Raw genomic sequence first — 72089 nt, forward strand, 5'->3', positions numbered from 1 at the left:
TTTGAATTTCTCTAATGACCTGTGTTGTTGAGAGCATTTTTTCATATGTTTGTTGGCCTCCTAAATGTCTTCTTTTGAAAAATGTCTGTTCATATCCTTCACCCACTTTTGAATGGGTTTTTTTTTTTCTTGTAGATCTGCTTTAGTTCTTTGTAGATTCTGGATATTAGCCCTTTGTCAGATGGGTTGATTGCAAATTTTATTTCCCATTCTCTTGGTTATCACATCAAAGCCCAAGCAATGATTTCTCAGTATGTTAAATATAGATTTATCATATCACCCAGAAATTTCACTTCTAGAATACCTAGAAGAATCACAAGCAGGTAGTCAACTATTTGTACACAAATGTTCATAGCAGCGCTATTCACAGTAGCCAAAAAGTAGACATAATTTAAGTGTCCATTAACAGCTGAATAGATAAGCAAATGTGATATAACCATGCAATGGAATATTAGTCAACTGTAAAAAAGAATAAAGGACTGATACATGTTAGAACATGGAGAAGCCTTGTAAACATTATGCTAAGTAAAAGAAGACACAAGAAAAGAACACATATTGTATGATCCAATTTATATGAAATATCCAGAATAGGTAAATTTATAGTGATAAAAAGCAGATTAGAAGTTGCTAGGGACTGGCAACATGGAGGAATGAGAGTGACTATCTAGTTGAGTGTGATGTTCTCTTTTAAAGTGATGAAAAAGTTCCAAAACTACATATTGGTGATGGTTACATGATACTGTGAATGTGCTTAATGCCACTCAGTTGTGCACTTTAAAATGGTTAAAATGGTAAATTTTATGTAATGCATGTTTTACTAAAATAAAAAAATGTAAATAACAAAACTCAAAATGAATCACTGTCAATTTGTAGGTTTTTTTTTTTTTTCATTAAATACAAGAAGGAAATAAGCTTTGGAAGCAATTTGATAAATCATTCTGTATACTTTCTACCAATGTCTTGTATTTGTTTGGCTCACACCTATTTTGATAGAAAAATTGTAAACTACCATTCCATAGCATTCAGGCAAGTTTTGAGTACAGGCAATATTCTCTTTTTATACTTTTATTATTTTGCATAAATTTAAGGCTTTTATATGTAAATCTATATGTTCAAAAACATCTTTATAGAGAGATGCAACTGGAATAAATACTTCTGAGAAGAGGCTATTAACAAGCCTTTTTTCATCTAGGATTAAAAACACCACACATACAAAGACCTTGTCTACATTCATAACTTAGTCCCAAGTGCCTAGAAATAGTGCCTGGCACATACCCAGTTCTCAATGAATATCTATGATAAAGTAATGAATCAAGAAGAATGATTTTCTCTTTAATAAGAGGGCATAAAAAGTATGTGAAAGTGTTTGAAAATATATATCCACTGTACATTTCATCTCATATAATGTGCTTTATGATGATAAAATATACCTTACGCTAGTATATTTTTTGTTTTTCCCATATCTATCTGTATTATATACTTTATTTAGAGCTTCATAAATATACTTGATATATTTTAACATATTACAGTATATATACATATATATAATTGAAAATACTTGATTTAGGACTTTAAATTAATAGTCATTTGAAACCATCTTATAGAAGCTGCACAGTTCTGTAAGAAAATCACAAGACAAAATGAATGGCACTTTTCATTATGTTATAAGTTTAATTATGGGCCAACATTTTGCAAGGCAGTAGCAAAATGAAAATATTTAAGTAGAACTTACATATTATCTTATTCTCATGTGTCAACTTGCTTTGGATTCTCAACATTGTTTGTACAAGCATTTCTGTTAAGCCTGCAAACTGTAAAATGTGATTGATATGGGTATGTATATTCTAGATTACCAAAGGGTAAATGATATACTTGTTTTATAAAATAGTTTCCATTCTCATCCCTGCCTGCCAGTTACTTAGATCTTTCATTTAAAATGCCTGTTTTTCTTGAAACTTTGCTTGTGTGGTCTGACCAAGTGTAAATTGTCTTCAGGGCAAGTAAGGGCGGAAAAACAAAATTACTTCAGTTGTTTCCAAGTAAGGGAAATATATACTTGGTATGCTTTTAATTTTAATCAAATTAAGAGCAGACATTGATGCCCTATCAGCATTTTGAAAGTCTTACACTATGCCTGTTCTAGTGTCAGTGTAGCCAGTAGAAACAATAAGAGCTTTGAAACCAAAAGAAGCTTCATTTCAGTGAAATTGTTAGCACATTTTGACTGTGCAATCTTAGACAACTGCTTTTACCCTTCTTGGCATTGTTTTCCCTATTGATAGATACAGAAAATAGCAATACTTATGTGAAAGTGGTAGTAAATGATCAGTCTTACAGTTTTATAAGACAATACTAATATTATTATCTTGAAAAGTCTGAAATATAAACATGAGGAATGAGCTCATTTCATACAAACACAATACTAATTTTAGACCCACTCTTCACCTTTGCAAGCCTATTGTCTTCCATTTGCAGCAGTCACCACAAAACTTAACTGCTGTTGGTGTCATGGAATAGGCATTATTTTCCAAATGCTAATAAGTTCCCAAAAGTTTATACTATGAATTATTTAAGATGATTAGCTCTTTATTTTCACATTTTACTTATATTTTGAGTCACTTTATTTTCATTACTGCTAAACTACACTACTTACCAGTTCCCCAAAGGTGGGGCAGCAGTTACCTCAATTTAAGTCTGCAGAACTCTGATGAATCAGCTATAATTTAATAGTCATTTTCTGCTAAAATCCTCAGCCTATGTTCAGGTCCTGGACTTACAGTGTCTTTGAACCAGACTTACCCATGTTCTGGGATAGAACATGTTCTGTAGACTGATGCTCTTTAGTCGTTTTCAGTCTGGCTTTGACTGTCAACTTGCCATGGTCACCCTCTGGCAGCAGCAATTCTGTAGGGAATTATCCATTTTTTTGTGGAAAAAATTTGTGAACAGACAAATGTCTTTCACAGGAAGACAATAAATATAACCAAGCTTTAGCATGAGAGAGTTGAAACTTAAAAATACCCAAAGTTTCTTTTAAATTTTTATCTTTTTTTTTTTTTTTTTGAGACGAAATCAGTGACACAAGCTGCCTCCCGGGTTCAAGCAATTCTCCTGCCTCAGGCTCTTGAGTAGCTGGGATTATAGGCATGCACCACCACGCCCAAGTAATTTGTGTATTTTTAATAGAGATGGGGTTTCACCATGTTGGCCAGGATGGTCTGGAACTCCTGACTTCGTGATCTGCCCACCTCTGACTCCCAAAATGCAAGAATTATAGGTGTGAGCCCCCACTCCCAGCCCACCTGGAGCTTCTTTTACTTTCTCCACAAGCAAACAGCTCCCTTTCTTCCCACCTAGCTAATTTGACTGAGCATGACCACTTCATTGCCTTATGACACGCTGATGTCTACTCATTATATGAGTCATGGTTTCTACTGATGCCAAGAAGAAGCTTCATAAGGTAACACTTTTATAAAGAAAAAACATAAAACCATTAAGTGGAATTTTCAACAAATTCTTTGACCTCATTTTCATAGTACTATTTAAATCCCTCATAGAAGTCATTTGAGACATTGTACCATTTTCAAAGAAAAACATCCCCAAATAATTACATTATTGAATTGGACAAAGTTTTAAGAATGTAATTTACATTAGTAGGGCACAATAAATGAAATAAACAGATTTTAGTCAGAATATACTCCAAAATTCATAAATTGGGTACTACCTCATCGACATTATGGAAATAGCATAAAAAGAAATTTTTACACTGAGGGAACATTCAGACTCTCTGAGACAATATTCTACAAAGGAACAGGTAAAAGTGAAATTTGAAGCCATGATTTTAAAACAATTTGGTTTGAACACAATTATTTCTTTGAGTTATAAGATTTGTAATATCCTCATAAATATGTATGTTTCTATATATATATTTTATGATTTATATATAATTGTTATAAAGTATATATATAATATCTATAAAACTATATATATATATATAATAATGATTATAATTATTTTCTTACTAGGAAGCAGGTTTTTTCTCTGTTGTCCTGGCTGGAGTGCAGTGGCAAAAACACAGCTCACTGCAGCCTCTGACTCTTAGACTCAAACAATCCTCCTGCCCCAGCCTCCTGAGTAGTTAGGACTATATGTCTTTGGCACCATGACTGGATAATTTTTCTTTTTACTTTTTCTTGGTGACAGGGCCTCACTATGTTGCCCAGGCTGGTCTTGAACTGGCCCCAGGTGATCCTCCTGCTTTGGCCTCCCGAAGTATTGGAATTACAAGTATGAGCTGCCACATCCAAATTGTTATAATAATTTTTCAATGTCTTGATATTGAAACCTCCTCTCAGAATATCATGAGGGAAATAATATATATTTTAAAAATTGTTAAGTGCCAAATAAGATTGCATGTAGTGAGGATGTACAATGTGATGATTTCATACACATATATATTGTATAATGATTAACACTATCAAATTGATATACCCCTCATTATCCATGTTGTACCTTAAATACCCAGAACTTGTTCATCTTTTGACTAAAAGTTTGTACCTTTTAATGAATATCTCCCTGTTTCCTCACCCTCCAGACCTTGGTAACTACCATTTTTCTCTCTGCTTGTATAAATTTATTATTTCTTGGTTATGTCACTTAACATATTTTCTCCAGGTCCATCCACATTCCCACAAATAGCAGAATTTCCTTTATTTTTATTGCTGAATAATATACCATTACACTTATGCACACACATACACAACACCTTTTCATTGTCCATTCATTTGTGAATCATGCTTAGGTTGTTTCTATATCTTGGCTATTATGAAAAATGCTGTGTGAACATGGAGTTGCAGATACCTCTTCAACACAGTGATTTAATTTCCTGTGGATATATACAGAATGGCATCGTAGGGTCCTATGGTAGTTCTCTTTTCCTTTTTTGAGAAACCTTGATACTGTTTTCCATATGGCTGTACCCATTTACATTGCCATTAACAATGTGCAAAGGTTCCCTTTTCCCCACTCCCTCATCAACCCTTGTTATCTTTTGTTTCTTTGATAATAGCCAGTCTAACAGATATGAGGTTGTGACCCAACTGTGGACGATGGGCTCAGGTCACTCCTTGACAGGATGTATTCTTCCAGGCCCTCGGTCTCTTACTCACCCAAGAATGGGGGATAGGACCCTGCTGGGCACGGTGTGCTCATTTTAAGTAAATATTGGAACCCAACGAGTTTTGCATAAAGTGATTTATTTAGGCAGAGAGAGAGAAAAAGGAGAAAGAAAAGGAGCTCCGGTGATGTCATGGAAGGGGATCCAGAAATGGAGTCTGCACCAATGTGGGGGAAGGGGACGTTTAACCTGGGAGATGTTCCTGTCCCATTCAAGTTTTCTGTCCTATGGAAGGAGTTCCTTTAAACTTCCGCTAGAGTGATTGATCTTTTTGTCTTGCTTGAAATTTAAAGACCTCTAAGCTCCCAGATGGAGACGTGGAAGAAGGCAGGTCTGGCATGTAGCTGGGAAGTTCTTGCTTTTGAAACCACGCCCCCTTGTGGACCTGGGAAGAGAATGTATTCCCTCAAGGTGATATTTCATTGTGATTTTGATTTGCATTTCTCTGATGAGGATAGAAAGACTTACCCACAATGTGGGTAGGCATCATCTAATCTCTGCCAGCATAGCAAGAGCAAAGCAAGAGGAAGTAGGTGGGATAAACTGGCTTGCTGAGTTTTCTGTCTTTCATCTTTCTGCAGTGCTGGATGATTCCTTCTGTTCCTCCCATCCTTGGACTTCAGACTCTGGCTTCTATGGCCTTTGGATTCTTTTTAAAAAATTATACTTTATTTCTGGGGTACATGTGCAGATCTTTCAAGATTGTTACATAGATATATACATGTCATGGTGGTCTGCTGCCTCCATCCCCCCATCACCTACATTAGATGTTTCTCCTAATGTTATCCCTCCCCAACCTCCCTACCCCTGCTACCACTCCCCTAGCCCACCACCTCCCAACAGACCCCAGTGTGTGATGTTCCCCTCCCTGTGCCCATGTGTTCTCATTGTTCAACACCCACTTATAAGTGAGAACATGTGGTGTTTGGCTTTTTGTTTTTGTGTTAGTTTGCTGAGAACAATGGTTTCCGGATTCATCCATGTCCCTGCAAAAGACATGAACTCATTCTTTTTTAAGGATGCATAGTATTTCATGTCATGTATATGTGCCACATTTTCTTTATCCAGTCTATTTTTTTTTTTTTTTTTTTTTTTTTGAGGAGGGGGAGTTTCACTCATGCTACCCAGGCTGGAGTGCAATGGCACGATCTCAGCTCACCGCAACCTCCGCCTCCTGGGTTCAGGCAATTCTCCTGCCTCAGCCTCCTGAGTAGCTGGGATTACAGGCACGCGCCACCACGCCCAGCTAATTTTTTGTAGTTTTAGTAGAGACGGGGTTTCACCATGTTGACCAGGATGGTCTCGATCTCTTGACCTCGTGATCCACCCGCCTCGGCCTCCCAAAGTGCTGGGATTACAGGCGTGAGCCACCGCACCCGGCCGTATATCCAGTCTATCCTTGATGGGCATTTGGGTTGGTTCCAAGTCTTTGCTATTGTAAACAGTGCTGCAGTGAACATAGGTGTGTATGTGTCTGTATAATATAATGATTTATAATCCTTTGTGTATATACCCAGTAATGGGATTCCTGAGTCAAATGGTGTTTCTATTTCTAGATTCTTAAGGAATTGCCACACTGTCTTCCACAATGGTTGTACTAATCTACACTCCCACCAACTGTGTAAAAGTGTTCCTATTTCTCCACATCCTCCCCATCATCTGTTGTCTCCAAATTTTTTAATGATCGCCATTCTAACTGGCATGAGATGGGATCTCGATGTAAAATCGATTTGCATTTCTTCAGTGACCAATGATGATGAGCATTTTTTCATATGTTTGTTAGCCGCATAGATGTTTTAAACTTACACCAGTGGTTTTCTGGGGGCTCTCAGGACTTCAGCCACAGACTGAGGTACTACTGGCTTCTTTCTTCCCCAGCTTAAACAGGGTGTGTTGTGGAATTTTGCCTTGTGATTGTGTGAGCCAATTCTCCCTTATAAGCTCTCTTTCATATGCATTTATCCTATTAGTTCTGTCTCTCTGGAGAACCCTGACTAATATATCTTACTAAAGAGATTTTCATTCATGTCTTTTCTTGGCATCCCTATCAAAGATTAGTTGACATATACGTGGTGGTTTGTTACTGTGCTTTCTATTCTGTTTTATTGGTCTGTGTGTCTGTTTTTATGCCAGTAGTATTAAGTTTTAATTGTAATAGCTTTAAAGTATACATTGAAGTCAAAGCATGTGACACCTACAGATTTTTTCTTTCTCAAATTTCTTTGGCTATTCAGGGTCTTTTGTGGTTCTACCTGAATTTTAGAAATTTATCTTTCTGTGAATAATGCCACTGGAATTTTGATAGGGATTGTACTGAATCCGTAGATCACTTTGGGAACTATGGACATTTAAACAGTATTAATTCTTCCAACACATGTACATGGAATATCATTCAACTTATTTTTGTTGTCCTCAATTATTTTCAACAATGTCTTATAGTTATCAGTGTACAGATCCTTCACCTCCTTGGCTAAATGCATTCCAAAGTATTGTATTCATTTTTTGTTTGTTTGTTTGTTTTTCTGAGACAGAGTCTTTGTCTGTTGACCAGGCTGGAGTGCAGTGGCACAATCTCAGCTCACTCTAACCTCTGCTTCTTGGGGCCAAGTGATTCTCTTGCCTAAGCCTGTAAGTAGCTGGGATCACAGGTGCCCACTACCATGCCAGGCTAATTTTTTAACTTTTAGTAGAGATGGGATTTTGCCATGTTGGCTAGGCTGGTCTCGGACTGCTGACTTCGGGTGCTCTGCCTGCCTTGACTTTCCAATGGGCTGGAATTACAGGTGTGAGCCACTGTGCCCAGCCTGCATTCTCTTTGATGCCATTATAAATGGACCATTTACTTAGTTTCTTCTTCAGACAGTTTGTTTTAAGTGTATAGAAATGCAAGTAATTTTTGTATGCTGATTCTGTATCTTTCAAATTTACTGAATTTGTGTATTAATTGTAATTTTTCGGTTGAGTCTTTAGTGCTTTTTATATGTCATCTGCAGACAAATAATTTTATTCTTTCCTAATTTGCATGATCTGTTTCTTTTTGTTCTCTAATTGCTCTGGCTAGGGCATTCAGTACTATGTTGAATAGAAATGGAGAGAGTGGGCACCCTTGTCTTGTTCCTGATCTTAGAGGAAAAGCTTTCAGCCTTTTACTGTTGAATATAATGCTAGCCATGAGATTGTCATTATGTGGCTTTTATTATGTTGAGATTTATTTCTTCACTTAATTTGTTGTGAAATTTTTTACATGAAAATTCAACAGCCGTTGTATTTTGTTAATGCTTTTTCTTCATCTATTGAGAAAATCATATAATTTTTATCCTTCGTTCTATTGATGTAGTGCATCACATTTATTGATTTGTATGTGTTGAATTATCCTTACATCCCTGCGATTAATCTCTCTTGTTCATGGTGAATGATTCTTTTAATGGGCTATTGAATTTGGGTTTCTAAAATTTCATTGAGAATTGTTGCGTCTATATTTATCAACATGTTGGCCTGTAATTTTCCTTTTTTGTAGTATCCTTATCTGGCTTTATTATGAGAGTAATCCTTACCTGGTTAAGTTTGGTAGTGTTTCCTCATCTTCTAATTTTTGAAAGCATTTAAGAAAGATTTGTGTTAATTCTTCCTTAAATGTTTGGTAGAATTAACCTGTGAAGCTTTCTAATTCTGGGCCTTTCTTCGTTAGGAATATTTTGATTAGTAATGCATTCTTCTTATTACTTGTCTATTCAGATTTCCTGTTTCTTTGTGATTCTGTCTTGGTAGGTTACGTTCTAGGAATTTGCTCATTTCTTCTAAGTTATCCAGTTTGTTAACATACAATTGTTGGTAGTAGTCTCTTATGATCCCCTGTATTTATATCAGTTGCAATGTCACCTCTTTCATGTATTATTTTATTTATTTGAGTCCTCTCTGAGTGATTTCTTGGTTAGTGTTTGTATGGTTTTGGTAACTTTGTCAATCCTTTTAAAAATCTAATTTTTAAACTAGTTTAAACTAGTTTTCTTGATCCTTTCTATTGTCTATGTAGTCTCTCTTTAATTTTTCTCTAAACTTTTTTATTTTCTTCACTCTGTTGACGTTGGGCTTAGTTTTTTCTTCTTTTTCTAGTTCCTTGAGGTGTGAGTTAGATTGTTTATTTGAGATAATTCTGTGTTATTTATGTAGATATTAATTGCTATAGACTTCCCTTTTAGCACAGCATTGCATAAATTTTGCTAAGTTGTATTTCTATTTTCATTTGTCTCAAATACTTTTTAACTTCCATTTCGGTATCTTTTTAATTCATTGGTTGTTCAGAAGTATGTTATCTCACTTCCACATAATTTGTTAATTTTCCAAAATTCCTCCTTTTTAGTTTCATACCATTTTGGTAAGAAAAGTTACTTGAAATGATTCCAATCTTCATTTATCAAGACTTATTTTGTTCACCAACATGTGATCTATCCAGGTGAATGATATTTGTGTGCTAGAGAAAAATGTGTATTCTCCTGATCTTAGATGGAATGTTCTATATATGTCTTTTAGGAGCATTCGGTTTATTATTGTGTTATTCAAGTCCAGATTTTCCTTACTGGTTTTCTACCTGGGTGATCTATCCGTTGTTGAACATAAGGTACTAAAGCCCACTACTATTATTGTATTGCTATCTATTTCTCCCTTAATTCTGTTAAAATTTGCTTTATATATTTAGGCACACTGGTGTTGTGTGCATATTTATTTACAGTTATTATATCTCCTTGATAAATTAATCCTCTTATCATTATGTAGTAACCTTACTTGTCTCTTGGGACAAAGTTTGACTGAAATTCTGTTTTGTCTGAAATTAGAAGAGCATTCTCTGTACTGTTTTGGTTATCATTTGCATGGGATATTGTTTCTGTCCCTCCATTTTCAGCCTATTTTTGTGTCCTTAAGGCTAAAGTGAGTATCTTATAGACAACATATTGCCTTATCTTGGCATTTTATCAATTAAATTATTTTCTATATTTTGATTGAAAAATCCAATCCATTTACACATAATTATTGACATATAGGGACTTACTATTCCTGTTTTGTAAATTGTTTACTGCATGTTTGTAGTTATTTAATTTCTTTCTTCCAGTGTTACTGTCTTCCTTTGTGATTTGTTGAATTTTTGTAGTGGTATCCTTTGATTATGTTCCCTTTATCTTTCATGTATCTGCTAGAATATTTTGTGTGTGTGTGTGGTCACCATGGGGCTTATGTAAAACTTCTTATAGTTACTATATATTATTCTAAGATAACAACTTCAATCCCTTACAAAAACTCTAGAGAAATGAAATATTTAAAGAAAACTCTATGTTCCATTGTTACTTTATTAGAGAGTCCTCAGCTCTTACATGTTCAAAAAGCAGCGTAGAAGAAAGCAGGTAGAGTCATGACTTATTACATTAAGAACACAGAAGACATCTAGACCACAGCAAATCTTACCATCCTATAAACTCTTCTGCAATAATCAAATTTCTGAAAGCTAACTTTGATGTTCTAAAGAATTCTTCAGTAGATAACTTATTTAGAGGAAAATTAATATATTTCCAAATCAGAGCTAGGGAGTTACAGATACTTCAAATGGGACGGGGAAGAGAGGGAGACTCCACCTTTATTTCCTACCTAGTTGTAATCCAGGTGAAAAGAAAATTGTGGGAAAAGATGAGAAGTTTATCAAAGGAAAACACTGAGCTCATATTTCAATCAAAAAAAGAAGATAATCAGGGTTTAATACCTGAAGAAATTTTATAGCTATCATAGAGAGCTATACATTTTTATTATTGCTAACAATTAATCTCAAGTTGAAAAGAAAGAATTTCTTATCATTGTAGTTGAGAACTAAATATTTTTAAATTTAAAGACCATGATTAAGACTTTTGTCAAATAAAAACACTTCTTTATGAAGAATCTCTAGAAGAATAAATACAAAGAGAAAGAAAAAAATAGAAAAATGAGAAATTTACATTGAGCAAAAATTGCTTTTTTATACAAAGGTAAATAAAATGCATGCGTTTCATAAGGAGAAAAACAAAGTAATATCCAAAAAAATAAAACCTCTTCACTGTCATTATTAAGCTGAAAAAGACAAATTTGAGAATAGTGAAGCATAAAAAATAATGACAGAACTCAGTGGCCAGTTATGAAATGGCACTAATCCTAAAGGAATGTCTGGAAAAATGTTTCCAGTGGAAGCTGGTGAATGGCTGTACCCGTAGTGAAAATGAAAGTAGGAAGCATCTGAGGGAACATTCTGCTGGCCAGAACAAATGATGAAAGCTGAGCGGCCACACTCAGTGCCAGTTCTGGGACAGTCTGGAGAGAGGGAAAGCCAAGGTGGAGCCCAAGTGGGTAGGAAAAATACACCAAAATTCCAAGTTATAAAAAACAAAAACTGAAAGGTCATTTTGGTATCCCTTATTCTTTAGTTGATGGGTATCATTGTTGAATATTAACATAATACTTAGGAAGAACATATCTTGGATGATGTGACCAAAACCAAATTGAGAATGGATTGTTTTAAAATTACTTTGCACTTCATTTACTAAAATAGTGTTTTCATAGAGCTTTTTTGCTAAGCATGGGGCTACATTTTTGGGATAGAAAGTTGAAAAGGAAGTCAGGATGAGAAACCATTTTAAGGTTAGACAAGACCAGCATCAAATAATACAAAGAAATAAGACCAAATTTAGAAGTGTTCATTGGATTTGAGAAGTAGAGTATGGTGGGTAATTTTAGCAGGAGCAGCTTTAGTGAATGGTAGGGACAGAAAGAAAGTTGTGGTGAAATAATAATTTAGTGGTAGGTTTATATTTAAAAAGTCGTGTATTTAACTTTTCTGTGTTCCTGATTTAAAGCAAAGAAAGAAAATATGGCAGAAGCTAGAGAAGATATAAGATTCAGGTTCTGTGCTTATATTATCATCATGGTTTTTAAAATTTTATTATACTTTAAGTTCTGGGGTACAGGTACAGAACGTACAGGTTTGTTACATAGGTATGCACGTGCTGTGGTGGTTAGCTGCACCCCATCAACCCATCATCTACATCAAGTATTTCTCCTAATGCTGTCCCTCTACTAGTCCCCCATCCTCAGACAGGCCCTGTTGTATGATTACGCAGCCAACGAAACGTGAAAAAAAGCTCATCATAACTGGTCATTAGAGAAATGCAAATCAAAACCACATTGAGATACTGTCTCATAACAGTTAGAATGGTGATCATTTAAAAAGTCAGGAAACAACAGATGCTGGAGAAGATGTGCAGAAATAGGAATGCTGTTGGTGGGAGTGTAAATTAGTTCAACCACTGTGGAACACAATGTGGTGATTCCTCAAGGCTCTAGAACCAGAAATACCAATTGACCCAGCAATCCCATTACTGGGTATATATCCAAAGGATTATATATCATTCTATTATAAAGATAGAATATTGCACTGTTCACAGTAGCAAAGACTTGGAACCAACCCAAATGCCCATCAATGATAGACTGGATAAAGAAAATGTGGGACATATACACCATGGAATACTTCACAGCCATAAAAAAAGATGAGTTCATGTTATTTGCAGGGACATGGATGAAGCCGGAAATCACCATTCTCAGCAAAGTAACAAAATAACAGAAAACCAAGCACCACATCTTCTCACTTATAGCTGGGAGTTCAAATAAGAGAACACATCGTGTTTATTATTATAATAATTTAAGTTCTGGAGTACATATGCAGATTGTGCAGGATCGTTACATAGGTATACACATGCTATGATGGTTTGCTGCATCCATAAGCTCGTCATCTACATTAGGTATTTCTCTTAATGTTATCCCACCCCAGTTACCTCACCCACCTGCTCCATCCTCTAGCTTTCCCACCCCTCAACAGGCCCCAGTGTGTGATGTTTCCCTGCCTATGTCCATATGTTCTCATTGTTCAACAGCAACTTATGAGTGAGAACATGCCATGTTTGGTTGTCTGTTCTTGTGTCAATTTGCTGAGAATGATAGTTTCCAGCTTCATCCAGGTCCCTGCAAAGGACATGAACTCATCATTTTTATAGCTGCATAGTATTCCATGGTGTATATACACCACATTTTCTTTATCCAGTCTATCCTTGATGGGCATTTGGCTTGGTTCCAAGTCTTTGCTATTGTAAACAGTGCCACAGTGAACATATGTGTGTGTGCATGTGTTGTTGTAATAGAATGGTATATAATCCTTTGAGTATATACCTAGTAATGGGATTGCTGGGTCAAATGGTATTTCTATTTCTAGATCCTTCAGTAATCGCCACACTGTCTTTCATAATGATTGAATTAATTTATACTCCCACCAACAGTGGAAAAGGATTCCTATTTCTCCACATCCTCTCCAACATCTGTTGTCTTCTGATTTTTTAATGATCCCCATTCTAACTGGCATGACGTGGTAGATCAATGAAAAATTGATTTGCATTCCTTTAATGACCAGTGATGATTAGCATTTTCTCTTGTTTGTTGGCTGCATAAATGTCTTCTTTTGAAAAGTGCCTGTTCATATACTTTGCCCTTATTATAATGGGGTCGTTTGTTTCTTTTTTGTAAATTTGTTTAAGTTCTTTGTAGATTTTGGATATTAGTTCTTTGTTAGATGGGTAGATTGCAAAAATTTTTTCCCATTCTGTTGGTTGCTGGTTCACACTAAAGATAGTTTCTTTTGCTGTGCAGAAGCTCTTAAGTTTAATTAGATCCCACTTATCTATTTTTACTTTTGTTGCCATTGCTTTTGGTGTTTTAGTCATGAAGTCCTTGCCTATGCCTGTGTCCTTAATGGTATCGCCTAGGCTTTCTTCTAGGGTTTTTATGGTGTTAGGTCTTACATTTAAGTCTTTAATCCATCTGGAGTTAATTTTTGTATAAGGTGTAAGGAAGTGGTCCAGCTTAGGCTTTCTGCACCTGGCTAGCCAGTTTTCCCAACATCATTTATTAAACAGGGAATCCTTTCCCCATTGCTTGTTTTTGTCAGTTTTACCAAAGATGAGATGGTTGTAGATGTGTGGCATTACTTCCAAGACCTGTGTTCTGTTCCATTGGTCTGTATCTCTGTTTCAGTACCTGTACCTTGCTGTTTTGATTACTGTAGGCTTGTAGTATAGTTTGAAGTCAGGTAGTTTGATGCTTCCAGCTTTGTTTTTCTTTGCTTAGAATTGTCTTTGCTATGAGGGCTCTTTTTTGATTCCATGTGAAGTTTAAGGTGGTTTTTTCTAGTTCTATGAAAAAGGTCAATGGTAGCTTGATGGGGATAGCATTGAAACCATAAATTACTTTAGGCAGTATGGCCATTTTCACAATATTGATTCTTCCTAACAATGAGCATGGAATGTTTCTCCATGTTTTTGTTCTGTCTTATTTCCTTGAGTGTTGATTTGTAGTTCTCCTTGAAGAAGTCCTTCACATCCCTTGTTACTTGTATTCTTAGGTGTTTTATTCTCTTTGTAGCAATTGTGAATGGGAGTTCGTTCATGAGTTGGCTCTCTGTCTGTTATTGGTGTATAGGAATGCTTATGATTTTTGCATATTGATTTTGTATCCTCAATCTCTTCTGAAGTTGCTTATCATTTTAAGGAGATTTGGGGCTGAGAGGATGGGGTCTTCTAAATATACAACCATATGATCTGCAAATAGAGACAATTTGACTTCCTCTTTTCCTAATTGAATGCTCTTTATTTCTTTTCCTTGCCTGGTTACTCTGGCCAGAACTTTCAGTTCTCTGTTGAATATGAGTGGTGAGAGAGGGTACCCTTGTGCCAGTTTTCAAAGGGAATGCTTCCAGTTTTTGCCCATTCAGCATGATATTGGCTGTGGGTTTGTCATAAATAGCTTTTATTATTTTCTGATATATTTCATTGATACCTAGTTTAGTGAGAGTTTTTTGCATAAAGGCTGTTGAAATTTGTCAAAGGCCTTTTCTGCATCTATTGAGATAATCACGTGGTTCTTGTCTTTGGCTCTGTTTATGTGTTGGATTATGTTTATAGATTTGCATATGTTGTACTAGACTTGCATCCCCAGATGAAGCCAACTTGATGGTGGTGGACAAGCTTTTTGATGTGTTGTTAGATTTGATTTGCCAGTATTTTATTGAAGATTTTCACATCAGTGTTTGTCATGGATATTGGCCTGAAATTTCCTTTTTTAGTTGTGTGTCTGCCAGGTTTTGGTATCAGGATGATATTGGTCTCATAAAAAGAGTTAGGGAGTATTCCCTTTTTTTGTACTGTTTGGAATCATTTCAGAAGCAATGGTACCAGCTCCTCTTTGTACATCTGGTAGAATTCAGCTGTGAACCCCTCTGGTCGTGGACTTTCTTTGGTTGGTAGGCTATTAACTGCTGCCTCAACTTCAGACCTTGTTATTGGTCTACTCAGGGATTCAACATCTTCCTGGTTTAGTCTTGGGAGGTTGTAGGTGTCCAGGAATTTATCCATTTCTTCTAGATTTATTTGTTTTTGTACATAGAGGTGTTTGTAGTAACCTCTCATGATAGTTTGTATTTGTGGATTTGATGGTGATATCCCCTTTATCATTTTTTATTGCCTTTAATCAATTCTTCTCCCTTTTCTTCTTTATTAGTCTGGCTAGCAGTCTATTTTGGTGATCTTCTCAAAACACCAGCTCCTGGATTCATTGATTTTTTTTCCTTTGTTATTGTTTTTATTTGAAAGCATTTAAAATATTTTTCATTTTTAAGGACACTAATGTTATCATTCCACTTGACACAATAAAGCAGCAGTTTTGGTTTCTTTTTTTTTTTTAATTGCATTTTAGGTTTTGGGGTACATGTGAAGAACATGCGAGATTGTTGCATAGGTACACACACATAGCAGTGTGATTTGCTGCCTTCCTCTCCTTCACCTATATCTCCTTCACCATCCCCCCCGTCCCTCCCCTACAGACCGCAGTGTGTAGTGCTCCCCTCCTTGTGTCCATGTGTTCTCATTGTTCAACACCCATCATTGATTTTTTAAAGGGATTTTTGTGTCTTTATCTACTTCAGTTCTGCTCTGATCATAGGTATTTCTTGTCTTCTGCTAGCTTTTGAATTTGTTTTGATCTTGCTCCTCTATAGTAGTTCTTTTAATTGTGATGTTAGGGTGTGGATTTTAGATCTTTCCTTGCTTCTCATGTGGGCATTTAGTGCTATAAATTTGCCTCTAGACACTGCTTTAAATGTGTCCCAGAGATTCTGATACGTTGTGTCTTCATTCTCATTGGTTTCGAAGAACATCTTTATTTCTGACTTCATTTCATTGTTTATGCAGTAGTCATTCATGAGTAGGTTGTTCAGTTTCCAGATGGTTGTGCGGTTTTGAGTGAGTTTCTTAATCCTGAGTTCTAATTTGATTGCACTGTGGTCCGAGAGACCAGTTGTTGTGATTTTCTTTCTTTTGCATTTGCTGAGGAGTGATTTACTTCCAATTATGTGATCAATTTTAGAGTAAGTGTGAGGTAGTGCTGACAAGAATGTATTTTCTGTGGATTTGGGGTGGAGAGTTTTGTAGATGTCTATTAGTTCTGCTTGGTCCAGATCTGAGTTCATGTCCAGGATATTCTTGAACAGGCAGCAATCCTTGCTGTTCTGCAGTCCCCACGGTTGATTCACAGGCAAGCAGGGTCTGGAGTGGACCACCAGCAGACAGGGGCCTGACTATTAAAAGAAAAACTAAAAAACATTGTGTTATTTTTTAAAAGAAAAATATTAATTCGGTAAGTTTATGATGCGTTATTTGGTTTATCCATATTAGTAGAGTAATGACAATTTAGGCTTGGAAAAGATCTTAGAGGTCATCCAATTAGCTTTTCACATTTTATAGAAGAAGCTGAGGGCTTGTAAGTTGTGATTTTCTAGCTATTCCTTTTAAAGCCTATGCCAGCAGACATCACCTGCTCAATGTGAGGGAATGGAAACTGTAATAATAATTTAGGATTTTCTTCTCTCTTTTCTTCCTCCCTTCTTTCCTTCCTTCTTTTTCCCTTTCTCCTCCATTTCTTTCTTCAAGATTTGAAAAGTTGTTCTAATGCTATGCATTCTATATAAAATATATGGTTTAAGTTGTTATTCATAGATAAGATGGAACTACAGTACCATTACTTTTTAATATAGCCCTATATTGAAGGAATGTTAATGGCAGCAGTGGCTGTCTGGGGTGGCCACTGTGAAGACACTGGCTGTAGCGGGGGAGGTGCGGCCAGGACTGCAGGCTCCACAGAGCTGGCGGGAGCTGGGAACAGGTGGAAGCTTTGTCCCCTTCTGAGTTGGCAGAGTGGGAGCCTCACTCCCCAAGCACAGCTGCAGCTTTGGACTCTGACATCCCTGTGCTCTTAGGGGCCTGGCAAGTCCCTCTGTCCCCATAGGCTTAAAAGTGTCTGCTCCCCTGCATCGCCTCTCCCTGCTTCTGGCACTCATTCCAATTTTGGAGCAAAGTTGAGGCCAAGCCTGGCAGCTGTCCCAGCCCTGCCCAGTGTGGATGCGCTCAGGGCAGCGCTGACACAGCAGTCCTCTGCATCTTAGCCCCTTCTGGACCTTGGACTCAACAGAGCAAGGGAGGGAGACTGAGGGGGTGCTGATGGCAGCTCAGCTCAGGCATCCCTCAGCCTGAACAGCCTGGACAACACAAATGGCTGCAGGAGGCAGACAGGCCCTGGGCAGAAAGGGCTGGTCCCCTAATGAAGCTCCATCTTCAAGCCAGAGACAGCCTAAAGCACAAGGCCAGATTGCTAGTTCCAGCAGACTGGATTGAGAACTTAACTGTGCTTTTCTTGGGCCTGCCTATGGATTCCCATGCATGCCCATGGACCAATCAGCTCGCACTTCTTCCATAAAGACCTTGGATTTGGTCAGACTCAGACAGAGGAAAGGAAGACCTGCCTGTGGAGAGGAGCTACCCACTGTCAGTCTTTTCTCTGCTGAAGGCTGCACAGATGCTGGGATGACCTGCCTGTGGTAAGGAGCTACCTACTTTGAGTCTCCTAAGAGCTGTACCATTGCTCATTAAAGCATCTCTTCATCTTGCTCACACTCAAGTTGTCTGCCTACCTCTTTCCTCCTGGATGTGGAACAAGAACTGGGACCTGCTGAATGGTGGGCCTGAAAGAACTGTAACACAAACAGGGTTGAAACAACACGCTGACTTTGTGCTCACTAGTTGCCAGCAAGGAGAAGCCGAGAAGACAGAAGGAGAGAAGAGCTGCAGCCCTTTGGGGATCCCAGACCTAGGAGCTCCTCAAGGCAGAACTGTGACATTCTCTTTTGCAGTACGCCTGGTCTAGCCCCAGCCCTGCAGGAAGTTGACACCTGTGCCAGCACCTACAGCTGCCCACCCTGCTACAGCTGGCATGCCTGTTTTCTGTGCATTGGGGCTAGACTCTTCACTGCTCTGCTCTTGGTTTGCCCTTGACAGGTGTGATATTTGGACCTGTAGCACAGCCTAGCACAGCCTGTCAGGCCAAGTGGAGAGAGTGAGCGCAGTGGACACAAGCAAAACTCAGGCAAAGGTACCACTGGTCACAGACATTTCCAGCTGGTGAAGTGACACCCCAAGGATCCTGTGACAATATAATTAAAAGTACATTTGGAACGATATTATTATTGCCTCATTTCTACATTTTATTTCACTTCTGTGTATCTGACATTCATGTATAATTATTCTTATATAAAGTAGCTTATTTTCAAAATAAAACAACCCCACAAAAATTGGGAATTTTTCTTATACAATGAATTTTAAGTCAACTAGTTGTAGATAGGCCTAGTGTTACAAATATTATAAAACCAAATTTCTTAGCAATAATTTTTTAAGTACTGTTATTCAGAAATGACATACCTTATAGCTGGATTATCTTCATTTAAAGTGTCAGTAAAAGTCACATATGTAGAGAGAAGGCTTCAAACCCCAAATAGTAGCCATTTTCTTGAGCTGAAAGCTTTCACATTAAAAATATTTAATGCTTAAATGCAGACATTATGTTAACCTAGGGAAAATAATATAGGATTTAAAATCCTTATGCGACCTGCTGTAATTGAGCCAAAATACATAAATTGTAGCGTTATTGAATTCAAAGGAGGATTAGATCATTTGGTGTTTCCCTTTCTAAATTTGAACAGTTCCTTACAGCATATTTCCAAACACTGTAAGTCTGGTTTTGAAAGTTTCCCATTTTTCAACACATCCTTAAGAAGTTATTAATGTGGTTGAGCTTCAAAGGCCATCTCTAATAGTGTCACACTAGAAGCTTTCTTTTCTTAACGTGACTCCACTAACTTCTCTACCACATACCCATCTCCAACACTTTCCCTCCTTCCTTCCTCTTTTTCTTCTTGTTCCTTTTTTTCTCCTCCTCTTTTTCCTCCTCTTCCTCCCCCTCCTTTGCCTCCTCCTCCTTCTTCCTCCTTCTCTTCTTCTTTTTTTATCTTTCCTTCCTTCCTTCTTTCTTTTTTCTTCTCCTCTCTCTTCTTCTTCTTTCCTTCTTTGCTCCCCCCTTCCCCTTATTTTTCCTTCTTCCTTCATCTTCTTCCTTATTTTTCTTCTCCTCCTTGTCTTATCTTCATCTTCTTCCCTCCTCCTCCTTCTCCCTCCTCCTCCTCTTTCTTTTTTCCTCCTCCTTCTCTTTCTTCCTCCTCTTCTTTTTTCTTCTTTCCGCCTCCTCCTCCCTCTTCACTGCCACCTCCTTCTTCTTACTCTCCTCCTCCTTCTTCTTGTTCTTCTCCTCCTTCTTCCTCCTCTTCTCCTCCTCCTCCTCCTCCTTCTCTTTCTTCTTTCTTTTTCTTCTTCTACCATGTAAAGTCAGTATAGAGGACACTTAGATAAGTGGTAGAACTTTGACATTGGTGACTGCCTCCCGCTCCCTCTCCAAGTTCAGAGGCTGACAGTAAAGTGTTATCATTTGTTACCCAGTACCTAAAAGTATCTTGTTCTTTTCTTTTTTTTTTTTCCAACTGTAATGTTATCTGAAAGTGATTGGGAGCACTTAAAATTTTATTTATATTTTATATTATATAATGCTCTAGAGGTGGGTTTCCTTTTATTGTATGCACTGTGTTTTCCAAGACCTGTGTGAAAGCAGGGATTGCATCACACCAGCTTGTTTAAAAGAGATATAAGATGTCAGGCTGAATAATTATCCACAGTTAATTTACTTTCTCTAAATTAGTTTAGAGAGCAAAGGAAAACTGGGGTTTATACCTTGAGAGTGCCAAGTCATTGTTTCCATCTAATTGAAATCTAAAATAGTCATTCTGAAAGAGAATTGAAAGGCATTTTTTAAAAATTGGGCAAATATATGAAAAACTATAAACATAATCAGTTGGAAGGCATTTAAAACACATATGTTGATACATGTGAGCCATTGTGTGCTATAATTCGCTCATAACTGCCTGGGTTTCAGGAACTTTGTAGTTGAACATACACATGATTAAATATTAAATTATATAAACTAACAAATACATTAAGAATAATAAATTCTAAAAAAGTTACGTATTGATTATGTCAATACATTTCAGTGTTACCTATATTCTCGAGGTTATTTATATTTATTCCATTTGTATAAGTAGAAACACTGTATTATAGTGAGCTCCTGAGCATCTCTTGTCAGTACCACTTTTAGTGACTTCATTGTGATAGCTTAAAATCAGCAAATGCTACCAAGAAGGTAGCATTTGGCCCCCTGAAAGATGGTTGTTACTTATTTACCATCATACCTCTGTTTACAAGATTATAAAATGTATTTACTTTTAAAAATCCTTAGACACATGCAGTTAAGGAAAAGGGAAGACACCAAATATACATCAAGAATTTTATCAATAGCAGAGGCAACTTGTACAAAATAGACTTGTGTGTTTATGTTGATGCCACTCCACATTTTAACTGAGAATAGCAATTTTATGTTTGAACCGAACTCTGTTATTCTTACACTGCAGCTGAACTCCATTATTGATTTATTTTGCTAATACCCTTCATACTTTTATAATTATGATACAATACAAAATTAAAACCAAATGGGAAAATCAAAAATAAAATGAAAATAAGATGATTAGAAGCAAAATTGTGTATGTCACTGTGTAACTGGAATAAGTTAACTCAGTCATATAAGCATGGATTTGCTTACAAATTTTCTGGAAGAAAAGCAAAAGTGGAACTTAATTATATTGTGTTTTTATCTGAAGAGACATTCATTTTTTTTGGCCACTAAATATAAGACACAGTATATTACATTGGTGATTATGAAACGAGTGTTCAATAACTGTGTTTTAAGTTTCTAGGAACACTAGATTTAAACGTAGTAAATAGACTTTGAATATATGTTTTTTGAATATATAAATTCATGCTCAAACTATTATCTTCTCTGTAAACCAAAAAATGTGACTTTTACATATGGAAGAGATTTCTCTGAGAGAGTGAGAGCTTAGAAAAAGAAAAGAAACCTGTTTTCAACAATATTTATTATCCTGTATGTGCTATAGACTATAAAGATTTTACAAAACAGGTATGTTTCTGCTTTATTAGACCTAAAGCATGAAGAATGTGTTTTATTCTTATTTTCGTAATGATAGAATTGAGATACTTAGGACTTCTGCCAAGATGTCCAAATAGGAATATCTCCGGAATGCAGTTCCCAATGAGAGCGACACAGAAGTCTAGTGATCTCCACATCTCTTACAGAGGTACCAAGTTCAACTTATGAAACTGGTTGGACAGTGGATGTAGCACAAGGAGGGCAAACTGAGGCAGGGTGGGGCACTGCCTCACCAGGAAGTGCAGCGATCCGGAGGGCCCTCCCTCCTACCCAGCAGAAGCCATGGGGGATGTTTCTGACCACTCCAGAGCTCCAGTTTGGATGCTGCACTTTTCCGGCGGTTTTTGCAGCCCACAGAATTGCCTGCCCATAGATGCTGTGGGGTTCCAGGGCAAATTTGGATAGCCGATTCAGCGGGCACTGCAAGCTCCCAGCACAAATCTGAGCAGCCCTTTTGACTGTCGCTTGCAGCTTCTGTGAGACAGAATTGCCCGTATCCATGAGAGAAATGGGGCTGAAGGCGGGGAGCCAGGTGATCTGGCTCCACAGGTCCCACCCCCACAGAGACTAAATCCCACTGGCTTGGGATTTTTGCAGCCAGCAGAGTAGTTTGAGCTTGACCCTGGGGAGAGGGGTGTTCGCCATTACTGAGGCAGCTCTAACCATACCTGTGTAAACAAAAGCACAAAGAAGTTTTCACAGCAGCAGGGGGCAGCCAGCGGCAGCTCAACAATGCCTCTGCAGGCAGACTGTGACTAGACACTCTCCTTGCTGGGCAAGGCATCTCTGAAAAAAAGGCAACAGTCTGTCAGGGACTTACAAATAAAGTCATACCTTCCTAGGACAGAGGACCAGGGAAAAGGAGCGTTTGTGAGTTCAGCTGCAGCAGACTTACACATCCCTGCCTAGCAGCTCTGAAGGGAGCAATGGAGCCCCCAGCACAACACTTGACCTCTGACAAGGGACAGACTGCCTCCTCAAGCGGCTCCCTGACCCCTGTATCTCTCCAAAGAGATACCTCATACAGGAGAGACTGGCTGACATCTGGTGGATACCCTTCTGGAGCGAAGCTTCCACAGGAAGGAACAGGCAGCAATTCTTGCTGTTCTGCAGCCCGTGAGGGTGATTCCCAGGCGAGCAAGATCTGGAGTGACCTCCAGCATTCCTGCAGCAGAGGGGCCTGACTGTTAGAAGGAAGACTAAAAAACAAAAAGACATAGCCTCAACATCAACAAAAAGGACGTCCACTCAGAGACCCCATATGAAAGTCACCAACTTCAAAGCCCAAAGGTAGATAAATCCATGAAGATGGGAAGAAACCAGGGCAAAAAGATGAAAACACCAGAAACCAGAATGCCTCTCTTCCTCCAAGGGATCACAGCTCCTTACCAGCAAGGGAACAAAACTGGATGGAGAATGAGTTTGACAAATTGACAGAGGCAGGCTTCAGAAGGTGGATAATAACAAGCTTCTCTGAACTAAAAGAACATGTTCTAACCCAATGCAAAGAAACCAAGAACGTTGAAAAAGGGTTAGACTCAATGCTAAATAGGATAAGCAGCTTAGAGAAGAACATAAACAACTTGATGGAGCTGAAAAACACAGCACAAGAAGTTTGTGAAGCATACACAAGCTTCAATAGCCAAATCGATCAAGAGAAGAAAGAGACTGAAAATCAACTCAATGAATTAAAATGAGAAGGCAAGATTAGAGAAAAAAGAGTCAAAATAAGTGAATGAAGTCTCCAAGAAATATAGGATTATGTGAAAAGACCTAATCTATATCTGATTGGTGTACCTGAATGTGATGGGAAGAATGAATCCAAGCTGGAAAACCCTATTCAGTATATTGTTCCCTAATGTAGCAAGGCAGGCCAGCATTCAAATCCAGGAAATACAGGGAACACCACAAAAATATTTCTCAAGAAGAGAAACATAAGGCACATAATCATTAGATTCGCCAGGGTTGAAAATGAAGGAAAATATGCTAAGGGCAGCCAGAGAGAAAGATCAGGTTACCCACAAATGGAAGCCCATCAGACTCACAGCAGATCTATCAGCAGAAACCCTACAAGCCAGAAGAGAGTGGGGGGCAATATTCAACATCCTTAAAGTAACGAACTTTCAACCTAGAATTTCACATCCAGCCAAAACTAAGCTTCTTAAGTGAAGGAGAAATAAAATCCTTTATGAAGAAGCAATTGCTGAGAGAGTTTGTCACCACCAGGCCTGCCTTACAAGAGCTCCTGAAAGCAGCACTTAACATGGAAAGGAATAACTAGTACCAGCCACTGCAAAAACATACCAAATGGTAAAGACCATCAACACAAGGAAGAAACTATGTCAACTAATGTGTAAAACAACCAGCTAGTATCCAAATGGCAGGATCAAATTCACACATAACAATATTAATTTTAAATGTAAATGGGCTAAATGCCCTAATCAAAAAGCCACAGACTGGCAAATTGGATAAAGAGTCAAGATCCATAGGTGTGCTATATTCAGGAGACCCATCTCATGTGCAAAGACACACATAGACTCAAAGGAATGGAGTAAGATTTACCAAGCAAATGGAGAGCAAAAAAAAGCAGGAGTTGCATTCCTAGTTTCTGATAAAACAGACTTTAAACCAACAAAGATCAAAGAGACTAAGAAGGGCATTACATAATGATAAAGGGATCAATGCAAAAAGAAGAACTAACTGTCATAAATATATATGCACCCAATACAGAAGCACCCAGATATATAAAGCAAGTTCTTAACAACCTACAAAGAGACTTAGACTTCCACACAATAATAGCAGGAGATGTTAACACTCCACAGTCAATATTAGACAGATCAACAAGACAGAAAATTAACAGGGTTATCTAAAACTTGAACTCAGATCTGGACCAAGTGGACCTAATAGACATTTACAGAACTCTCCACCCCAAATCTACAGAATATATATTCTTCTCAGCATCACATTGCACTTACTCTAAAATTGACCACATAATTGGAAGTAAATCACTCCTTAGCAAATGCAAAAAAAAAAAAAATACAAAAAACGGAAATTGTAACAACCTCTCTCTCAGACCACAGTGCAATCAAATTAGAACTCAGGACTAAGAAACTACACAACTACGTGGAAACTGAACAACTTGCTCCTGAATGACAACTGCATAAATAGTGAAATGAAGGCAGAAATAAAGATGTTCTTCGAAACCAGTAAGAATGAAGACACAACATACCAGAATCTCTGGGACACAATTAAAGCAGTGTCTAGATGGAAATATATAAGCTCTAAATGCCCACATGAGACACGAGGAAAGATATAAATATGACACCCTAATGTCACAGTTAAAATAACTAGAGGAGCAAGATCAAACAAATTCAAAAACTAGCAGAAAACAAGAAATAACTAAGATCAGAACTGAAGGAGATAGAAACACAAAAATCACTTAAAAAAAAACAACACAAAACAAAACAATGAATCCAGGAGCTTTTTTTTTTTTTTTTTTTTTTAAAAGATCAAGAAAATAGATAGACTGTTAGCCAGAGGTAGAAAAAAGAAAAGAGAGAAGAAACAAATAGATGCAATAAAAAATGATAAAGAAGACATCATCACTAATTGCACAGAAATACAGACTACCATCAAAGATTACTGCAAGCATCTCTATGCACATAAACCAGTAAACCTGGAAGAAATGGTTAAATTCCTGGACACTTACACCCTCTCAAGGCTAAACCAGGAAGAAGTTGAATCCCTGAATAGATTAATAACATGGTCTGAAGTTGAAGCAGCAATTAATAGACTACAACAAAAAAAAGTTCAGGTCAAGACAGATTTATAGCCAAATTCTACTAGACGTGCAAAGAGGAGCTGGGGCCATTCCTTCTGAAACTATTGAAAACAATACAAAAAGAGGAAATCCTCCCTAATGCATTTTATGAGACCAACATCATCCTGATACCAAAATCTGGCAGAGACACAACTAAAAAAGAAAATTTCAGGCCAATATCCATGTTGAACTTTGATGCAAAAATCTTCAATAAAGTACTGGCAAACTGAATGCAACAACACATCAGAAAGCTTATCCATCACAATCAAGTGGGTTTCATCCTGGGGTTGCAAGGCTGGTTCAACATACACAAATCTATAAATGTAATCTATTACATAAACAGAACCAAAGACAAAAACCACATGATCATCTCAGTAGATGCAGAGAAGGCCTTGGACAAAATTCAACAGCCCTTTATGCTAAAAACTCTTAGGAAACTAGATGTCATTGGAATGTATCTCAAAATAATAAAAGCTTTCTATGAAAAACCCACATCCAATATCATACTGAATGGACAGAAATTGGAAGCATTCCCTTTGAAAACTGGCACTTGACAAGGATGCCATCTCTCACTGTTCCTATTCAGCATAGTATTAGAATTTCTAGCCAGAGCAATCAGGCAAGAAAAACAAAGAAAGGGTATTCAATTACTAAAAGAGGAAGTCAAATGGTCTCTATTTGCAGATGACATGATTGTATATTTAGAAGACCCCATCATCTCAGGCCAAAATCTCCTTAAGATGATAAGCAACTTCAGCAAAGTCTCAGCATATGAAATCAATGTGCAAAAATCACAAGCATTCCTGTACACCAATAATGGACTCACAGAGAGCCAAATCATGAGCAAACTCCCATTCACAATTGCTACAAAGAGAGTAAAATACCTACAAATACAACTAACAAAGGACACGAAGGACCTCTTCAAGGAGAACTACCAATCAATGCTCAAGGGAATAAGAGAGGAACAAACAGATGGCAAAAACATTCCATGCTCCTGGTTGGGAAGAATCAATATTGTGAAAATGGCCATACTGCCCAAAGTAATTTGTAGATTCAATGCTATCCCCATCAAGCTACCATTGACCTTCTTCAAAGAACTGGAAAAAAACACCTTAAATTTCACAGGGAACCAAAAAAGATCCCGCATAGCCAAGACAATCCTAAGCAAAAATAGCAAAGCTGGAGGCATCATGCTACCTAACTTCAGAGCTATTACAAGGCTATAGTAATCAAAACAGCATGGTACTGGTACCAGAACAGAGATATAAACCAATGGAACAAAACAGAGGCCTTGGAAGTAACGCCACACACCTACGAACATCTGATATTTGACACATCTGACAAAGATAAGCAATGGGTAAGGGATTCCCTATTTAATAAATGGTGTTGGGAAAACTGGTTAACCATGTGCAGAATGTTGAACCTGGACCCCTTCCTTACACCTTATACAAAAATTAACTGCAGATGGATTAAAGATTTAAACATAATACCTAACACCATAAAAACCCTAGAAGGAAAACTCAGCAATACCATTCAGAACATAGGCATAGATAGGCAATGACTTTATGACTAAAACACCAAAAGCAATGGCAACAAAAGCAAAAATAAACAAGTGAGATCTAATTAAACTAAAGAACTTCGGCACAGCAAAAGAAACAATAATTAGAGTGAACCAGCAACCAACAGAATGGAAAAAAAACTTTGTGAGCAACCCATCTGACAAAGAGCTAATATCCAGAATCTAAATCTACAAAGAAGTTAAACAAATTTACAAGAAAAAAACAACCGCATCAAAATGTGGGGAAAGGATATGAACAGGCACTTTTCAAAAGAAGACTTTTATGCGTCCAACAAACATGAAAAAATGCTCATCATCACTGGTCATTAGAGAAATGCAACTCACATTGCATTTATTAGAGAAATGCAATTCCACATTGAGGTACCATCTCACAGCAGTTAGAATGGTGATCATTAAAAAATGTGGAGACAACAGATGCTGGAGACAATGTGAGGAAGTAGGAATGCTTTTCTACTGTTGGTGGGAGTGTAAATTTGTGCAACCATTGTGGAAGACAGTGTGGTGACTCCTCAAGTATCTAGAACTAGAACTACCATTTGACCCAGGAATCCCATTACTGGGTATATACCCAAAGAATTATAAATCATTCTGTTATAAAGACACATGCACACATATATTCATTGCAGCACTGTTTATGAAAGCATAGACTTGGAACTAACCCAGATGCCCATCAAGGATAGATTGGATGAAGAAAATGTGGCTCATATACCCCAGGGGACACTATGCAGCCATAAAAAAGTATGCATCTATGTCCTTTACAGGGACATGGATGAAGCTGGAAACCATAATTCTCAGCAAACTAACACAAGGACAGAAAATTAAGCACCGCATTTTCTTACTCATAAGTGGGTGTTGAACAATGAGAGCACATGGACTCAGGGAGGAGAACATCACACAGTGGGGTCTGTTGTGGGTGGGAGGCTAGGGGAGGGATAGCACCTTGTGGGAAGGAGGGGAGGGATAACAGTAGGAGAAATATCTAATGTTGGTAATGGGGGAATGGAGGCAGCAAACTATTGTGGCATGTGTATACCTATGTAACAATCCTGCAAGATCTGCATGTGTACTCCATAACTTTAATTAAAAAAAGAATTGAGAAATTTATATTCTCATTTTGCAATTTTTAGAATTATCAATCCCACTAAAAGACTTGCTCAAAAACACACAGCTCATAGGTTGTGATGCCTGAATTGTACCCAGCCAGTGTAGTATGAGAGTTCAAACATAATTGCTATGCCTAGCGTTCTCTTATAAAAATCATGGCTCTGTTAGATTATCTTAAATAAATATCACATATTATCAAGTGCTTAGTCTTCATGAAATAGCCACATTATCCTCACTAACTGACAGGGAAATCATGTGCTTGAGATTTTAAGTATTTAAGAAGTAAATTAATGAGCTTTTTTTCATATGTTTGTTGCCACATAAATGTCTTCTTTTGAGAAGTGTCTGTTCATATCCTTTGCTCACTTTTTAATGGAGTTGTTTTTCTTGTAAATTTGTTTATGTTCCTTGTAGATTCTGGATATTAGCCCCTTGTCAGATAGATAGATTACAATTTTTTTTTTCTTATTCTGTAGGTTGCCTGTTCACTCTAATGATTATTTGCTGTGCAGATCCTCTTTAGTTTAATTAGGTCCCATTTGTCAATTTTGGTTTTTGTTGCCATTGCTTTTGTGTTTTAGTCAGGAAGTCTTTGCCCATACCTGTGTTCAGAATGGTATTGCCCAGGTTTTCCTCTAGAGTTTTTATAGTTTTAGGTCTTACGTTTAAGTCTTTAATTCATCTTAAGTTAATTTTTGTATAAGGTGTAAGGAAGGAGTCCAGTTTCAGTTTTCTGCATATGGCTAACCAGTTTTCCCAACACCATTTATTAAATAGAAAATTCTTTCCCCATTGCTTCTTTTTGTCAGGTTTGTCAAAGATCAGCTAGATGGTGGTAGATGTATGACATTATTTCTGAGGCCTCTGTTCTGTTCTATTGGTCTATATGTCTGTTTTGGTACCAGTACCATGGTGTTTTGGTTACTGTAGCCTTATAGTATAGTTCAAAGTCAAGTAGTGTGATGCCTCCCACTTTGTTCCTTTTGCTTAGGATTGTCTTGGCTATACAGGCTCTTTTTTGGTTTTACATGAAATTTAAAGTAGTTTTTTCCAGTTCTGTAAAGAAGGTCAATGGTAGCTTGATGGGGATAGCATTGAATCTATAAATTACTTTTGGCAATATGGCCATATTCACGACACTGATTTTTTCTATTCATAAGTATGGAATATTTTTTTATTTGTTTTTTTTTTTCCTCTTTTATTTCCTTGAGCAGTGGTTTGTAGTTCTCCTTGAAGAGGTCCTTCACATCCCTTGTAAGTTGTATTCGTAGGTATTTTATTCTTTTTGTAGCAGTTGTGAATGGGAGTTCACTCATGACTTGGCTCTCTGTTTGTCTGTTATTTGCATATAGGAATGCTTGTGATTTTTGCACATTGATTTTTGTATCCTGAGAGTTTGCTGAAGTTGCTTATCAGCTTGGAGAGATTTTGGGCTGAGATGGTGGGTTTTTCTAAATGGAAAATCAGGTCGCCTGCAGAGACAATTTGATATCCTCTTTTCCTATTGAATGTCCTTTATTTCTTTCTCTTGTATGATTGCCCTGGCCAGAACTTCCAGTACTATGTCAAATAGGAGTGGCAAGAGAGGGCATCCTTGTCTTGTGCCAGTTTCCAGAGGGAATGCTTCCAGCTTTTGCCCATTCAGTATGATAATGGCTGTGGGTTTGTCATAAATAGCTCTTATTATTTTGAGATACCTTCCTTTAATACCTACTTTATTGAGAGTTTTTAGCATGAAAGGGTGTTGAATTTTATTGCAGGCCTTTTCTTCATCTATTGAGATAATTATATAGCTTTTGTAATTTGTTCTGTTTATGTGATTATTGATTTCTGTATCTTAAAACAGTCTTGCATCCCCAGGATGAAGCCAACTTGATCGTGGTAGATAACATTTTTGATGTGCTGCTGGATTTGGTTTGCCAGTATTTTGCTGAGAATTTTTGTATCAATGTTCATCAGGGATATTGCCCTGAAATTTTTTTTGTTGTGTCTCTGCTAGGTTTTGGTATCAGGATGATGCTGGTCTCATAAAATAAGTTCAGGAGGTGTCCCTTTTTTTCTATGGTTTGGAATAGTTTTGGAAGGAATGGTACTAGCTCCTTTTTGTACTTCTGGTAGAATTAGAATATGAATCTATCTGGTCCTGGGCTTATTTTGGTTGGTAGGCTATTAATAACTGCCTGAATTTCAGAACTTGTTTTTAATCTATTCAGGGATTCAATTTCTTCCTGGTTTAGTCTTGGGTAGGTGTATGTGTCCAGGAATTTATCAATTTCTCCTAGATTCTCTAGCTTATTTGCGTAGAGGTGTTTATAGTATTGTCTGATGGTAGTTTGTGTTTCTGTGGGATCAATGGTGGTGATCTCCCCTTTATCATTTTTTATTGTGTCTATTTGATTCTTCTCTCTTTTCTTCTTTATTAGTCTGCCTAGCGGGCTCTATTTTGTTAATCTTTTCAAAAAATTCAGCTCCTGTATTTGTTGATGTTTGGAAGGGTTTTTCTTGTCTCTATTTTTTTCTGGTCTGCTTTGATCTCAGTTATTTTTTCTGCTAGCTTTTGAATTTGTTTGCTCTTCATTCTCTAGTTCTTTTAGGTGTGAAGTTAGGGTGTTGATTTTAAATCTTTCCCACTTTCTCCTGTGAGCATTTAATGCTTTAAATTTCCCTCTAAACACTGATTTAGTTGTGTCCCAGAGATTCTGGTACATTGTGTCTTTGTTCTCATTGGTTTTAAAGAACTTATTCATTTTTGCCTTGATTTCATTATTTACCCAGTAGTCATTCAGAAGCAGGTTGTTCAGTTGCCATGTACCTCTGTGGATTTGAGTTAGTTTCTTAATCCTGAGTTCTAATTTGATTGCACCGTGGTCTGAGACTGTTGTGATTTCTGTTTTTCCATTTGCTGAGGAGTGTTTTATTTTCAATTATGTGGTCAATTTTAGAATAGATGTGATATGGTACTGAGAAAAATCTATATTCTGTTGATTTGGGGTGAATAGTTCTGCAGAAGTCTTTTAGGTCCACTTGTTCCAGAGCCACCCAGCATCAATGGTTATTAGAGGAATGCAAATCAAAACTACAGTGAGATACCATTTCACTTCAGTTAGAATGGTGATCATTAAAAAGTCAGGAAACAACAGATGCTGGAGAGGATGTTCAGAAATGAGAATGTTTTTATACTGTTGGTGGGAGTATAAATTAGTTCAACCTTTGTAGAAGACAGTGTGGCAATTCCTCAAGGATCTAGAACCAGAAATACCGTTTAACCCAGCAATCCCGTTACTGGGTATATACCCAAAGAATTATAAATCATTTTATTATAAAGACACATGCATATGTGTGTTTATTGTAACACTATTCACAATAGCAAAGACTTGGAACCAACCCAAATGCCCATCAGTGATAGCCTTGATAAAGAAAATGTGGGATATATATGCTATGGAATACTATGCAGCCATAAAAAGGATGAGTTCATATCCTTTGCAGGGACATGGATGAAGCTGGAAACCATCATTCTCAGCAAAGTAACACAAAGCTTTGTGTTACACCAAACACCACATGTTCTTACTCATAAACGGGAGTTGAACATTGAAAACACATGGACACAGGGATAGGAACATCACACACCAGAGCCTGTTGGGGGTTGAGGGCTAGGGGAGGGATAGAATTAGAAGAAATATGTAATGTAGATGATGGGTAATGGGTTCTACAAATCACCATGGCACATGTATATCTATGTAACAAACCTGCATGTTCTGCACATGTATCCCAGAACTTAAAGTATAATAAAAATAAAGTAATAAAAAGAAAAAATGAAGTTACTGTTTTTTAGCAGAAAACTTCATTTAGTGGCTATTATTTTCCCAGATGGATAAGCCAAGTTTTCCATGCAAGGAGGTTATTTCCAATTATGCTTTATAAAAAACAAATGTTTCTGTATAAAATGAGACAAACTCCCAGAGGGTATCCAACAGAGAGCTCACAGATCAAATTAAGATGCTTGAATCCCACACACATACAACATTCTATTTCTGTATCTACACATATACCTATATTTATCATATCTCTGTCTATTATCTGTCTGCATATATGAAAGGAACCAGGAGTGAAGTGAATTACAGCTGAGTTGTTAAGATTATTCTTAGAGATAACCATTTTAGGCCATAGAAAATTTTTGAGATAAATTAATGTTCACTATATCTGATGGCCTTCTTGGGAGAGAAACATGTTGTTCCATCTCATTGAGCTCAGTCATAACTGAACATGTGACCTGCTTTAGTTAATTAAATATGAGCAGAAGTGACAAGTTTCATATCCAGTCACATCTAATACTCAGCACATTTTTTTTGCAATGTTTCTATTCCTTCTTCCACAAAGACCAGCAGTATTCCAGATGTGTTGTTTGAGCCAAAGTTTTCTGTTTGTTTCTGCAGAATGAGCTCATCTATACTAACTTAAACACTCTCCATTTATTTTTTGAAGTCAACGTCATTTTAGTATCAAAACTTGATATCTGACAAGAGTACAAAAATAAAACTGCATGAAAACTCTATAATGAAAAATGAAAAACTTCACAAATAAAATACTAGCAAAGAGTAGTTTAAATAATTTTTCAGTAATATATGTTCCAGTACTTCAAGAGTAATTCATTATTGTAAATGCATCACCACAATTTTGTTAAATACTAAAGAAAAAAATCAGCAAATTATATCAAAAGAAACTGCAAATGCATTTAATAAATTCACCCAGAACTCTAACATTCTAAACCATAAATAGAAGAAACCTACTATAAATGATAAATACTAAGAAACCTGTGATAAAACTTAGTATATATGTTTAAGTTTAATTTATTCCCAAAGTCTATTTCATATTTAGGAAAAAATATATAAAATAAGCCCCAAATGCTTTTATTTTCAGGTGTTAAGAAAAATATCACAGGAAATTAAGATATAAGCTCTCAACAAGATCCAGATTTGAAAATAAAATGTGAAATACAGAAATCTAACTATAAATGTCTGCTTTTGGTGTGCATAGAGAAAATATTATTCTGGAAGTCCATGAAAGCCAAAAATATATATTACAGAACATTTTACATTAAAAACATCAGTTCTATGAACCTTTCCTTGATATTTCAACCTCTGCTCAGAACAGTTCTTATTATAAGATTACTTTTTATTTTAATCCAGGATTCCTGCTCTACAACAGCTCCTATATCCATATATGCTGTTTCTGTGTTTATGCTAAAGTTACCCGCATCAGAACTCAGCACCTTTCAGGCTCTCCTAAGAATTCACTCTTACATGATCAATTCCGAGTAATATATAATTTCTTGAGGATTTCTGATTGGAGACAGTGAATAATGACCTTTATGTTTTATATTCTTCAGCAAAGAGTATGTAATTAAGCCTAAAGTCCTATTAATTCTTAGACATGCTTTCTATATGTTTAATTTGTTAATATATACTATATATAATGATAGGGTTCTGGTTACCAATGGTGAGATTAATGGGATTCTTCTACACTGTGCCTATGTGCCTGATTTTGCACTTGAATGAACATCAGCCTTGAAACAAAACGACTTACTTTGCTTGCAAGTTCAGCTAACATTTGATTACTGGATCCCAGCTTGTGTTTACATCCTCAATGCAAAGTTATTAGTTATAAAGAAAAAAATTAAAATGCAGGGTTCTCTCCACAGTGAGAATTTTGAAAATAATAATAGTAGAAGAAGTCTTTACGTTGTTAATGTGTAAAGTTAAGACATTAGCCATATTCACATTTACTGTTTACTTCAGTCTCTGTGCAGCATGTGTGCAGAGCTGGCTAAGACTCAGGACATCTTTTATCTACACAGTGAATGTTGGAAACACATCACATGTGCTTGCAGAACAGTATTCTATACTGACTTTTTAATTTTCTTTTTTAGAGTCCTGTTTACTACATTTTTAATTTGGGTAGGTCAACTTTCCTGAGCCTGATTTTCATTGTCAAAAACATAGTCATAATAATCAAAAAATGTTGAAAGGTTAAAAAAAAAAGTTTATGAAGGCCCAGCACATAATAGATACTCAAGTATATGCTAAATAGTTGTAATAATTATTAGACAAAGGCTGTGAATTTAACCCTTTTTTTTTTTTTTTTTTTTTTTTGAGACAGAGTTTTGCTCTTGTTGCCCAGGCTGGAGTGCAATGGCATGATCTCAGCTCATCACAACCTCTGCCTCCTGGGTTCAAGCAATTCTCCTGCCTCAGTCTTCTGAGTAGCCAAGATTACAGGCATGTGCCACCACGCCTAATTTTGTATTTTTAGTAGAGATGGGTTTTCTCCATGTTGGTTAGGCTGGTCTCGAACTCCTGACCTCAGGTGATTCACCTACCTTATCCTCCCAAAGTGTTGGGATTACAGGCATGAGCCACTGAGCCTGGCCCAACCCGTTCATTTTTTACTAAAAAGTGATAACACCTAGAGTATAAACATTAAGAGCATTTCTGTATCTTAAAATAAGTGTGTTAGTGTGGAATATCATTGGCAATAAAAATCAAGCAAAACATAACAAAGCAAAATAAAACAAGTAACACAAACTAGGTGTTGTATATTGAATAGATCCAGATTTCTTTATCTTCATATTTATTTTTGACAACCTTTATACCCTTCCAGTTATGCTAAATAATTTACAAGTAGAAAGGCAACATTAGGGCACAAATTTCCTTTGAAGGACAGTTTGGGGTGAAATATTATGAACTTATTTATTTTTGTTTCTGTGAGGTCATTTTTCAATTAATTCCTATAAAGGATCAAGTCCAGATTCTTTATCATGGCATATGGAGCCAACAAGTGAAATAACACCACGATTACTCTTCTAACTTCATTTCCTTTCACTCTTTTTTGCATACTACACTCTCCAGTCATATGGAACTATTTAAAATTTCATATATTTATGGCTTTGTACATTCCAGTTTTTTAAAAAAATATATATTTTTAGAACAGTTTTAGATTTACAGAGAAATTGAGTAGCTAGTAGAAAGAGTTCCCATGTACCCCACAGCTTTTTCCCCCATTATTAATATCGAGCATAAGTATGGTATCCCTGTTATAATTAATGAAACAAGATAGGCACATGATTATTAATTGAAGTTCATACTTTATTCAGATTTCCTCAGTTTTTGCCTAATATCCTTTTTCTATTCTAGGATCTCACCCAGGATACAATATTCCATACAGTGTTATGTCTCAGGTTCCTCTTGGCTATTACACTTTCATACACGTTCCCTGTTTTTGATGATCTGGAGTTTTGAGGAGTACTAGTTTGAAAACTGTTATTCATTTGAGATTTTCCTATTTTTAAAATTATGATTAGACTGATATTACATGGTTTCAGGAGGAAGACAAAAGAGGAAAAGTGCCATTTTTATCACATAATATCAAAGGTATGTGCTGTCATGACTTAACATTGTTGATGTTAAGATTGAACACCTGACTGAAGTAGTGTTGGTCAGGTTTTTTCATTGCAAAGTTAATTTTTTTTTTTTTTGCCACTTCATGTACTGAACTGGCAAAAATAGAAGGAAGTCACTATGTGCAGTCTCCATTTAATGAGTGGGTTGTTATGTACCGCCTCCCTGAATATCTACATAAATTATTTGGAATTCTTCTGAATGGGTGACATATCTTCTTTTCCATTCATTTATTCAATCATTTATTTACATAAGCATTAATTCATTGATATTTAGTTTATATTTATTGCTCAAATTTTTGTAGCTTCAGAAATCAAAATCTCTCTCTGTTTGTTCCTTTGTCTCTTTGACATTTCCCCATCATTGTGGATTGTTTTGTTGCTCTTGAGTACTTTCTAACTTTCTGGTACTGCACAATGTTCCTGGTTCATCTCATGTATTTCCTCCTCCAGTCCTAAAATTAGCTATTTTTCCAAGAAGCCCTGATTCATTTTATTGGAGAATGATATTAGAAACTAAGATATGGGCACTACGTGTGCTTTTTGCTATTGTGGTTATTATTGCTTGTACACTCTCTCAGCTTACAGAGCAAAGATATATGTGTGCTCATTCCTTTTAAATTTTCAATGTTTTTTTTTTTTCAAACTTGCTGCAAGAACAAAGAGCAAATCCCAGTCTTGTTCTAAGAAAGTCTACACATTAAATTATCCTTTTATTTGTGACAAAACTGGACTATTATAGCACCTAATTTTGGAAATTAAAATTATTGTGATCTTTTACTATACTTGTACTTTTGGGATCTATTTCTCTACTAAATCATAAACCTGAAAAAGGGGAGGGATGGGAATTGAGAGGCTATTTCCACAAAGCCAATCTAAGCTGTGGCACTGGATACATTGATGTCCCTGTTTGGGCACCAGCTGTGACGATTACTTGATCAGGTCTCCTCACATTTCGGTACAGCTGGTGCCCATAAGTGTCTAGCACATAAAAAATGGGTAACTTAACCAGCCATGTGTCCTTTTTTCATAGCAACTTCATGTGGTTGATCAACTTTTCAAATTACACAGCCATAAGGGTTTTAACTATATTATTTGGTGGGTTTTGACAAGAGTACACACCAATGTAAGCATCACTGCAAAGGGAACTCTTCTGCATTTCCTGTGGAATTGTAAACTAGTACAACTACTATGGAAAACAGTGTGGAGATTCCTTAAAAAACTAAAAGTAGACCAACCATTTGATACAGCAATCCCACTACTGGATAGATACTCAGAGAAAAAGAAGTCATTATACAAAAAAAGACACTTGCAGATGCACGTTTATAGCAGCACAGTTCGCAATTGCAGAAAGGTGGGACCAGCCAAAATGCCCATCAATCAACGAGTGGATAAAAAATCTGTAACATACACATATATATCTCATATATTATATATTATATATCATATATGGAGTATTCTGGTATATAGTATTCTGGTGTATTGTGTATATATATAGTATTCTGGTATCACATATGTACACACACACACACACACACACACACACACACACCAGAATATATATGTATATGATATATATTATACATGCCAGAATATATATATATATGATATATATATATCAAACACACACACACCCCATATACATGTGCCAGTTTGTTACATGGACAGATTGCATAATGGTGAGGTTTGGACTTCTACTATAGCCATCTTTTGAGTAATGAGTATTGTATCCAATAATTAATTTTTCAATCTTCAATTCTCTCCCACCTTCACCGTTTTGGAGTCTCCATTGTCTTTTATATTCCTTCATATGTCCATGTGTACTCATTGTTTAGCTCCCTCTTATAAGTGAGATCATCTATGTTTCTGAGGGATTTTACCCAAGAATAGTAGCCTCTAGCTCTATCCATGTTGTGGCACAAGACATGATTTCATTGATTTTGTGGAAGTGTAGTAGTCTATGATGTGTATATCCCACATTTTCTTTATCCAGTCATCTGTTGGCAAGTGTTTAGGTTGAATCCATGACTTTTCTATTGTGAACAGTGTTGCAGTTAACTTATAAGTTCAGATGTGTTTATGATATAACAATTTCTTTCCTTTGGGTAGATACTCAGTATAGAATTGCTGGATCAAATGGTAGTTCTATTTTTAGTTATTTGAGAAAATCCCAAACTATTTTCCATAGAGGTTGTACCATTTACATTTACAACAGTGGATAAGCATTCCTTTTTCTTCAGATTATTGACAGCATTAAGGACCTATTTTCAGCCTTCTTAAAGAAAAAAATAAATCCTGCCAAATCAAGCTTTATAAATGAAGCAGAAATAAGGCCTTTGCCAGACAAATAAATACTAAGGGAATTTTTCACCACTAGACTGGCCCTACAAGAAATCCCAAAGGAGACCTAAATGTAGAAGTAAAAGAATTGATACTAGCCCATCATAAAAGCAAATGTTAAGTTGATGTAAGATTAAATATTTGTAGAATTTACTAAGTCCTCTTGATGTAAACTTTCTTTGTGTGATGGTTTTAAAGATGAATGCAATTTATATCATAGGCAGATAAAGAAATTCAGATTTTCTATGTCATTTGCATTAATTTTGGTAAATAAGTATATAGACAAATTTTCTGTATCTCTTCTAAAGGTTTATTTCTATAGGAACTTTATTTTCTATAAATTGTTAAAAATTGATTTTTATATGGTGGTTCATAATATTCCCTTATTTTACTTTTATTGTCAGTATCAGCAGTATACCCTCTCTCTTTTTCTTGACACTGGTAATTTATGCATTCTTTCTTTATTTTCTCTCAATAAAAACGTGATCATTTTTATTGTAGATAACAGATGTTCAGAATATGTTTACAGTTATTTGGATTTTATTATCTTCTTAAAGAGTGTTGATGTCATTTCTAGAAAGCAGAGAAATTACTGTCTAATAACTTTGAACTTTTGAATAAGATATCCGTTTGGTTTTGCTCTTGGTTGTAGGATGAATCTCTGTCCTGGCATGTCTCTATTCCAACAGTATAGTCATACTTAAATTTAAATGGAAAGTAATATGTATTTATCAAGACCCTCTAAAAATGCAGGACTTAAACTTCAAACTCCAGTCTTTACACTGCCTGTTTACTCTTTCAACTGCTTATTAGTGGGTTCTTGGAAGTTTTTCCTCCACTACCATAAACGTGTTCAATGCAGCCAGCTTTCATGGGAGTTAATATGCAGATATGGGGCTTTCCTACTTTGTGGCTCTCACCTTTTCTGGATATTCCTTCACCAATTCAGGTTTTACTGAGAGACCTAAAATCCTTCTCTGATGGCTCAAGCCATAAAATCATGGCTGGGTCTCTGCCAGTGCTAACCAAACTGCGCTACATGGACTGCGGCTGGTCCTCTGGAGAAAAACTTTATAAATTTGGAGTTCATCCTATACAGTTTTCTTCTTTCAAAAGCAGAATCCTCTCAAGTTTCTAGGCATCATTCATAGTATTTCATCTTAGAACTGATAAAAAACATTCAAATAAAAGGCATAAATTTTATGATTATATTCATTGGCATCATTAATTGGCATACATACAAACTTTAACTGCTTTATTTATTTGAATAGCAATATGAGCTCTAATTACAAGGCATATCTCATATAAGTAATCATGAAAAAAATTATAATCAAGATGACTAAGATTTGGTTTTTCCTTTATGTGGTGTTTGGGAGGGATTTTATTTTAGAGATATAGTTTTCATGTATAGAAAATGAATTATTAAATAAATTATGGCACCTAAAATAGAACTCTAATGAATTCAAAAAGCATAACTTACACAGTATTAAGGAGAATCAAACAGTGTTACAAATGAGCTTCAATGGTTTCCCTTTTCATCAGATAATTAAATATTTAATTATGGCAGAAAAAAAATTTTTTTTAAACTTAACAAAAAGGTTAAAGTTTTTCCAGACTCTTGAGGGTATTTCAACCAATAAAGCATAACCCATTCACCTCATACCATTATCTTTGGTCTCGAGTATTTTATGTATTTTGTTAATGCAGATATTATTTATGCCCCTTGATATAAAGCTAGGGTGTTTGATCATTTATAACGTGCCTTGTCATTTCCATGCTCTTAAAAGAAAGGAAAATTATCATCAGAAAATCTATGTGCAGAGGATAAGCCAAACAAAAGAATTCTCAATTTCACTACATTGTTTTATTTCTGTAAGACAACAATCTTATGGACCTATAATTCTATTCTATGCTAACCTATCATTCTATTTTAAGCTTGACCAGAATCTACAAAACACTTTTGTTTCCATTATGCATAGATACTCTATGTGCTTGCTCTAGAAATACATTTTACCTAAGCTTGGCTCATATTCCTCAGGTAGGTCTGTGAAGGAAAAGCATTAATGATTTGAGCCTACGTATAATTCTTACAGTAGAAGCAGAACATATTTATATAAATAAGGAAGCATTAATAATGAGTAATACATTAGCTGAAAGATGAGAACAGTGAGAAACAACTTGGACCACAGCTAGGTCTTAAAGAACATGTACTGGTGGAAAGAGGATTGTGAAATAAAGAAACAACTTTCAGATGGAGCATTCAGTTTGAGCAAAACTAGAGCAGTGGAAAAAGAATAGAATGTTTAGGGAATACAACACGGGTAAATAATCCTAAGTGTAGAGAGCCCATAGATGGAAGTAGAGGGAGATACTATGTAAGTCAATGTATGTGATAGGGCTAGATTGTGTGTTTTACAAACTTTTTGTCCAAAAAAGGAAAAAAAAAATGAAACAGTTCATAAAGGCAAAAATATTGTCTTTATCATATTTACTATGTTGAAAATTTCTGTTTCCAAAGACTGCAAAATTTGGGATTAATCATGTTGGAAAATAAATTTAAATTGTATCTTCTCTCAGCAAACATGGTTTGATGACTAAGCTGAACTTTTAGGTGACTTAGTATGGGTTTTTCTGTTGATTGTCATTTTTAACTGAGTCAATTGTGGAACATTAGGGTTTTATTTTCATGGCACAGAATACACAGCCTGATTCACAAAATTAATTCAATTGGTCAGAATCTCCAAGATAAATCATAGAAATCAGTAAGTCCTGAGAAATCAGGGCTTTCTTGATGTTCTTTTCTTTTTTTTAATTTAAAGTTTTGATAGAATGGATGAATGAGTGAAAGGCTGGATGTGTCAAAGGAAATTTAAAAATAGCTCTTCAGTCGTGAGGTGAATCAAATTATGGAGCACCAGAACCAATGAAGTTGTAGTTTGTAGTAATTTGAGCTACAGCAACATGGAATATCAAGAATGTAGGGAAATCATTAAATGGTCTCAAAAATAACTTGATTTTTTATGTCAGTGTGCTGAAACCTGAATATTTTATTTCAAATATTCAGTGTTAATATAGTAGATTCAGTAGATTATACGTTAATACCAACAGAGAAGATAAAGTATTTATGTTGAAATTTCAATGAGTCAAGTCATTAAAATAAACGTTTACTAAGAACCTATTTGGAATATGCTACTTTTGTTGCTGTTGCTCTGTAGATAAACAAAGATGGGCAACATACTTTACCTGTTCACAAGAAACTTGCAAACTAATGATGAGGCCTGCATGGCTCTTGTAAGAATGTGATAGGTGCCACAAAAGATCAATTAAAATATTAAGAAATTTTAAGCAATAGTGGAAATAATGGTAGGAGGGGAATTGTGGAGAAAGAGTGTTTTTGCTCTGGGGTAGGCTCTGTGCAAATTGTGTATGTGTATCCTTTCATTTAATCATATTAATTTAAGCTATAAAACTACTGTTATGCCAATTCTTTTAATGAATAGCTCTAGGCTCAGTGGGATTATACAAGAAACTCCTACAACTCAAAGCTCAAAAACGGATTTTTCTGACTCTATCCTCTTAAATACTGCACTATACTGCCTCCTAGGGGAATGATCCTTGGACATGGTATTATAATCTTACTAATTCTCCAAAGATGCAAATATGAGAGGAAGCAATAATTATCCAGGAAATGCTAATGGTGTAACAGATTCGTAGTGTCAGATATAAGAAGTATATGTTTTATATAAAGAATAAGACTAAACTGGAAGAATGTCAAGTCTCAGGAAAGAAATGTGGCCTTGACTTCATATGCATTGAGATGCTATTCCCATGAAAATAACCTCATTGGGATCACCGTGTTGTATGATAAATCAGCATATCTCCTTTTTTTCTGGATTTCATGTCCTCTTTTTCTCCTGGTAATTATAGCACTTCAGCATGTCTTAAGACACCAGGTTTTTCAATGTTTCCAAAAACTGCTTTGATAAACATAATGAACATAACAAAGAAATTTCGTTATATTCAATTAAGAATCTTCAGCCAGTAACTCATCTGTGATCTGTTGGACATAGTTTACTCTGTGTTAAATATCTTTCTGACAATAGATTTAAAAAAAAAAAACCTCAATGCCAGGCACAGCAGCACCATTCATCTGTCCTTGCAAACGTATAACCGATCTGCTTTTTCAAGGCTATAAAACGTGTTCCTCTTTCCATATGTGAATTGTTGAGTACATCAATCATTCGGCAATTTGCTCATTTTTTTTTGCTTTTACATTTCTGTAGAAATTATATCACCACGAGGTACTCTACCACATGCTAGCAGTAATAATTTAATGCAGTTGATGACGTTCCAAGTCCAGTATTTGCTTTTCCTTGAAGAATCATAGTGAAGAGTAAGAACATTAAAGTTTGTTGGAATATTAACCACTAAACAGTCCTGCTTGTTGCCTGGATTCTGGCATTTTCAAAAGAAGTATAGTTCCCAGTATCCACTGTGGATTATTGATTGTGTTCAAGTTTTTTAAATTAGGATTATCTCTTTCCTGTCCTTCTGCTTCTGAACATCATTGACTCTAAATTACATATGACTTCTGAGCTCATCTTGGTCCATATCTATCATGTCATAGATGAACAATCTGATGCCCAGAAATATTAAATGGTTAACTATAACCTGTCAGCTGGTCATCTTGAATTTGAATCTGGGATCCTCATCCCAGAGCTACGGTTATACTTCTCTCTTCATCCTCATTCATTTATTACAGCTCAGGTTATATTCTAATCAACTCTTTTAAGCCATACAGGTTTGTTGAATATATGAATTAGATAAGCCAGAAAATATCTTATTTCCTCAAGAAGTTTTTATTTTGAAAAATTTGGAGTTTGCAGTACAATTGCCAGAAGTATACACGAAATATATATCTCCTTTCACCAAAAGTTATTAATTCCTAATATTTTGCTACATTTTCTTTCCCTCTTGCTTTCCCTTGTTTTCATTCTTTTGCATCTAGTAAAATTTCTACTTTTTAAAAGTCCTTCACGCTTTATGATAGTAACATTTTGAAGACTCCAGACCACTTGTTTTGCTGTTAGGATTTGTCTAATTATTTTCTCATGATTAGAATCAGGCTGAACATTTTTGGCAGAAAAGCAGTAAAGTAATACTGTGTTTTTCTCAGTGCTTTAATTTAAGAAGGATGTGATATTAACTTAATGCATGGTTGGTGATGTTAAGTTGATCATTTGATTAAGTTAATGTCTGGGTGATAAAAGCCTGTTACATATTTAAATAATATGTGAATTTTAAGTTTGTCATATTATATCTATCATTTCAGATAGTTGGTACATTTCAATTTTTATATTCTGTAAATCTGAAAATTAGAAGCATGGTTACATATAAAAATACTTCATCTTCAGTATTATACATTATAGCTCAAGTCTAACTTGTAAAACTTTCACCTCCTTTTCCAGACTATGGCTATATTCTGTAGTTTATAATTAATTATTTATAGGCGTCTATCTTCTGAAAGAAGATTTTTTGGTAGTTTTTACATGGCTTTAGTTGATGTGGTCTTGCTACTACAGTGGAAAACGTGTCTTCCAAGGATATACATTTGAGAAGCATTATTATTTCTACTAACTCAATAAAATCCAACATCTCTAAGAGGGCAGCATCTAGACCATGTGAGAGCCATGACATATTAGGCTTTACAACCTACTAGTAATATGTTTTCATAAATTTGATATGTAAAATGTGTATAATGAAGTAAGCAGTGTACAGTAATATTGCATAAACACTGGACAATTACTAAATAACATTATGTTAAACTGTGCATTTCCAATTAACATAGTCATTGAAAATACCAAGAATTATTGGCTTCTTTATAGACTACAAATACAAACACTTTGGCATTTTGTGAAGTATTTTCCATGGGGAATCAGTTATCTCTCATCAGTGTTATATTTTGACCTGCACTTTGTCTAACTAAATTATGTTTATTTGAATCTGATAACTGGAAATTTGATAAAAGATAGCATTTTAATATTATTTGTAGCCTCATTCCAATACCAGCCTGCCTTGAATGACTTTGTTTGCCAGTGTTTAATTAAAATTAGAGTGCACCATTTTGAGAAAAGGAAGTTTTTCCAAAAAAAGAAAAAAGAAGACACCCTTAAAAGCTTTGGTGTTTATCTTGAAACATACTAATTCCATTGCCAAGATAGCTATCTTTTATTTAGAATGCCTGCTGTTACACATTTTATGTGTCAACCTGAATCCACCTTCTCAACTCTGATACATTTTTTCTTAATCTCAGAGATGGACAAAGGTTTTTACGTAAAACAAAAATTCCTTTTTTCAGAGCTATTTATTTCCTTTTAATAAAATCTGGACTTCTAAAAAGGACTTCATTGTAAGTAAAATATGATAAATTTTGTCTTTAGGCTTTGAGGAAAAACCAATACCATACATGAAATGCCTTTTCTTATGGTTTATAAGTAACAACTGCCAGAATTTTTTGTTTATTTTCACCATCCTATTTGATAATATACTTCATGGCAGGAAAGGCATTAAGCAAGACCATTTGAGGAACATATTCACTGCCTCATGCTTTCTGTAATGCAGGCACATATCTTCAGCAGGTATAATGCCATGCCCAAAAGGCAGATTTCAGCACAGCTACCAGGGATGCTGCACTGTGGGTATTTAAGGAGGATCTGCCATGGACATTTCTTCTTAACAACTCTGTGATATTTTAATCAATTATTTCTAAAACTTAATGTTCCCATATGATATAACCCCATAACAGAATTTAAAACAGACTTCAAATAATTTTATCTCATAATTTGAAATTTTTATTTAGTTTAATTTTTCTTAACCTAAAATATAATTAGAGTCATTAAGGGATATTTTTAAAACGCAGATTGTTTTATCCAACCTCAGAAATATTGAATCAAAATCTCCAGAAATTTGTGTTTAATCTGTCAAATATATTCAGGCTTCTAAGTTAGGAATGACACAAAGTCTAGCCTGATTCTTCACGACTTAAAACAGAAAATTATTGTATTAATAAGGTGCTCTTGGATAAAGGGCTATGGTGTCTCTAGAAGCTTCAGGTTCCATCCAGCTATACCCAGGAAGTATAAGGATCAGTACGTCAATGCATCTATAATTCATATATGGCTCAACAACTTATTCTGACAAACCAAGTTAGCTACCAGGAAAACCTAGAAATGGACAACAGTGTAGAATGAGCTTACTTACAGAGCAGCATGAGCATTCAATTCTATAATTGTTTTTCTTTCTGTTTTACTCTAATATAGGATGATATGTAAAGAATTAAAATATAAATTTATAAGTGGTGAAGAAAGTCGAGAAGATGTACTCACTAAAATTCATTCTTTTAGCATGTATAAAAGTGAAACTCATATTTGTGATTTAAAAAAAAAAAAGATATTATTGGCTCATGTAATTGAGAAGACTTGGCTCAATGCCAGAGTCCTTTCACCCATAACCCCATCTCCTTTTCCATCTTTAAATTATGCTTACCACTGAAGTGTTTCATTTTCTGAGAAGCATTCTCCAAGTAACCTGAAGATCAATAGGACTATATTGCAGGGATTGGGGAAGAGAAGGGTAATATTCATAGGGAAGAGTTGAAAAACACTATATAGTTATGTGGAGAATATGTAATTTTTCATTTTATACCTGCTTAAGAAGAGCCACGTGGCTGATAAGGAAATAGGAAAGTTGTTCTTCACATTCTAGATCAAAACATGGATTGGGATCATATAGCAGTGGTTGTCTAGGAAAGCTGTCTCTCTCAGAAGAGTTAGTCTGCTAACTCTGCACAAGCCTCAGGATGTTTCCAGGATTAGGTTCAATCTATTATAATATTACAGTAAATTAATCTGTGCTTCAAATTTTTACTTATTTCTTATATTTATTATTCAATATTTAAGTTGAATTTTTTGTTTTTGCATATACATTATCAATAGAAATTATAATACACATTTTCTGAAAAATCTGACTTTATATATTACCAAGCTGTGACCAAAGTATCAATATGATACTTGTGGTTGCTTACTTCAATTAAAGCTAACTTACAAAATAAGGAACACTTAACTTTATAAAAGCTACTTTGTATACACATAAATGTAAAGTAGCATTTCTTCATTCTTTCACATTCAAAGTATATGTGTCCTTAGATGTGAAGTGAGTCTCCTATAGGCAACATATAGTTGGGTCTTGGTGTTTGTTTCTTACCTATTCAGACTTTATGTCTTTTATTTAGAATAGTTAAGCCATTTATATTCAAGGTAATTATTCATAAGTAAGGACTTACTACGGATATTTTGTTAATTGTTTTCTGGTTGTTTTGTAGATTTTTGGTTCCTTTCTCTCCTGCTGTCTTCCTTTCTGATTAAGTAATTTTCCCTAGTGGTATGGTTAGATTCCTCACATTTTATCTTTTGCATATCTGCTATAGGTTTTTGTTTTCTGGTTACCATGAGGCTTACAAAAAACATATTATAGCCAGTTATTTTGAGCTGATAACACTTCAACTTTGATTGCTTATAAAAACGCTACATATTTATTTCCCTCCCAACATTTTATGTTTTTGATGTCATAATTTATCTTTTTATATTGCATATGCCTTAACAAATTATTGTAGCTATTATTATTTTAATAATTTTGACTTTTAACCTTCATACTAAAGATATGTGATTTATATACTACCATTACAGGATCAGAGTATTTTATTATACTTTATTTTTTATTTTTTAATTATACTTTAGGATCTGGGGTACATGTGCAGATCATGCAGGATTGTTGCATAGATACACACATGGCAATGTGGTTTGCTGCCTCCATCCCCCCGTCACCTACATCTGGCATTTGTCCCCATGTTATTCCTCCCCAACCTCCCTACCCTCCGCTGTCCCTCCCTCAGCACCCCCCCAACAGACCCCAGTGTGTGATGCTCCCCTCCCTATGTCCATGTGTTGTGATTGTTCAACACCTGCCTATAAGCGAGAACATGAGGTGTTTGATTTTCTGTTCTTGTGCCAGTTTGCTGAGATTGATGGTTTCCAGATTCATCCATGTCCCTACAAAGGACACAAACTCATCATTTTTATGCCTGCATAGTGTTCCATGGTGTATATGTGCCACATTTTCCTTGTCCAGTCTATGGACGATTGGCATTTGGGTTGGTTCCAGGTCTTTGCTATTGTAAACAATGCCACTATGAACATACATGTGCATGTGTCTTTATAATAGAGCAATTTATAATCCTTTGGATATATACACAGTAATGGGATTGCTAGGTCAAGTGGAATGTCTATTTCTAGATCCTTAAGGAAGCTCCACACTGTCTTCCACAATGGTTCAACTAGTTTACACTGCTACCAACAGTGTAAAAGTGTTCCTGCTTCTCCATATCCTCTCCAGCATCTATTGTCTCCTGATTTTTTAATGATCACCATTCTAACTGGCATGAGATGGTATCTCCATGTGGTTTTGATTTGCATTACTCTAATGACCAGTGATGATGAGCATTTTTCCATATGCCTCTTGGCCTCATATATGTCTTCTTTTGAAAAGTATCTGTTCATATTCTTCGACCACTTTTGGATTTTTTTTTTCTGTAAATCTGTTTACCTTTTTGTAGATCCTGGATATTAACTCTTTGTCAGATGGATAGATTGCAAAAATTTTTTCCCATTCTGTTGGTTGCTGGATCACTCTAATGATTGTTTCCTTTGCTGTACAGAAGCCCTGGAGTTTAATTAGATCCCATTTGTCTATTTGGGCTTTTGTTGCCATTGCTTTTGGTGTTTTAGTCATAAAGTCCTTGACTATGCCTATGTCTTGAATGGTTTTTTCTAGGCTTTCTTCTAGGGTTTTTATGATGTTAAGTCTTATGTTTAAGTATTTAATCCATCTGGAATTAATTTTAGTGTAAGGGGTCAGGAAGGGGTCCAGGTTCTGCTTTCCTACACACTGCTAGACAGTTTTCTCAACACCATTTATTAAACAGGAAATCCTTTCCCCATTGCTTGTTTTCATCAGGTTTGTCAAAGATCAGATGATTGTAGATGTGTGGCATTGCCTCCAAGGCCTCTGTTCTGTTCCATTGGTCTATATCTCTGTTTTGGTACCAGTACCTTGCTGCTTTGATTACTGTAGCCTTGCAGTATAATTTGAAATCAGGTAGCATGATGCCTCTGGCTTTGTTCTTTTTACTTAGGATTGTTTTGGCTCTGTGGGCTCTCTTTTGATTCCATATGAAATTTAAGGTGGTTTTTTCCAGTTCTCTGAAGAAGGTCATTGGTAGTTTAATGGGGAAAGCATTGAATCTATAAATTGCTTTGGGCAGTATGGCCCTTTTGACATATTGATTCTTCCTAACCATGAACATGGAATGTTTCTCCTCTATCTGTTTGTGTCCTCTCTTATTTCCTTGAGCAGTGGTTTATAGTTCTCCTTGAAGAGATCTTTTACATCCTTTGTTAGTTGTATTCCTAGGTATTTTATTCTCTTTGTAGCAGTTGTGAGTAGGAGTTCACTCATGATTTGGCTCTCTGTTAGTCTGTTATTTGTGTATAGAAATGATTGTGATTTCTGCACTTTGATTTTGTATCCTGAGACTTTGGTAAAGTTGCGTATCATCTTAAGGAGTTTTTGGGCTGAAATGATTTGGCCTTCTAAATATACAATCATGTCATCTGCAGATAGAGATGATTTGATTTCCTCCTTTCCTAATTGAATACCCTTTATTTTTTTTTTTCTTGCCTAATTGCTCTGGCTAGAACTTCCAATAATATACGAATAGGCACGGTCAAAGAGGGCATCCTTGTCTAGTGCCAGATTTCAAAGGGAAAGCTTCCAGTTTTTCCCACTCAGTATGATATTTGCTGTAGGTTTGTCATAAATAGCTTTTATTATTTTGAAATATGTTCCTTTGATACCTTATTTACTGACAGTTTTTAGCGTGAAGGGCTGTTCAATTTTGTTCAATGCCTTCTCTGCATCTATTGAGATAATCATGTGGTTTTTGTCTTTGGATCTGTTTATGTGGTGGATTACATTTATAGACTTGTGTATGTTGAACCAGCCTTGCATCCCCAGGATGAAGCCTACTTGATTGTGATGGATAAACTTTATGATGTGCTGTTGCAGTCGGTTTGCCACTATTTTGTTGAAGATTTTTGCAACTATGTTTATCATTGATATTGGCCTGAAGTTTTCTTTTTGTTGAATCTCTGCCGGGTTTTGGTATCAGGATGATGTTGATTTCATAAAATGATTTGGGAAGGATTCCCTCTTTTTGTATTGTTTCGAATAGTTTCAGAAGGAATGGTACTAGCTCCTGTTTGTACATCTGGTAAAATTCAGCTGTGAACCCATCTGGACCTGGGCTTTTTTTGGTTGATAGGCTATTAATTGCTGCCTCGGCTTCGGCCCTTTTTATTGGTCTATTCAATGTTTCAACTTCTTTCTGGTTTAGGGTTGGGAGGGTGCAAGTGTCCAGGAATTTATCCTTTTCTTCCAGGTTTACTGGTTTATGTGCATAGAGTTGTTTCAGTAATCTCTGATTGTAGTTTGTATTTCTGTGGAATCAGTGATAATATCCCCTTTTTGTTTTTTATTGCATCTGTTTGATTCTTGTCCCTTTTCTTTTTCATTAATCTGGCTAGTGGTCTGTCTATTTTGTTGATCTTTAAAAAAAAAACTGACTCACAGATTTGTTGATTGTTTGAAGGGTTTTTTATGTCTCTATCTCCTTCAGTTCTGCTCTGATCTTAGTTATTTCTTGTCTTCTGCTAGCTTTTGAGTTTTTTTGATCTTGCTCCTCTAGCTGTTTCAATTTTGATGACAGGGTGTCAATTTTAGATCTTTCCTTGCTTCTTATGTGGGCATTTATTGCTATAAATTTTCCTCTATACACTGCTTTAAATGTGTCCCAGAGATTCTGGTACGTTGTGTCTTCGTTCTTGTTTGTTTCAAAGAACATCTTTATTTCTGCCTTCATTTCATCATTTATCCAGTCTACATTTAGGAGCCAGCTGTTCAGTTTCCATGAAGCTGTGCAGTTCTGAGTTAGTTTCTTAATCCTGAGTTCTAATTTGATTACCTTGTTGTCTGAGAGACTGTTTGTTATGATTTGTGTTCTTTTGCATTTGCTGAGGAGTGATTTACTTCCAATTATGTGGTCAATTTTAGAACAGGTGCAATGCAGTTCTGAGAAGAATGTAATTCTGTGTATTTGGGGTGGAGAGTTCTGTAGATGTCTGTTAGGTCCACTTGGTCCAGATCTGAGTTCAAGTCCTGGATATCCATGTTAATTTTCTGTCTTGTTAATCTGTCTAATATTGATAGTGGAGTGTTAAGTTCTCCCATTATTATTGTGTGGGAGTCTAAGTCTCTTTTTAGGTCATTAAGAACTTGCTTTATGTACACAAGTGCTCCTGTATTGGGTGTGTATATATTTAATATCATTAGCTCTTCATGATGTGTTGATCCTTTTACCATTATTTAATGCCCTTCTTTGTCTCTTTTGATCTTTGTTGGTTTAAAGTCCATTTTATCAGAGACTAGGATTGCAACTCCTGCTTTTTTTTTTTTTTGCTCTCCATTTGCTTGGTAAATCTTCCTACATCCCTTTATTTTGAGCCTATGTATATCCTTGCATGTGAGATGGGTTTCCTGAATACAGCACACCAATGGGTCTTGACTTTTTATCCAATATGCCAGTCTGTGTCTTTTGATTGGGGCATTTAGCTCATTAACATTTAAGGTTAATATTGTTATGTGTGAATTTGATCCTGCCATTTTGATGCTAGCTGGATAATTTGCCCATTAGTTGATGCATTTTTTTCATTGTGTCAATGGTCTTTACCATTTGGTATGTTTTTGGAGTGGCTGGTACTGGTTGCTCCTTTCCTTGTTTAGTGCTTCTTTCAGGAGCTCTTGTAAGGCAAGCCTGGTGGTGATGAAATCTCTCAGCAATTGCTTGTCCATAAACAATTTTCTTTCTCCTTCGCTATGAAGCTTAGTTTGACTGGATATGAAATTCTAGGTTGAAAGTTCTTTCCTTTAAGGATGTTGAATATTGGACCCCACTCTCTTTGGCATGTAAGGTTTCTGCGAAGAGATCTACTGTGAGTCTGATGGGCTTCCCTTTGTGGATAACCCAATATTTGTCTCTGGCTGCCCTTAGCATTTTGTCCTTCATTTCAACCCTGGTGAATCTGATGATTATGTGCCTTGGGGATGCTCTTCTTGAGGAATATCTTTTTGGTTGTATCTGTATTTCCCATACTTGAATGATGGCCTGTCTTGCCAGGTTGGGGAAATTCTGTTGGATAATATCCTGAAGAGTGTTTTCCAGCTTGGATTCATTCTCTCCGCCACATTCAGGTATATCAATCAGATTATATTAGGTCTTTTCACATAATCTCATATTTCTTAGAGGCTTTGTTCATTTCTTTTCAATCTTTTTTCTCTAATCTTGCCTTCTTGTTTTATTTTATTGAGTTGATCTTCAGTCTCTGATATCCTTTCTTCTGCTTGGTTGATTTCACTATTGAAATTTGTGTATGCTTAACGAAGTTCTTGTGCTGCGTTTTTCAACTCCATCAAGTCATTTATATTCTTCTCTAAGCTATTTATTCTAGTTAGCATCTCATCTAACCTTTTATCTAGGTTCTTAGTTTCTTTGCATTGGGTTAGCACATGTTTTAGCTCTAAGAAGTTTGTTATTAATCCACCTTCTGAAGCCTGTTTCTTTCAATTCATCAGATTCATTCTCCATCCTCTTTGATCCCTAGCTGGTGAGGAGTTGTGATCCTTTGGAGGAGGAGAGGCATTTTGGTTTTTGGTGTTTTCATCCTTTTTGTGCTGGTTTCTTACCATCTTAGTGGCTTTATCTACCTGTGGTCTTTGTAGTTGGTGACTTTTGGATGGGGTCTCTGAGTGGATGTCATTTTTGTTGATATGGAAGCTATTTCATTCCATTTCTTAGTTTTCCTTCTAACAGTCAGGCTGCTCTGCTGCAGGACTGCTGGAGGTCCACTCCAGATCCTGCTTGCCTGGGAATCACCCAAAGTGGCTGCAGAACAGTAAGGGTTGCTTTTGGTTTCTTCTTCTGTTATCTTGATGCCAGGAGGGTACCTGCCAGATGTCAGCCTGAGCTCTCTTTTATGAGTTGTCTCTTTGGGTATATGGGGGTCAGGGAGCTGCTTGAAGAGACAATCTGTCCCCTATAGGAGTTCAAGTGCTGTGCTGGGAGCTCTGTTTTTCCATGCAGAGCTGCTGGGCGGGTACCTTTAAGTCTGCTTCAGCAGAACTCATAACCGCCTCTTTTCCCAGGAGCTCTGACCCATGAAGATTGGCTTTATTTATAAGTTCCTGATATGTTGCTGCCTTTTTTCAGTGATGCCTTGCTCTGCACAGAGAAGTCTGGTCGCAGTCTGCCAGTAGAGGTGTTGCTGAGCTGCTGCAGGCTCTGCCCAGCTGTAGTGTGAACTGACTTGGTAGTGGTGGACTGCCTTGGTAGTGGGGGATGCCCTTTCCCCCACTAAGCTGGACAGTCCCAGGTCCAGCTGCACTTTCTGTGAAACTTTCAGTCCAGAGCATTTCAGATTGTTTGTTTCGTGGGCATGGTACCTGCTGAGCCAGATTGCCTGGCTCCCTGTCTCAGCCCCCTCCCTTTCAGTCGAATGGGTGGCTCTGTCTCCTAGGTGTTCCATTCCACGTGCCAGATGAAATGGCCACCCAGATTTGTGTGAGTTTCTGTGTGCCAATGCGTGGCACCAGCCATGCTGAAAACTCTTGGTGCTTTTCGGCCCAGGAATCTCTTGGTCTGTGGGCAGTGAAAACTTGCTTGGAAGTGTGGTGAGCACTCACCCTCTGCATTGTTCTTGCTGGGAACTGCACTCCAGAACTGTTCCTATTCAGCCATCTTGGATCCTCCAGTATCAGAGTATTTAAAATTAGGCTGTGTATTTACCTTTACCAATAAGTTTTATACTTTCATATGTTATGTATTACAAATTAGCACGCTTTATTTCAGTTTGAAGAACTCACTTTGGCATTTTCTGTAAGGCAGATTCAGTGGTGATGAACTCCTTCAGCTTTTATCTGATAAACTATCTCTCCATTTTCTTCTGAATAACAGCCTTGACAGATAATGTGTTTTTGGGTGGCCGTTATATTCATTCAGCATTTTGACTGTATCACCCAACTCTCTCTTGGCCTGTAAAGTTCATGCTGAGAAACATACTAATAGCCTTATTAGAATTCCCTCAAGATATTATTCTCAGCAATGATTTTTTGGATATGACCTCAAAAACACAGAAAACAAAAGCAAAAATACACAAATTGAATTATATCAAACTAAAAAGTTTTTGCACAGAAAAAGACGCAGTCAACAGAGTCGGGACAACCTACAGAATTGGAGAAACTAGTTAAATGCACAAATCAGATTTTTTCCAAATCCTCAACCTAAATAGAAACTGTACATTACACTTCTTTCTAGATACCTCCATTTGGAAGAACACTTCAGATTTAGTCTATCCAAAACTTAGTTTATATCAGCTCAAGCAATGCTGATTTTTCTTTTTTTTTGCTTTCATGTCATGGTATCTCACCTGATGCAGTTATTCAGTCAAGAAAATGCTCTTTATCCTTATAGCCATGTATTAGTACAAGTCAATGTAATCTCCTAAAAGGATCATTAATTAAGACGTTGGTTGATTTGTGTGTCTTCAGTGTCATCCATCTCAAGATATTCCTTCTGAAGCTACTCTTCGAATTGAAACTCTTATGTGTTTTCCCACTGATCTCTGATATAGCCTCAAAATTTTTCAGAATTTACAAATCCATGAATTATGTGATTTGGACAATGGGACCAGCTTCTTCTCTCATTACCCTCTCTTTATAGTCCATAATGAATGTTTTTTGTTTTTTTTTTAAGTCTAAGGTGCATAATGCATTCTTTCATATGAATCTTTATAAGTTAGTCTTCTGTGTGGAATAAACTTTCCTCAGTGATGCACAGAAAATTAAACTTCCCTATGAAAGGAGATATTAAAATGTGGAATTGCCTGTTATCTGTAGCCTCTGAGAAAGAAAGTTCCTGGGATTGGGGCTGCACAAAGTGTGTTTAACCTTATATCCTAGTTGCCCAGCTAGCTCAGTTGATAGAGAATAAGACTCAGTTTCATATTCCACACTTAGCAGAATGTTTGAGACATAGAAAGCCACTCAATAAGCACTTGAAAATGGAATCAAGCCTGACTGTTTTTTTCTAAGTATTTCTAAGTTTAAATGCTCATATTTGATGTTAAATAGTTATTGAATGGATGCTTATGATAAGTTATTTTTTAGTCTCCAATTGAAATAATTTATGCTTCTTTTTTGTTGTTTTTATTTCCTAGGAATACTAGCCCTATTTCAGGTTAGAATCTTACATTTCTTCCTACCTACCTCAAACTTCACCAAAAGCTTCATCTTCTTTTCTTTCTCCCTCTGTGACCACAGAAGAAAAATTGCTACCTTCTCATTTCAAGACCTGAGGGTCAAGGATGTCTTCTCTCCTACCCTCTGGGATCTTGCTGTCAGATATATCCAGTAGTTATAGCTCACTTAGACTCTTCTCTTCAATGAGTTTTTTATGCTCTTGTTAATGTACTTATTACCTGAGTTTCACTAGTGATTTAGATAATTAGAAAATAAAGTACTTGGATCAACCTGAAGAATAGTGAAGAAACCAGAGACTCTAGAGATTCTGAACTTTTCTTTATTGTGAATTTCTTGCTATTTCATATAGATCTTTATGTTCTCATGACCTAAGACTTCTTAGGTTTATCATAGATGTTAAATAAATGTTTATTGACTATCAGTTACTGCCCTTGAATCTAGACCTACCTCTTCCCACCCAGCTTTGTGACCCTACTTAAATAACCTTTCAAATAAAGAAAAGACTATTTTTAAAGTACTTTTAAGGCCCAAAGTCGAGTATTTTATCATTTTAATGCTCTACAATAAGACTTTACGAGCTATACAGTTTAACATTGTCTCTCTTTGTAGGTCATCAGTGGAGGAACAGTTTATCAAACAAGCATTAGTGCAGAAAATTAATCCATTATAACTTGACCAGAGATTAATTTAATAAACTTTTTTAGACTAAAATCTTGGTGGGATACAGTTAGTGTATTGGAAGATGATGCTGATAATGTTGATGATAATTTGCATTGAGTTATTGATTGTGATAAGTTTATGTGGTTTTACGATATTTGGTGAACAACTTCATGAACAATTTTAAAAGCAGGAAAAAAAGGGAATACTGAAATTTGTATATGCAGCACATGTTGAAATGCTGAAATTCTCAATAAATAATACAACTTCATATAAAACAAACTGATTTCCCGCAAACAATATAACAATACAAAAGGTTCTAAATTATTGCATTTATTTTAGTTCACCATTTGCTTTGCAATCTATTCCGGGGGTAGAAACATATAACTATGGAAAAAAGCTTCTTTTGCTGGCAGGGAAACAAAATGACCAAGATGCTAGTTTACAACTGGGAGCTTGAAGAAATGGTAGGAGAATTCAAATTCTGAGTAATCTCCAGGGTAACCATGGGTAAATTGAATATACAGACATCCACAGAGTTGCTAAGTGTATTTGGTGGAAAGTGCATCTTCAAGTCATTTCTATGGCAATCAAAAATAAATCCAACTACTCTGAAATCAACACAGCAGCTGCACATTCAAGCAGATATGATCATCGGAATCTGGAGAGTTTCAGCATACATCAGGAATTTGATTCTCAGCATACTTCATTTATAGTAGCAGAGTAAGTTACTGGGTAATATTTACTTCCTATGTTAACTCCTAAACTTTCCTTTTAGTTACAACTTTGTTCACATTTAGTAAAGGTTTTTAAAAGAGGAGTGATGAGATTAAGTTTTTAAACAGAAACACTGGTTCACTAGTGATTTCTTTTCCCAATGAAAGAAATAGAAAAAAGATGCGTTCTTTCTTGAAACGGGTAATCAGTTCAGTACACATTTCATTCAGTAACAATAGAACAACTCTTTGTTATTATTTTATAATCATTTTAGCATATAATATGCTGAACACATTATCAATATTATCTCTAAATTTTGATTATTAGGTTATTGTTATCCCATTTTATAGAGAAAGGTAAGGTCCAGGGTGATTAAATGACATGTCCAGGTAGCACAGGTAGTAAGAGGAGCAGCAGAATTTGAACTCAAGCAAATGTTTGTGAATTTGGATTGGGAAAAGCCTTTCTAAGCAATAGAAAAAACTTAATTTTAGAAAATAGTGTACATTTGTTTATATAAAACTAAAAATGTTTTGTAAAACAAAAACCAAAGTTGGTAAAGTTTCAAGAAAATAACAAATTGTATACAAATATTTGCAGCTCACATCAAAGGGTCAATGTCCCTAATAAATACATTGTACCTATAAATCAGTAAGAGAAAGACCAAATATCCAATGGAAAAATAGCCAATGGATATGAATGAGCAACAGGTAGTAAAGGGTATTCAATTAGCTCTTAAATATAAGAATGATGCAAACATTCCATGCAAGAAGAGAAATACAAATTAAAACTGTAGCAAAACTATTTTTAATCTGTCAGATTGGCAAATACTAAAGAAAAATAACAATGTGGATTGACAAACACACATGAAAGAGCACTCATATTATTGGAGAATAATATAAAGTGCTTAAAATCCCGTGGATGGTAGTATGGCAGTAAGTATCAGAATTATAAATGCGCTAATGCTTTGACCATCAATTCCCTTCTAGGAATTTAAAGCAAAGATATACATATTTGAAGTGTATGTAAGTTTCTAATTGCAGTAAGAGAAAAATACTCAGAGTAGCCTGAATGTCCATCAGTAGGGTACTGGTTGAGTGATTTGCTGTAAAGACACAGTGGGATGCTGTATCTGATACTTTATAACCCTTAAGGATTTCCTATTCCTGATCTTGCCTGAAACTGTAAATATGGGTACTGGTGCCTCAGCCTCCCAAGTAGCTGTGATTACAGGCACACACCACAACACCCAGCTAATTTTTTGTGTTTTTAGTAGACAATGTGGTCTTGAACTTCTGATGTAAAATGGTCTACCCTCTTCGGCCTCCCAAAGTGCTGAGATTATAGGAGTGAGCTGCCGTGCCTGGCGAGCTCCCAATTTCAATGAGCAGAAAATGCGAACGTGATATTCTTGTGTTCAGTAAATATTTATTACAGACATGTATATAATATGTACAAAGTATGGTGCTAGATTTGGAAGGAATAAAAAATAACAGTCCAACAGGAGCAGGGATAGTACAATATGTGTTATAATGGGGGTGTTCCATGATGATGGTAAAGAGTACCTAATTTAGCTTAACAGATGTGAGGTGGACTACTAAGGAATTCTACGAGAAAGTGAAAACTGAGCAGGAATGGCTAGTAGAACAGTAAGTGGCTAAAAGAGAGAGGAATTAGAGTTGACCTTCTAAAATACTTTTATATAAATTACTGAATAGGGCATTTAAAGGTTTGAGAAATTTTTTGTAACTTAAAGTTTCCTAGATAATGTCATAGAGTAAATGTTATCTGCCTAGTTATTTTAGTCTTAGCTAGCATCAACATTAGAGAAAAATTAAACCTTTGTTCTTTTTTACTTAGAGCATAATACAGTGTCTGTTGATTTTGTGTCTCTGCTTTTTTTTTCTAAACTGATGACAAAGATGAATAAATTCTCTCACTGAAACTACATTATCGATTTCACGTAGACAGAAATGTAATTACTGAAGATGGATTTTAGCCAGACCACCTGAATTAATAACCAGCTTGAATCCTCTTACTCTGGGAGAGGGTGGAACAGAGCTGTTCATTGACCACCAGTGGTCATGACCTCTGCTATCTTACTCACTCAGAATACCACAGGGGGAAGTAATCTAAAATGCCATGACATTTACATGAAGCGAGAAATAAGTATGTACAATTTATGAAAACAGACTAACAGTTTTCTTGATTTGCACTCGTTTTTAGGTAGCTTGATTAAAAATGTCTGTTCGGTATTTCCAGAAAAATTCTACAAATATTTGTCATTTTGTTAAAGTACTACAACCTTTAATCCATTTTGCCCCACAAAACAGTTTACTTCCTTTTGGTTTCTATGACATTTTATGGCAGTAGAACAAAAAAGAGAGTTTCCAGTTAGTTTTTCACTTTGCAATCATGTATAGTGGCTTCTTATACTTGGCTTTTATAAATACTTGAGAATTTATAAAAATGAATTCTCAAAAGGAATATTCAGCCAGTCATCTTCAATTCAGTTTTCATTACATTTTCTATAGCTAAAGCCAAAATATCCAAGATAAAAATCCTCTAAGATTTAACTCAACTTTGATTGCAAGAATTAGAAATATGATTTAAAATAACACAAATAATTAATAAGATAATTCACCATCATTCATTTTACCCAACCACTGCAAGACAGAGAGGAGCTCATCTTGAGGATGTGGAAACCGGAAATTCAAATGGCAACAGGACTCTCCTTCTTAATCTTTTATTTCCACTTTTCTCTGTTTCAGCTATTTCATTTATCCTGGCATCTCCATGTGGCCAAGAATTTGATCATGGGTAGAAAAGGGCCTACCCCTTAGCTTTATTTAGGCATTTCACAAGAGAAGCATTGATAATCTCGGATTATTTCCTCTGTATCCAAATTTTAGGTTAAAAAGCTGTGGCTTAAACAGATAGAGAAAAATAATTAACAAACAGAAGGAGATGCTGTTGACATCAGAAGCAAGATTCCTGGGCAGACAAACTGTCAACAGTCTGTATAAGTGTTAACACATTAAAGTTGCGTTTGTTTAAACCGTCGAAGCAATTTTCAAGGAAAATATTAGCTAAGGTGTAGGACAGTTGCCTTAGGACAAATGTAGCATTAGGGGTAAAAATCTGTTGATTGATTATTAAGGGATATTAATTATTCTACAAAGCATAACAGGGCACATCAGTGTGAACATCAAAACATTTTAGAAAAACATCAATAATTTTTTTGACATTATTTTAGCTTTCTGATAGTTATTAACCCAGGAAAGCAAACACATTTAAACATAAATAAATGGGAAATAATAAATAATCAATTCTCATTGGAGAGTTGATTGACTTTAAACAATACTATGAGTTATTCTTTGCAAAGTCCCTCTCTATCAAAAAAAATCAGTTTTACAAACTAATAAATTGATACTTTATTTGCTGATAAACATCAATTCAACATCCACTCATTTACAGCAAAGCAAGTAGTTTTTGAATGCCTTATAAATTGTAAGTTACTGTGTTAGCAGGCAGCAGGTATATCAAAATTCCTTAAATGTAGTTTCTGTGCTTGAGGAGCATATAGTGATGTATGGCTAGAAAGACATAACCATAAAGAGATATAATTTTAGAAAGTAGAAATTTTTGCCAGAAATGGTATATGGAGAGATAGGAAATTAGAACTCAGAAGAGAATGAACTATGCTTCCAACTAGAAAGATTGAATAAGACTTTTACAGATGAGGATTATCATAATTTGTGATGGATGGTAATTTTACTGTTATATAGGTCTTCTTTTAATATCTAACCTTAAAGAAATAATTAACTAAAGCAGAAGTCAGGATTTAAGGGATAAATTTGGAAACAAAGCCATCCTTGCCAGTTCAGTTGCTCAATTTTCTCTATTTTCTGTTCTTGAAGAGTTGTCAGTGCAGGTGATGAAGGATGAGGGTGGAAATATTTTATTGAAGTGTATTTGTAATATTTTCATTTTGTATATTTTTTTTAAATTTCAGGCTTAATGCAGAAAACACATGTGGATATAAATCTGCATTATAATTCATTTGTGAAATAATTACTGAGAATGTACTATAATTATATATTCAACAAATATTTGAAGATTGGGGATACGATAGTAAACATGACAAAGTTTCTGCCCTCATAGAGTCTTCTGAAAGTGACAAGAGTTTATAATCCTAGGGAAATGACAAACAATAAATAAATTGAATACAGAAAGTAGAGATAACTTGAGATAGTTAAAAGCTACTTGAAGTAAGTAAAATTCAGCAAAGGGTTAAAGAGTGACAGAGGAGGAAAAACCTCTAGGATAAAACATGGGAACAGAAAGTTCTTTATGATGAAACAGGAATGAAAAACGTCCCTACCCTACATTTGCATTATACTATCTTAAGACACTGTACTTTTTGAGATTTATCAAAATACATGTTTGGCATGGTATTTATTATAACAACCAGAACTGGAACATTTAAAAGGAGAAACAGAACATACGCACTAGGAATAAAATGTGGAATGGCACAGTGAAGACTCTCTATCTGGGTAGAAATTACCATAGTGCATGTAGTTGTGCCGTTACTAGTTTGTAAAACAGAGCTCATTATTTCATGGACATGTTTGATTACCAGTGAATGACTCGTATTAGATCAAGACTCAGGCAAACACTCCTTCCAGTCAAGCCCAGTGTCTACATCTTTGCCATTGGGTCACTTCCTATAGTTTGCAAACTAGCTCCTATTCCAGGATTCATATCTCAGAGAATCACTCAAATGTTCTAGCCAGAAAACCAGAGTTTATTCTTACTTATTTACTTATTATATTTTAGAAACAATGTCTCACTCTGTCACCCAGGATGAAAGACAGTTGCCTGATCATAATTCACTGCAGCCTCGAACTCTTGCACTCAAGCATCCTCTCACCTCAGCGCCTGGAGTAGCTGGGCCAATAAGCACCCATCACCACACTTGGCTTATTTTTACAATTTTTTTGTAGAAATAGGGTCTCACTATTTTGGGCAGGCTGTTCTTGAACTCCTGGCCTCAAGCAATCCTCCCACTCAGTCTCCCAAAGTGTTGACATTTCAGGTGTGAGCTACTCTGCCTGGTCTCATTCTAGAGATCCCTTGCAAGAGCGCTTTATATTCAGTACACCACTGAGGCCTTACATATGATAATTTTTTCCCAAATATTTTTCTTTTCCTTTTTTTTTTTTTTGAAACAGAGTCTCACTTGGTCACCCAGGCTGGAGTGCAGTGGCACGATCTTGGCTCACGGCAACCTCCACCTCCAGGTTCAAGCTATTCTCCTACCTCAGCCTCCCAAGTAGTTGGGATTACAGGCTCATGCCACCACACTTGGCTAATTTTTTGTATCTTTTGTGGAGACAGAGTTTCACTGCGTTGGCCAGGCTGGTCTTGAACTCCTGACCTCGTGATCCACTGGCCTTGGCCTTCCAAAGTGCTGGGATTACAGGTGTGAGCCACTGTGCCCTGCCATATTTTTCTTTTCATTTTCACAGTCTTTCCTAGCAATTTCCCCTGTGATCTGTCATGATTGCTAGTGTAAAATCCTTCTTTTTATTCTTCTTACCTCCCTCTTGTCCCCCTCAATCATTTCTTTGCAAGGTAACTGACATGAGCTTTCCAAAACTGAAACCTATTCATACCTACACCCTTTTATCACTTCCCTTTGGCCTTTGGATTGAGATAAAATTATTTGTCATGGTCTACTAGCCCCTTGATCTGACGCATTTTCTGCTCACATCATGCTTCTCTTGAACTCTGCACTCCAGCCACATTTACCTCCATACAGATCTTCAAATATGTGATGGTATCTTTGCCACAGTGTTTTCTCAGGCCCTATTTACTATCTAGAATTATTTTACCCATCTCTGCTGCTCCTGTCTACAATACTTTGTGTAACTCGAATGCCTGCTCATCTTTCATATCTCAGGCTATTTCGTTTACTTAGCTTAGGAAGTCTTCCTTGACCTTCCAAGGGCTGCTGTTTACCTTTCCTCTAAGATTTTATCATACTTAGAATTTTACTTGTGCTTCTTAGGATTATTTTATCAATACTTAACTATTAGGAGGTAAGATCTTGTGAAGATAGGGACTACGCTTTGTTAACCTAGCATAGTGCCTCTCATACTGTTTGTTGAATAAGTAAAATTGTCATCATCTTTAAGACTCCATTTAACTTTGGCATTCCCTGTGTTAACAAGGTATAATATTTAATATATAAAATAATAAAATTTTCAAAGCAATTTGGATACTAGATTAATATGATTGAGAGATGTAACTTTATCTGGAATGGAAAAATGATAACCTTTCAGCACTATGGTTCTCTAATGAAGGATAAATTTTATTTTCTCTGATGTCTTTTCATTTTCTCTGCAGAAAACATAATAAGATGTCAAGTCACTGTATCAGGCTGTGTTTTACTTCAAATACTTGATTTTTCTCTTGCTAGAATGTATCCAAACAAGTGTTTCTGAATGACTAGGCTCAAATAGTTATACCTTTATGGTTTTGTTATGTTTTCCACTTTGCCTGTAGAAACAAATGATGCATGTTGTATTTCTAAATATGTGTCATTTATTTTGAAATCTTTCAAAAGCTGGAAAGATCCTAGCAGTACTATATATTTGTATGATTCAGCCAAGTAGAATGGATTCCAATGACTCTAGGTATTTTCAGCTTCAAGATTCCTGCTCCTCACAGGCCCCTTCCCCGTTGCACAGCCATTGTGTTTACAGTTACTTATATAAGACCTTGAAGACTTGACAAAAGCCCTTCATATAAGGACCCAAGTGCATTAGGAACTCTATTTTTTTCAAGATCATACAGTTCAATTACTCTATTGTAACTTAATGCAGAACTCATTTTGATGGCTTTTCCAATTATACCTTCTAATAACTCATAAGCATTACAAAATGAAAGTCTTGATAATTTCTTCTTCAGTAAGTGCTGGAAGTTTTTTTTTTTTTTTTTTTTTTTTTTTTTTTCTAGAAATACTCTAAAACAAGGAAATGCAAAAACATCTTTGGTTATTTTTTTTGTGGGGGGGTGAAATACCACATTGACTAAAGAAGCAAAGCTGGGCATGGTGGCTGACGCCTGTAATCCCAGCAGTTTGGGAGCCCAAAGCAGGTGGATCACTTGAGGTCAGGAGTTTGAGACTAGCCTGGCCAACATGGTGAAACGCTGAGTCCACTAAAAATATAAAAATTAACTGGGCGTGGTGGTGAGCACCTGTAATCCCAGCTACTCAGAAGGCTGAGGCAGGAGAATCATTTGAACCCGGGAGGCAGAGGTTGCAGTGAGCAGAAATAGTGCCATTGCACTCTAGCCTGGGCAACAAAAGCAAAACTCCATCTCAAAAATAATAAATAAATAAAAGAAGCACAGAGGTTGCTAATCCAGGAAGGTACTACTAATCAAATTTAGTGTTTTAATTTAAGCCTTACATATTTACATATCACTTATTTTTACAGAGGATTTTGAGGTATTTATTTCTGTTTCAGTTATCTACTGCTGCCTAACAATCTATCCTCTGAATTAGTGACTTTGAACAACCACAAACTTTTGTTCATGAGTATGTAGTTTGCAAAACAGAGGGTGGCTTGTGTTTCTCTTGTGTGGTCTCTGCTCGAATGGCTTAACTGGGGACTGGAATATCTATCTCCAACAAGACTTATTCGAGCAGATGGAAACTGGTATTGATGGCTGATTTGGAAGCTACCAATGCTATAGACTAAAGGAAGGTTTTTTCCTCGTCCTAGTCTATGTTTGGGCTTCCTCACAAAACGGCATCTGAGATTCAAAAGTAAACATCTTAAGAGCAAAGCAGAAGTACATGAAATCTTTATGATCTAGCATCAGATGTCATATAAGTCATTTTTGTCATACTCTATTGCATAGTAATTAAGTCCCAGCCAGGCTCAAGGAGGGGTGACACAGACCCATCATTTTATGGGATAGTATCAATGTCAAATTATGAGAAGACCATGTGAGATAAATAATGCTTTTGTGGATACCTTTGGAAACGCACAGTTTGTTCTTTGGGCACAATAATTTGTATTCTTCTCCCATGAAAAATATAGTTCTCTTTCTCTTGAGTGTATCAAACTTATTATATAATGGCATCATTAAAAGTCCAATATTTCATATTTTAAATCAGGTTTAGTTAATAATCAAAATTATCTGATACAGCTTATGGAATAGCATGCTTCTCAATCTAAAGACCACAATCTAAAGAGACAAGATATTTGTATACCATCCACCCTTTATATGGCAGTGCAAAAATGATCAAATAATTTCTGTACATATGTCCAGTTTAACAAAGAAAAGAAAGGCACACAGCAAACTCTGGTCCATAGCAATTCTAAAATCCACCAGGGCATATGTTGTTACATTCTTGAAGACAGCTCAGTCTTGCTTGCTGGGAATTGTTCATGAGACTTGGCTTTGCCCTGTGGGTTCTTGTTGCTCTTGTGGTTGTCTTTTCCCATACAAAGTAAATATTTGCAGCTGAGTAACTTTCTGAGAATGCCTCGTTCCCACGGAATTTGGGGGTTCAGTGACCTCATTTTGTACTCTTAGTTCCATTCAGTCTAAATTGAAATAATTATTTTAAAATCTAGTAGGGTTTTTGATATCAATGTATAATTCACTCCTTTAGAAATCCTTAAATTTTTTTCTATGTTTGGGCTTCCTATGAAATTGCTGTGTAACAACATTCTTAGGATTTGTAAAAATCTCACTATTAAATAGGAGAATGTCTGAGGCATATTGAAACTTTTTAGAATAATTTTTGTATGTCTGAAAATTTCTCTGAGGTATTCCCTAATAATTGCTGATGTTTTAACAAAGGATTTTACATTCTAGTTCTGGATTCGATCTTTACTCTGTAAGCAATTTGAATATCAATTGTCATAAAGTAGCTGAGAATGAGAGTTTTATTTTTGAACTCAGAAATTTCCTGTTCATTCGTATTTAACAATTTATGACTTAGTTCATCTCTGCCCTCTCCCATTTTAACCATAGACAGAAATTAGATGTCACTTTCAATATTTTGCTGTGCTAGGAATTCTTACTAACTTGTTCATTGAGTTGATTGGCTACATTTCTTTCTTTCCACCTTACTGTAGCCCTCTGTAGAAATAGGATTGCCAAAGTTTCCACCTCCACATAAAATGGCACATTTTCCTGCTGATACTGATAATGTTTTCCTCTCTTTCCATTAATATCTCACTATCAGTCTCCTCCAGCCTCTGTAGGTTTCCTTTAACATTCCCTTCAAATACTTTCAGGCTTTTTTTAACAGTCACTTCAAAGCTTTCCCAGCCTCCATGGATATTCTAATCCCAAAGCCAAGAGACAAGTTTTTAAAATTCTTTTTTATCCTACCATTTTTATTTGTTTTTATTAAATTCGTCTCTGTTTTTTAGGTCTATTTCCACAATTTATCAATTTTCTTGTAGACTAGAATCACATTCAAGGCATTATGCACAGCCCACATTTAAGGAGTGAGAAGTCATGCTCTACCTCCTTAAGAGTGGAGGGTCTACATAAATCATTTGAAATCTTTATACATGGGTGAGTTGTCTCTTTTTTTCCCACTTACTTAACTGATTGTTTGTTTATATCAATGTGGACTTACGGATATTTATTTTGTTATTTATTTCTTTAGAGACAGGATCTGTATTAGTTTGTTTTCACTCTGCTGATAAAGACATACCTGAGACCAGGTGTTTTACGAAAGAAAGCGGTTTAATTTGACTCAGTTCCATGTGGCTGAGGAGGCCTCACAATCACGGCGGAATGCAAAAGGCACCTCTAACATTGCAGCAGGCAAGAGAGATCGAGAGCTATGTGAAACGGGTTCCCCTTATCAACCTGTCAGATCTCATGAGACTCATTTACTATCACCAGAACAGCACAGGAAAGTTCTGCCCCCATAATTCAATCACCTCCCACTGGGTTCCTCCCACAATTCATGGGAATTGTGGGACTTAAAATTCAGGATGAGATTTGAATGAAGACACAGCCTAACCATATCATTCCACCCCTCGCTCCTCCCAAATCTCATGTCCTCATATTTCAAAACCAATCATGCCTTCCCAATCGTCCCCCAAAGTTTAACTCATTCAGCATTAACTCAAAAGTCCACAGTCCAATGTCTCATCTGAGATAAGGCAAGTTTCTTCCTCCTATGACCCTGTAAAATTAAAAGAAAGTTAGTTACATCCTAGATACTATGGGGGTGCAACTGTGTAAATGCAGCCATTCCACATGGGAGAAATTGGCCAAAGGGGCTACAGCTCCCATGCAAGTCCAAAATCCAGCAAGGCAGTCAAATCTTAAAGCTCCAAAATGATGTCCTTTGACTCCATATCTCACTTTTGGGTAATGCTGATACAAGAAGTGTGTTCCCAGTGTCTTCAGCAGCACTGACCCAGTGGCACTGCAGGGTACAGACTCCCTCCCAGCTGCTTTCACGGGCTGGTGTTGAGTATCTGTGGCATTTCCAGGTGCACAGTACAAGCTGTCGGTGGAGCTACTATTCTGGGGTCTGGAGGATGGTGGTCCTCTTCTCACAGCTCCTCTAGACAGTGATTCAGAAGGGGGACTCTGTGTGGGGCTCCTGTTGGGGGGCTCCCGCCCCACATTTCCATATCACACTGCCTTAATGGAGCTTCTCCATGCAGGCCTTGCTCCTGCAGCAAATTTCTGCCTGGGCCTCCAGGCGTTTCCATACATCTTGTGAAATCTAGGTGGACGTACCCAAACCCCAATTTTTGACTATTGTTCACTGGCAAGGTCAAAACCACATAGAAGCTGCCCAGGCTTGGGGCTTGCAACCCCTGAAGCCATGGCCCGAACTCTACATTGGTCCCTTTCAGCCATGGCTGGAGCAGCTGGGACGCAGGGCACAAAGACCCTAGGCTACACACAGCACAGGGACCCTGAGCCTGGCCCATGAAGCCATTGCCTCTTAGGCCTCTGGGCCTATGATGGGAGGGGTTGCTATGAAGACCTCTGACATGCTCTGGACACTTTTCTCTATTGTCTTGGGGATTAACATTCTGCTCCTCATTACTTAGACAAATTTCTGCAACTGGCTTGAAATTCTTCTCAGAAAATGAGTTTTTATTTTTATCACATTATCAGGCTGTAAATTTTCTCAACTTTTATGCTCTACTTCCCATATAAAACTGGATACCTTTAGCAGCACCCAAGTCACTTATTGAATGCTTTGCAGCTTAGGAATTTCTTCCACCAGGTACCCTAAATCATCTCTCTCAAGTGCAAAGTTCCATAAATCTCTAGGGCAGGGGCAAAATACTAGCAGTCTGTTTGCTAAAACAACCAGAGTCACCTTTGCTCTAGTTACCAACAAGTTCTTCATCTCGATCTGAGTCCACCTCAGCCTAGAACTTATTGTCCATGTTGCTATCAGGCTTTTGGGCAAAGCAACTCAACAAGTCTCTAGGGAGTTCCAAACTTTTCAACATTCTCTGTCTTCTCCTGAGCCCATCAAACTGTTCCAACCTATGCCTGCTGGCCAGTTCCAAAGTCACTTCCACATTTTCAGGCATCTTTTCAGCAATGCGCTACTCTACTGGTATCAATTTACTGTATTAATTTGTTTTCACACTGCTAATAAAGACACACCTAAGACCGGGTAATTTACAAAAGATAGAAGTTTAATTCGACTCACTGTTCCAAGTTGCTTGGGAGACCTCAAAATCATGGTGTAAGGTGTAAAGCAAGTCTTACATAACAGCTGGCAAGAGGGAGAATGAGAGCCAAGCAAAATTGTGTCCCCTTATCCAACCATAAGATCTCATGAGACTCATTCACAATCATAGGAACAGCGCAGGAAAGACCCACCTCCACAATTCAATCACCCCCTACTGGGTACCTCCCAACAATACGTGGGAATTGTGAGAGTTGAAATTCAAGATGAGATTTGCCTGAAGCACATTTAGGAGCATGTTGTTATTTTTCAATCAAGTGTTCTTTTATTTTCTGAGAAAATTTTATTATAAAAAACATTATAAACAATGGCGTTTATAATTTTGTTATAAAAAACATTATAAATAATAGAGTTTACTTAACTACAGTTAAGTGCTGTAGTCAAGTAAATAAATTTTTAAGCAAATTTGGGTTTTCTATGTCAAATTACCAATTCAAAAAATTTGAATTTTGGCAATAGAAAAATTGAAATAGCATAGACCTTTGGAAGGTAAGTGAAATCATGGTGACCCAAACATGTAACAAACAAATCCCATTTCATTGACAGAAAATCTTGTATCCAGCACTATTTGTATCCACCTTTGCCTTTGACCACTGTTGGTGGGAGTGTAAATTAGTTCATCCATTGTGGAAGACAGTGTGGCAATTCCTCAGGGATCTATAACTAGAAATACCATTTGGCCCAGCAATCCCATTACTGGGTATATACCAAAGAATTATAAATCATATGTTTACTGTGGCACTGTTCACAATAGCAAACACTTGGAACCAACTCAAATGCCCATCAATGATAGATTGGATAAAGAAAGTATGGCACATATGCACCATGGAATACTATGCAGCCATAATAAAGGATGAGTTCATGTTTTTTGCAGGGAAATGGATGAAGCTGGACATCATTCTCAGCAAACTGACACAAGAACAGAAAGCCAAACACTGCATGTTCTCATTCATAAGGGGGTATTGAACAATGAGAACAGATGGATACAGGGAGGGAACGTCACACACCAGGGCCTGTCAGGGTATGGAGGACTAGGGGAGGGATAGCAGGGACTTGGGGGATAGGGGAGGGATAGCATTAGGAGAAATACCTAATGTAGATGACGAGCTGATGGATGCAGCAAACCACAATGGCACGTGTATACCTGTGTAACAAAGCTGCACATTCTGCATATGTACCCCAGAACTTAAAGTATAATAGTAAAAATAACTTAAAAAGAAGAAGAAAATAAGCAAAGATTTTGTTCAACCCTGAACTGAATGATAAAGGGATAAACAGAATAAGGGAGTGATGGCAGTGGCTGCTGACATCATGCCAACTGCAGCAGGGAGTCACACCTGGGGCTGCACATTCCATGGAGCTGCCGCCCTTTCTGAGTTGGGGCAGGAGCTTCCTGGGCACCAATGCTGCCTCCCAAACTGGGCTGCAGACCCAAGCTTCCCTTTCCATTGAGCAGGCAGGAGCCCTGTTCTGCGTTGGACCACAGCTGGCCAAACTGCCCCTGCAGATCTGATCCTCCCTGTGCTCTTGGTTGGGGGTGCAGAAGCAGGCAGGTTTGGTTTACATATATGTTTATTTAACTACATATAGATACATTTAAACCTCCCAGGTGCAGCTGCCGCTGATGGGGCTGCAGACGTGGGCAGGAATCTGGGATAAGAGCAGGTAGGAATCTGGGATAAGCAGGAGCCCTACCCTGCCCGAGTTGGTGCAGCAGAAAGTCCCTGAGTGCAGCTGCAGCTGCCCTCCCAGGTGCAGGACCCAGGCATCTTTATGGGCCTGGGAAGCCCCCACAAACCCTGTAGACTTGGAGGTGTCTGCTCCTGCCGCCTGCCCTCTCTCCCCTCCTGGCACCTGCTCACATCTCTGAGTGGGGTTAAGGCCGAGCCTCAGAGCCATGAATGGCAGTGGGAGACAGATTCCTGGGTGGAACCAGGTGGTTGCTGGTAAGACCCCTCCTTCAGGCCAGGGAAGGCCTAAAGGCTGGGGACCAGGCTGCCACTCCCACTGTACTGACTTCAGTGGGGACTTGTGCCTCCTCTGGACCTGTCCATGGCCACCCATAGACAAAACAGCAGGCACTTCCTCCCCTCTGAGGTCCATAAAAGTCACAGGCTAAGCCAGAGCAGGGCAGAAGAGTCAGAGCGGGGCAAAGGACAAACTATGGGATGATCAGCTGCAGGGAGGACCTATGGAGGAGATACCCTCTTTTCTGATAGCTGGAGATGACTGGACAACCTGCCAGCAGGGAGGAGCCACCCTCCCCAGGGCCTCCTCTCTGCTAAGCTGAACACTCCATGAGACAATCTGACTATAGAGAGGAGCTACCCAATTTGGACTTCCTCTGAGCTGTTGTAATAGTAAAGCTCTTCATCATGTTTACCTTTCACTTGTCTTTGTACTTCATTCTTCCTGGACAGAGGAAAGAACTCTGGCAAAGGTACCATTGGCCACAGAGGTTTCCGGCCAGAAACACAACACCTCAAAGATCCCATAACAGCAGCAAATCTCAAAGTGTGGTCTAGGGACCTGTGGAGGTCCACAGAATCCTTTCAGAGTTCATGAAGTCTTCATAGTAATACTAACATCGTATTTATATTTTTTACTTTTAGTCTTTCAAAAGTAGAGTGATTTTTTTTAGAAACCTCATGCTGTGTGATTATCTCAGTGAATTGAACACAAAATAGTTTTGATAATCCAGCTTTCTTCTATTAAACCAGACATTAAACAGATAAGCAAAAATATAAAGCAAGGAGGTTAGATTATCCATATGGTAGTGGATTTTAGTTGGATACATAATATGAAGATATGCTTAGCTTAATATATATAGTTCATTGCATATATTTATAGATATGTGAACGTACACCATTTAATATTCACACATTTAACTATTTGCTGTGTCAGCTGAGAAGACTTAGAAACAATCACATTTAGCCGGGCGTGGTGGCTCAAGCCTGTAATCCCAGCACTTTGGGAGGCCGAGGCGGGTGGATCACTAGGTCAAGAGATCAAGACCATCCTGGTCAACATGGTGAAACCCCGTCTCTACTAAAAATACAAAAATTCAGCTGGGCATGGTGGCGTGTGCCTGTAATCCCAGCTACTCAGGAGGCTGAGGCAGGAGAATTGCCTGAACCCAAGAGGCAGAGGTTGCGGTGAGCCAAGATCGCGCCATTGCACTCCAGCCTGGGTAACAAGAGCGAAACTCCGTCTCAAAAAAAAAAAAAAAAAAAGAAAAGAAACAATCACTTTCTTAGCAACAAATATACAAATATACTTAGCATTAGATCTTGGTTTCTAATTCCATTTTTAAAAGAAAGGAACCAAGGTGTCCCTGTTAAAAATGGATGACTCTAGGCCTGATACAAGAAATACACAAAATTATTTTGTAGCATCCTGTAGTGACAAAACATTAGAAAGTATTCGAAAACAAAACAGAGCAAAACAAAAGCCCACAATGATGGGAGTATGTTCAAGTGACACAGAAGCCAACTGAATAAGCTCACAACTCTCAAAGCTGAAACACTATAGACAGTGATAAAAACAAAAAAGTAAATAAATATAGAAAGCAGCATTAGATTATAATTGATTGTACAAAATGCAGAAAGATCCCTTGAGGCTAGGATTTTGAAACCAGCCTGGTCAACATAGCAAGATTTTATCTGTAAAAAAATTTTATTTAATTAGCCAGGCATCATGGCACATGCCTGTAGTCTCTGCTACTTGGAAAGCTAGATAGGAAGATCACTAGGGCCTAGGAGTTCAAGGCTGCAATGAGTAATGCAATAGCATTACTACACTCTAGGCTAGGCAACAAGTGAGAACCTGATATGGTTTGGCTGTGTCTCCACCCAAATCTCATATTGAATTTAACTCTCACAATTCCCACAGATCATGGGAGGAACCTGTAGGAGGTGATTGAATTATGGAGGTGGGTCTTTGCTGTTCTGTTCTCATGATTGTGAATGACTCTGCTTTGTAGGTTCTTATTTTTTCAGCAATGGAAAAGTGGATATATAGACAGTAAAAAATTTGATTATATTTTGATAATGAAAGACATTTTGTCTGTTTTCATTTCCCCCCAATTATGGAGAAGAGTACCTTGACACTTTGGGCATGTAAGTTTGATAGCAGGTATTTGGTAAATCACTTAATTAATTGATTAGTGGTAACTCCTTTTCACTCATTTTCTTCATTTCTGCAGACTGATTATAATATTTCCAAAAAGCTGCCTCACTGACTACTTGAATGTGTCATAATTCTACGCACATTTTATAGAATTTAGACAAGCTAATCTTTAAGACTGGAGTATTTAAGGTCTGCACATATCTTACCAAAATCAATTGTCTATACTACATATAAAACAGACTTTTATAATTTTTATTTATAAAATATATAACCAAAGAAAGCTATTTTGACCTCTTACATCTA

General features: G+C 36.5%; 1 long non-coding RNA gene across 1 annotated transcript; it reads right to left on the reverse strand.

Moving 5' to 3' along the window:
* Window positions 1-15671: 15671 nt before the first annotated feature.
* On the reverse strand, window positions 15672-33847 carry LOC116549671. Its single transcript, XR_004267994.1, has 3 exons — window positions 33836-33847; window positions 21863-21866; window positions 15672-15754 (listed from the first exon to the last, which is right to left on the reverse strand). It is a non-coding gene; the product is annotated as an uncharacterized LOC116549671 (long non-coding RNA).
* Window positions 33848-72089: the final 38242 nt, after the last annotated feature.

Source organism: Sapajus apella, unplaced genomic scaffold (genome assembly GCF_009761245.1).
Source record: "Sapajus apella isolate SASKATOON/1434 unplaced genomic scaffold, GSC_monkey_1.0 scaffold6, whole genome shotgun sequence".
NCBI classification, from domain to species: domain Eukaryota; kingdom Metazoa; phylum Chordata; class Mammalia; order Primates; family Cebidae; genus Sapajus; species Sapajus apella.